A 70965-nucleotide genomic window follows, 5' to 3' on the forward strand; every position below is an offset into this window, starting at 1 on the left:
TCTTGAGATTTCCCCCCCCGGAGTTATTTTGATACATTTTAGTGTTTTGTTTCTAAATGGCAAGAAAAGAGGAGGTTTTAGGCTGCTATTTGCAAGCATGTCTCAGGAAATAAAGCCCAAGGACGTGGAGGCATTTTCATCAAATGAAGAGTCAAATTAGATATATTGACACTATTGATTTTTAACATTAATTTTCAAGGTACTAGAGAATCTTCGTTGCTGTGGAAGAATTTTAATCAAATAATAACAAGGAGCTGAATAAAGAGCATCCTTAGGCTAATTTGCAGAATTATCCTCATTTATGTGCTATCATTAACTTAATGCGTATTAACACTAATGTTCCATAAATACTTTCTATTTAAACAATTCTTCATTTTGAAATTAAATAAATGCTATATGACCACATATAAAACAAATTACAAATTTCTTGTCAATGTGTGGGACTTGATTAGATCCTCAGTCAAAGAAATGAACCTGCAAAAATCACTTGTTGGGAGTAGCTAGGGAAATTTGAATATGGACTAGATATTAGATGATATTAAGGAATTACTGTTAATTTTGTTGGGAGTGATAGTATTGCCCTGGAGTTACACAGAAAACTTCCTTTGCAGTGCATACTGAAGGGTTCAGGGGTGAGGTATCATGCTGTCCGGGATTTATGTTAAAATACCTCACCAAAAAATAGATTAAAGTAAATATGGCAAAATGTTAATAACTACTAAGCCTTGATAGGCATATGGAGGGTTCTTACACTTTTCACAGTACTTCTCTGTTTTAAAATTTAAATTTTATGGGGCACTGGGTGGCTCAGTCGGTTAAGTGGCTGCCTTCAGCTCAGCTCATGATCTCAGAGTCCTGGCATCAAGCCCCACACTGGGCTCCCTGCTCAGCAGGCAGTTGGCTTCTCCCTCTCCTCTGCCTCTCCCCATCTCATTCTGTCTCTCAAATAAACAAATAAAATATTTTAAAAATAAAATTTAAATTTTATTATGAATTTTAAAAATCTAAAATTTTCATAATAATGAGATTTAAGGAAAAATTCCACAAAGTAAAATGAAATGTAACCAGTATTCCTACCCCCCACTGGCTCCCTCTAGTGGCTGGTGGCGTTAAACCGAGGGGAGATGGACAGTCCCGCTCAGCCCTCACAAGGCTCTACCCACCCCTCCGCCTGCAGCTAGCCGCTACCATACACTCCAGCTCTCCAACGGTTTCATTCTTTTCTTTGTTCTTATTGGAATTTTACAGAAGGAAATTGAGACTGACATTATTACTTCTTTAATGACTTGAATCCATCCAGAGGAGCAACTTCTCATAGGTTGGAGGGCCACCAGTTGGAAATCACTGCAGTAAGACAACCTGTGTCTGAGCCTGGTGGGTTCTGTCTGTCTTGACTGAGGTGGACAGGGAAGGCTTTCATGGATGGCCTGTGACTTCAACTTAGAAAAGAATATCTGTTGAAAGTCTCAGATCTTCCTTTTCTTTGGGGAGGGTAGATTCATGTAGGGTGGTGGGGAAGGAGGAAAACAGTAGATACTCTCTTTTTTAAAATTTTTTTCAATTTAATTAACATATAATGTATTATCAGTTTCAGAGGTACATGCCTATGATTCCTCAGTCTTACATGGTACCCAGTGCTCATTACATCACATGCCCTCTTTAATGTCCATCACCCAGTTACCCCATCTCCCCACCTCCCTCTCCCCCAGTAACCCTCAGTTTATTTCCTATGATTAAGAGTCTCTTATGGTTTGTTTCCCTCTCTGGTTTCATCCTGTTTTATTTTTTCCTTTCCTCCCCTATGATCCTGTTTTGCTTCTTAAATTCCACGTATCAGTGAGATCGTATGATAATTGCCTTTCTCTGATTGACTCATTTCGCTTAGCATAATACCCTCTAGTTCCATCCATGTCATTGTAAATGGCAAAATTTCATTTTTTTTGATGGCTGAGTAATAGTCCACTGTATATATATACCACATAGTCTTTATCCATTCATCTGTCGATGGATATCTGGGCTCTTTCCGTAGTTTGGCTTTTGTGGACATTGTTGCTATAAACATTTGGGTGCACGTGCCCTTGTATCTTTAGGGTAAATACCTAGTAGTGCAATTGCTGGGTTGTTGGGTAGCTCTATTTTCAACTTTTTTTTTTTTTTTTAAGATTTTATTTATTTATGACCGGAAGAGTGAGAGAGCACAAGCAGAGAGGGAGAAACAGGCTTCTCCTGTTCTCCATCAGGAGAACCCCAATGTGGGGCTCGATTCCAGGAACCTGGGATCATGACCTGAGCCAAAGGCAGATGCTTAACCATCTGACCCACCCAAGGGCCCCTAGTTTCAACTTCTTGAGGAACCTCCACACTGTTTTCCAGAGTGGCTGCACCAGCTTGCATTCCCACCAACAGTGTAGGAGGGTTCCCCTTTCTCTGCATCCTCACCAGCATCTGTCATTTCCTGACTGGTTAATTTGAGCCCTTCTGACTGGTATGAGGTGGTATCTCATTGTGATTTTGATTTGTATTTCCCTGATGCCGAGTGACGTTGAGCACTTTTTCTTCTGTCTGTTGGCCATTTGTAAGTCTTCTTTGGAGAAATGTCTGTTCATGTCTTCTGCCCATTTCTTGAGTAGTTATTCTCTTAGTTGACCTCCTCTGAATAGCCCATACCCCGCAACTAGGTTGACCCTGACATTCCATTCCCTCAGAAAAAACAGATGACCTCCAACCAGGATACCCAGAAAGCTCACAGCTAGTAGATCATATTCTAACTCTCCCCAGCACTGTTGCCCCTGCCAAGTGACCTGTCTGCTTACCGAGAGTCCCTTCTGCTCGTTCCAAACTTGTTTATGCCGGTTGTTCTTATTGGTATGACTGACTAAAGGACAGATGAGCCAATAAAACGTAAGTGTGGGATCCTCATCAGACAATCCATGTCACAAAAGAGTGAACACAGCTTGGCAATTAAATGAACTTTTTCTTATGTCTTAACATAAAATATGTAAGAAGTGTAAGGTGTACATTTCCATTTAAGTGCTTTTCAGTGGCTACCAGGTATGTAATGAGACAACTCCTTCATCTCGACTGTATCGGATAAGAGGTTTTCCATCATCTTAGGATTTTCTGTCCAGACTTGAATGAAAATAATCCCAAACCAGATCACTTAAAAACCATTTTTTTTCTACTGAGCCTCGTCAGGGAGTATATGGATTTTGTCCCCACAGACTTATCTCCTGGCATTTTATTTAGAATAATTAGTAAGATCCACTTGCATTTTCTGAGCATGCACTGGTAGCTGGGGACAGACACTTTCCTCACCCATCCCCCCACACCCCACTTCAGCCCAGGGAAGCTGCCTGACCTTCCATACATTGGAGCACCACATGTCCCGTATCCAGCTCTAACCATATTAGAAAGGAAGGACAGTGAACCCTGTAGGGAGGCTCTTCCAGAACATTTCCCTTGGTTCTTTGAGACCAGTTAGGGGTTTTGGGATCACTTTCCTTCATATGACCAGTTAGAGAAGGGACCCTGGAATCCATGCCCTGGGCTCTCCAGAGCAGTGAGGAGGAAGCCTGAAGCTTCAGCTCTGGGAGGAGCTGCCAGGCATTGGCCACATCCTGAATGATGATTCTCTTGGGGTGGGGCAAGGGCATCTTACCTCTGATCCCAGCTGCCTTAGACCTCCATGCCAATTCCAAGGTCAGAGATGTGTCAGACCACTGGCAGGTGGAGACAGCCCTTGGAGCTGTCCCATCACAGCCCAGGACTCGGGCAGAGACTATACCTACAGGAACAACCTCACGGCCCCTGGGGGAATCTGGCTGCAATTTAAGGTGAAAGAATCTTGCCCTCTCTGAGCTTCAGTTTGTTCATTTCCCTAGCGGAGGAGAGTGACCTATTGGCTTTTGTGGTCCCTTTCAGCCCTGCCTGTCCCAGAGGCAAGGACCTAGGAGCCACGGTGAGACCAGCCACCAGCAGAGAATGCACACTACCCAACCAGCGCACCTTACTCAGGGTGAAGGGGTGAATAGGATATCCCTGAATGGGGGGTGAGAACCCAGGTCTTGGCAAACTCTTCCCCTCCCCAGGGGTAGATCTTGTCTGCCAAGATCCTGAATCTCTGCGAGGCAGGGGAGGGGCTGCGCCCACTGATTTGTGGGAGGGGCAGGGAGGAGATCGATGCGGGCGGAGCCCTAACTGTGGGCTCAGGGCTGATGGGGGAGTGCTGCCTGACGGATTCCTTCATTTTACCGGAATGTCCTGGGAAGGAAACACCTCTTGGGACCTTTGTCAGGGGAAGGGGGTAGGTTCCAGGACGCGGGGCCAGTCACCGGCCTATCATGCCCTACCGCTGGTGGCTCCACTCCTGGGCTGGGGAGGGAACGGCTCAGTCCTCTTTGGGCGCCCGGAACTCCGGCATGCTCCAGGTCCGGAGCGGCGGCGGCGTGTCCCGCTCCACGTCCTCGGAGATGGTCCGGATATCACTGGTGAAGGGGGAGATGCGCGCTCGGGTCTTGAAGGTGGCCAGCGCCAGGGGGCCGTGGGGCCGCAGGCTCCACTGCCGAGTCAGCTTGTGGGCCTCCTCCTCCTGCTTCATTCTCTCCAGGACCTCCTGCAGCACCGAGCGGAAGAGCTGGGACACCTCCTGCACCTCGGGCTCCTGCTCCGCCAGCAGCTGCCGGAACCTGCGGGTGTGGGGCCGGGCAGGTGTCAAACCACCCTGGCTTCCCTGTGCACGCCCAGGGGTCAGTTCCCTTTCCAGCAGCTCCCCACTTCTGACGTCAGTCAGAAACCGCTGCACCTCCCTACCGCTCCGGCCAGTGCTGAGTTCAAATCCTCCCCCTCAGCTACTTCCAGCCTCTGTGGGCCTCAGCTTCCTCATCTGTAAACTGGGGTCATAGCTACTGTTTTCTCTCTCTCTCTCTCTCTCTCTCTCTGTGTGTGTGTGTGTGTATGACATGTGTGTCTATGTCTATGTGTCTGTAAAGATCCTGACATTGACTCAGGTTATCAATGCCAGAGTAGTAAGGGGAGCCCACTGCTACCATGGTCTGGCCTTACCTATGCGAGGCTTTCTGGCTAACCTCTGCCACCCTTCTCTCCCCAGTAGCCTGAGTGATCTCTTCAAAATGTCTATGTGATGGTGTCACTGCCCTGCGATACTCCTTCCAAAGCTCCTGGCCACCGGCTGGGGGAGGTTTTCCTCTGCCTAAAACGTCTCTGCTTAGAGCTCAAAATGACGGATAGTTATCAGCAAGCCCACTTAGTGGTTTCCTCCACCACACTGTGAGTCAGGACTTCTCACACTTTTCAGCAGTGGGACGGGAAAGCTGAGGGGGTGATCACGATCATACGTGTGTTCCCAGACTCCCCCTCTTTTATGAAGTTTAATTTATCCACCTGGCTTCTCTAACCAGCCCCATCCCCATGACTCACTGCCCCCATTTCCCCCATCCCCAGGTGCTTCTGGAGGTAGGTACATTTTGGGGGGATTCTGAAGTACAGAACAAGAGAACCTGGAGAGGATAAGATTCTCAGCCTGAAGGAAGAAGGGGGGGGGCAGGGCATGACAAAGAGTACAAAATCCAGTGGGCTATGGATAGGACTGGAAACAGAGAAGGAATTTAAGGAGAATTTCCAAGAAAAAGGGGGTACAATAGATGCTTACATTGGTTAAAGAGATGTGTGGCTGGAGATTTGGGGGATGTTCTGACGTTTTATTGTGGACCCGTATTCCTTTACTAGTGTTTGAGAACTGCACGTGAACCCGAGCAACTTTTGAAATTACTGTTGGTTGTTGGACTACATTTCTTCGACTTTAACACGAACCCAGCCAAGACTGGGCCCTGTGGGTCAAACTTTATTAAGGTTACATTTATATTCAGGACAACTGTGGTACCCAAGCTCTAAATCTCTACGTGTTCAATGCCCCAGGCCTTGGAACACTTCACACACACACACACACACACACACACACACACACACACACAGAGTCCCCTGAGGCAAACTGTTATGAATGCTAGTGTGACAAAGGATAATTAAAAACTGAATTTTGGGAAAATTGTCTGCAAAACCTTTCTAAGAAGGTAATACGGACAATAAACTAATGGAGGAGAAAGAGCCAGCTGTGTTGAAATCCAGGGTAGTGATAATCCAGGAAGAACAGAAAGCTCAAAGGCCTGAGGTTCTCTCCCATGAAAAGTCCTGTGCCCCCCAAGAGCTGCCTCCTGCCTCCTTCTGAGCCCTTAGCTCTGGCCTGGTGTGCTCTGGGCTCTTGCCGATTCCTCCTTCTGCCTCACTCCTTTTAACAGATCCCTGGATCATGCAGCTCCCTACTCCAGTCCTGCCGGCTTCGGGCCCCTCTCCCTGAGGCTGCACCCCTGGGGTGGCAGTGCACCTCTGGGCCCCGTGCCCGTGCAGGGGTTACCTGAGGATGGCGGGCCCACAGTAGGAAGGGTGGATCTTGGCACAGACGTCCTCTAGTTGTAGCCGCTCGCCAGGGCTGAGGTCGTAGGTGGGCCGGGGGGCGCTGGCCAGCCAGCTGTAGTCGACCCCAGTGCAGATCTTCCTGACTGCGTTGCCGCGCTCCCACTGCTGCCTCTCCGCCTCTCGCATCTGCCCTGCCAGCTCCATCATGAGCGTCTCCAGCACCATCTCGGTGGGCCTCCGGGAGGACAGCCTCGAGGGGGCTTCATTCCACCGCAGCCAGGGCGTGAGGGACATGGCCCCCCCAGCCCCTGCCGAGACAGGGAAGGAGTGCGTCTTTCTTGGGCCCCTCTGTCAGGGTGGGGGAGAGCAAGGGGGAAGGAGGAGAGCTGGGACCTGAGAGAAGAACTGCTCCGCCGTCACAGCTGGGTGGCCTGGAGTAAGTTGCTTAACCTTTCTGAGCCATCATTTCTAATTCTGGAAGACAAGATTGGGCTGTTGTGAGAAGCAGTTGTGAATAAACTTGGGGCACTCTAAGCGCCACATGAAAGTATGATAGTCTCATGGTTATAATGATCCCTGATACATCCTGATGGCGGAGGCCAGGGAAGATGCCTCCGGAATCCTCATGAACTCCAAATAAAGAAGGAAATATACTGCGTATGGCTGAGCACAATCTTATCCCTGCAATTTAAGGGGGAAAAATACATGACTGCATCTTCTGTCAACCCAAAAGGAACACACCCTGGGTTTCTTAATGCCCCAGTCTGCTGCTGAAGGAAGCCTGGAACTGTATGGGGTTGACCTCATCCTGCAAAGGACACAACTTACCTACTGTTCATTCATTCATTCAGAAGCACTGATCAAGCATTGTGTGCACATCTGTGGAAGAACACACACAGGAAAGTATATCAGGGACCTGATGCCCAGGAGATGTCAATGGAAAGAGGTAAATGGGAGTGGTGAAGCATACTGTGGGCATTGATGGGGAGGGGAAGGAGTGACTCTGGGGGTGAGGGGGGTCTTGGAAGGTTTGTGGACAAGAGCAGGCTGAAGGGGGAATACTGGCTTCAGACACATGGACTGATGGAGAAGGTGTCCCAGATGGAGACCCAGCCATGGTACAAGGAGAGATGTGTGCAAGGAGCATCAGCTTCAGGAGCAGGGACCTTAACTCATCATATTTCCACAAGGTCTTGTACAACACAGCTTTTGTGAATGGCTGACTGGATGGGTGGATGGGTGGGTGGGTGGATGGGTGGATGGATGGATAGATGGATGGACGGATGGATGGATGGTGGATGGATGGATGGTGGGTGGATGGGTGGATAGATGGATGGACGGATGGATGGTGGATGGATGGGGGATGGATGGATGGATGAATGATGCCTGTCAGAAATGGGTTTGTGCCTCTGACAGCAGTGATGGTGAGGGCCATTCCTGGGCTAAAATCTAAAGTGGGTCTTTGAGATGCCCCAATTCCCCTGTCTATGCCTTCCTCCCCTCTAAGGAGCTCCCCATTCCTGCACCAATGGTCTTCCTGCCCAGACCCTCCAGATGCTGAGAAAAGTGACCGGATGAACTCAGTCTCAGCAACATAGCTGTGAAGCATGGAGACACACACATTTTTAGGCAGCCCTCCCACCACCCTGCAGAGAAATGAACTGTTAATGCTTGAGAATCAGACACAAATAGGAAAAGTATTATGGGGCAACAGTAGCCTCCTGGAGTGGCATCAACGAAACTTCCTCTTTACCCATGAACCACCAGTTCCCTTAGCAACCATTATATTTAGGAAGTTTAAAACTTTCACCCTCCACTCAGCTAAGACTGTCACCAGCGGGGCCTCAAATTACACCCTGACTCCTTCCCCGGGAGGTTGGGAGGGAAGGACACAAACCATCAGATTCTGTTCTTGGGATCAGGACACTTAGAAGATTTACTTCTCCGCCCTTAACTGCTTCCTGTGTTCAGAATCATAAAGCTGGGTGTAGTGTGGGGAAAGGGGTGAGGGATGGAGGTGGGCTGTGTTCTGTCCTGAGAGCTGAGCACCTCTACCCAAGGCAAAGGGATCTGGTTGAATCAGGCAATGGGACCCCTTGTAACTGAACATGCTATGTTCCCTGTAGTAGCAGGTGTTTGTGTTTTTACAAGTACACGGGTCAGGTTGATGCTTAACAGCAGAAGAGTGAGCGGTACCAGGTCAGGTGTTCATTCAACTGCATGGAAGGGTACCCCAAGTCTGGATGGGTTACCAGTCCCCACAGGGGCTGCTGGTGGTGCTGGGCCACTCACAGCCCCGTGCTCTCTCAGTGTCCCTCCCTCCCCTGCCTGGGAACTTACCACTAGACTCAGCTCCTCTCTGGAAGTGTTTCCTGACACCTTCCCTGACACACTTTTCCTAATGTGATCACTCTCCACTTGGTCCCCTGACTGCACTCTGCACAGACATTTTTTTTTTAAAGATTTTTTTTTTTTTTTTTATTTGACAGATCACGAGTAGGCAGAGAGGCAGGCAGAGAGAGAGAGAGGAGGAGGCAGGCTCCCTGCTGAGCAGAGAGCCCGATGCGGGACTCGATCCCAGGACCCTGAGATCATGACCTGAGCTGAAGGCAGAGGCTTTAACCACTGAGCCACCCAGGCGCCCCTGCACAGACATTTTTCACAGCCCCAGGAACACTTCATGGAGCGTGACCATCTGCCTCCCGGACTGTGTGTGTCCTACGTGGGCGAGGATCATGCCCTATTCATGCTTCCCTCCCTGGTGCTGGATGGTACTGCTGTGGTGCTCAATAAATGCCAAATGAATGAGTGAATGAACAAAGGAATGAATGATGAATGAATGCAGGCAGGCATCGTGGTGGGAGAGCCAGCAGCCCCACAGACCTGACCTCCCCCAAATGAGGGGGCATTTGTCAGCGGCCATGGGAGAGACAGTCCCCTCTGGCCCCCATGGCTCCACACTCTCCTGTCACGTGGAGACCCCTCCTCAGGAGGAGATATTGACCGAACTGTGTGGTCATGAGGACTGACCCTACCGGGATGGTTCCTGCTTCTCTGCCCCACTGAGCCTCACACTAGGACGCTTCCAAACCTGGCCCAGGCCCTCCTTCCCCAGGAAGACATCTTTGGTTAACCTCCCTCAATCCTTCCATCCCAACATCGCCCCCCCGCCCATCACCAGGCCATACTGCACCTGCCCCTCAATGCTGGGCACCTGTCCCTGGAGTTTCACCAGCCTGGAAGATGAATGAATGGGGAAGAGACCAGTGGGACTCAGGGTGGAGGGATGTAATGCCTTGGAATGAATGTCACCTGCCTCAGACCCCCTCCCCTCTCCAAACACCCTCCACTCCCTGCCACACCCCTTCCGACAGCACAGGTCCTAACTCACCTGAGGCTTCCCAAACCCAACCCCACTGACCCTTCCTTCCTGTGGAAAGAATCTTCCATTGGTTTACATCAAGCCACAATCTTTGGTCCAGGTCCCACCCCGGTCTGCCTTGTACCTCAGTCTGCCTCCTGGGACTCTGGGCACCCCTCCCCTGGCCTTCCTTGGGTTGTTGCTGTTCCTTGGGGCTCTGTCCAAGGCTGTCTTGTTTTAATAGGCCTCATCCTTTCACTCGTCTCTAATTACTTCCTCAATGTCCGTAGCTCCCAAATCAAAATCCGGAAGCCATTTGTCTCTTGAGCTCCAGGTGCGGGTGTCCAGATGCTTCCTGGACACCTCCCCTAGCAACTTCCACATCCTTCCCCTGTAGCTGCTGCTTCTCCCCGGCCCCGGCCTGGCAGTGGGCATAAACTAGTTGCCCAGTCTAATGCATCATCCTCGTCTCTTCCTTTGCCCCATCGGTCAGATCTTACATCCAATTCCTGTTGATTCTTCCAAATTTAAGTATTATCATTCTCCTAAATCTGTCCATTCTCTTCCTCCTTTAGTTTTGGTCTTGACCATCTGCCAGATGTATTACAGATGCTTCTGGCCAGCACCCCAGGGCTGGTCCTTCTAATCTAATCTCCACTCTATTTCCCTTTTATTGTGGTGTTTTTAAAAAAAGCAAATAACATGAAATTTACCATCTGAAAGATTTTTAAGAGTACAGTACAGTGGTGGTAACTATAAGCACGGTGTTATGTGATTATTAAGTGATCTCTAGCACTTTTTCCTCCTGCAAAATCAAAATTCCATACCCACTGAACAGCTTCCACTCAAAGATTTAGAAAATGTGGTCTTTTTCTTTTCTAAGTAGGCTCCACACTGAGCCTGGAGCCCAATGTAGGGCTCACAACCCTGAGATCAAATCCCGAGCTGAGCCACCCTGAAAGGTGCCCTGAAACTGGGATTCTTCTAAATCATAAGCCTGATCATGTCACTTTTTCGTTTTCATTAGATACTGTAACATAGAGCATGGGGTCTGTGAGCTGTGAGCCTGTCACCCCCATACCTCCTCCCTTGCAAATTTCACTGGCTTCAAGATATCAATAGAAATCTGAAAAATTGAAATGAAAAAATTAATAATAATTCCAAATGGGAGGTGTAAAACCCCTTTCAAATTTTTATTTAAAAGTAATCATAATGTGGATTCTTTTTATGATGATGTTTGATGTGATGTGGAGTGGGACTTCCAATAGTCAAAGCGTCTGTGGCCTTTGTTTAAGCCCAGGGGTATTTAAAAGCTTTCGGTTGTTCCCAATGTCCTTAGACCCCTTAATATGGCTTCCGGGCCCTTTATCATGTGGCTCCTGTTCACATGGTCAGCTTCATGTCTCATCAAATTTCCCCTTTCCCCTGGCCCTACACACAGACACACACACAGACACACAGACACACACACACACACACACACACACACACACACACACCCAGAATGTGCCCTGCTTTCTCTTGCTTTTAGGCCTTTGCACGTATCTAGAACATTCTTTTCTTTTCTTTTCTTTTACTGAGGTATAATTGACATGTAACATTATAGTAGTTTCAGGTGTACAACATAATGATTTGATATTCATATATATTGTGAGGTGATCACCCTAATAAGTCTAGTTAATAACTGTCCCGATCCATGGTTACAATTGCCTTCTCTGTGATGAGAATTTTTAAGGTCTACTCTCTTACCAACTTCCAAACATGCAATACAACGTTATTAACTACAGTCATCCCCAGGATTCATATATTTTATACCCAGAAGTTTGTACTTTTAGGCCCTCCTGCACCCAGCCCCCCCCCACTTTCCACCTGCTGTCTCTGGCAACCACCAGTCTTTATCTCTGAGCTCAGTGTTTTGTTTTAGATTCCACATATAAGTGAGATCATGTGGTATTTCTCTGTCTGATTTATTTCACTTAGCATAATGCCCTCAAGGCCCATCCCTGTTGTTGCTAATGGCTCGGCCATAGAGGATCCTCCTGTGGCAGGGGAATACAGAAGAAAGGAAAGGTGGGAGGCACTGAAGACAACTTTTATCTCCACACCAGACTGGTCTCCAAGTGTTGGCAGCAAAGCCACCCCATGCCCGGTCAGGGCACCACACATTTGCTAGGGGATTAGGGCAGTGCTGTAAACGGAACCTCACATTCCATGTGTCTAAACATTTAAGTTACAAATTAGGTTAACAGATTATTCAATAAAAAATGTTTTGCTTTTCCTTCCTTGTCAACTGTACCTTCACAAAAACAATAACAAAATCAAGCTCGGATCCAAACTGAGAATTCTTGGACTCCCAGGAGAGGGCTCTTTGCTAGAACATGGCGGCATGGGTGAGCCAGCTCTGGCTCTCATCCTGTCCCCCTTCTTTTCTCATACCACGAGGGACCTGGCAAACGTGGGGACAACCCAGCTTTCATGTCTAAGGCCCATCCACATCCCTACCAACCACCACTTCTTTGCCACACTTAGACCTGGGACTGTTCATGTTGGTGATGTCGCCCACCCTGGAAAGACTGGGCCCTAGAGGAAACTTTGTTCAGGCTCTGGAAGTGGGCGGGAGACTGTCTGGGCCAGGAATTCTGGGTCTAAGAATCTAAGGCCTGATCTGGAGGGGAAGTGACCTCCGGGTATGCATGTCTTCCCAATCCCCAGACTCTTTGACCCAGGACGGTGGGGCTAGAAGAAAGCCAAGGTGTGGTCTATAGTGCAACTCCAGGAAGGGCCCCTCTCCTCTGGGTTCAAGGCTGTGCTCCTGACCCGAGCTGGCCCCTAAAGACAGGTGCTCACCCAGGGCTGTGCGGGGTGACCTCGCCTGAGTCTTGGGTTCTGTGGGCTCTCAGCGTCTCTGGTCCAGGTGGTGGAGCTTCTTAAGGGCAAGGGGCAGGTTCTGAATTTTCTCCCTCCTCTCCCAGCCCTCAGTAGGGCTGAAGCCATGGACAGAGACAAGGTTTCTGCTGGAGCTATTTCTGTCTCTGGTGACAGCTGTTGTCCCGAGAGGCTCTTTAGCAGGTCTGATTAAGTTCTTAAAGGGGCAAAGGAGGGAAAGAGGGATAAAGAGGGCTAAAGAGAGAGAGAGCAGGACAGAGGCGGGCCAGCCACACAGACGCCAGAGGTCATTGGCTTAGCCCACAGCATCCCCAAGACCTGACCCATAGCCAAGCCCCCACTGAGTCTGTGTTGTGACTGTCTGGGGAAGAATGTGATGACCAAATGGGGTCCCATGACACCCAGAAGGCTCATCAGAACAGCAAGTGTAGTCTTCTCTGGGGACTTTGTACAATTTGGATTCGACTCCTCCCCATCCCCCAAATCTGGTTTAACCCCCCTCCCTCTGTGGCAAATCCAGACTCCTCAGTGTGAGTTTCAGGTCCCCTCACACTCCTGCTCACAGCTGGGCCTTGGCAGCACCATGGTGACTCTGGAACCTTCCCAGGATGAATGCCGGCTTCCCATTCAGTCAACAGCACCTACAACCTGCCTCCAATGCACGAACATTAATTGAATCCTTGTTTAAAACAATTAGGACTTGGGGCGCCTGGGGGGCTCAGTCGGTTAAGCATCTGACTTTGGCTCAGGTCATAATCTTGGGGCTTGGGATGGAGCTGGGCTGGGCTGCCTGCTCCGCGGGGAGTCTGCTTCTCCTTTAGCCCCTCCCCCTGCATGATCTCTGTTCCTATCTCTGTCTCTCTCTCTCTCTCAAATAAGTAATCTTTTAAAAATTAAACAAACAAACAAAAAAACCCAATTAGGACATTGGGGGAAATTGGAGTATGAACTTAGGTTAGGGAAGGAGTGTCGATCTTTTTAGGTATAAAAATAGTGTTATGGTTGTAGGGGGAAAAGGGACAAATAGCCCAACTTAGGAGGCCATGTTGAAAGGTTCATGCCTGAAGTATCACGGTCAGCAATGTCTTCTGTTCCAGTTCTTCAGAAAAATGTTGCATACACATGCACACACTCACTGAGAGGGCAAGTAGGGCAAAATATTCACGGTGTTTTATGGGTGTTTAGGGCACTCCCCTTCCAACTCTCCTGCATCTTGGAGCATAGTCACAATCTAAAGCTTGGGGAGAAAACCTAACTCAGAACTCACTTTCTGCAGGAAGACTTCCCAACTCATTCTATCCAGTGGACCTGACTTGTTCCGGATCTGGGCCTCTGCCCACAGTTTCCGTCCACTTGTACAAAGCGCTGTGGCATTTCTGCACGGATGTCCTTGGGTGTGGAGGGAGTGAGCCTCGGCGGATGCTGGGCTGGCCTGCCTTCCAACACACCCCGCCCGGCCACACACAGGTAGGCCGGCTGCCGTGCCAGGGCTCCCTCCGGGAGTTACTGAAAGTAAAGAAGGGTGCTTTTCTTTTCCCTACCTGAGTTTGTAAACCTCAATGTCTTGTTCATTTATAAAGCCCTTATGTGGACATCTTTTCCTGATCTTCACAGTACTGGGAAGTAGGTACCTTATTACCCCAACTTACAGACAGGGAGACTGAGGCTTGGAGCAGTGCAGGTGGCTTGGACACAGGCAGCATCTGGCAGGGGTAGAAAGGCGGAGGAATTGAACTTAGGTTTACTCTGCCAAAAGCTGTGCTCGTCCCCTAACACCAGCCAGCCTCGTCTAAGCTGGGCATCGGCCGCGGGCAGGGTGGGCACATGCCTCACGGCGCTGTACTCGGGACTGCAGCCGCTCCCTTGCTCCACAGGCCCGTCCTTGCTTGTGTCCCTGTTGTCCCTCCCCTCCTGATCGTGTGCTCCTGGAGGGATTAGCCCTGCCACTAGATTTCAGCATTTTACATGTTGATGGAGAGGCACATAGATTACTAGATCTTAAATTGATTTTTAAAAAATACATAAATAGCTACATTTCAGTACAGCTGGTTTCTTTCCTTACTGAATTTTATGTGTTTAGAAACATTTTGCTGAGAATGTGTCCAAAGGTGTTAGAGACTTCCAAAGGGGTCTATAGCATAAAAAATAAAGGACCTTATGGTTTGACCCTATGGTTTGACTCCAGCATTGTTCCTAACCCTGGCTTCTGGTCATGGCACTGGGAGAGCTCTGCCCCCTGGATGGAGGGAAATTTCAGGTGGGTAGCCTCAGTTTACCCCCACCAGCAGGAAAGCCCTCCCGTGCACTCTCTGCCTTTCAGCATCACTCGGCTCAGAGCTCCTTCATTCACTACCTTTCCTTCCCCTTCCTTATCCCTTCCACGCCCAGACTCTCTGAGCTCTTCCTTCAGCCTGTTTTTGAACATCCCTGAGGATAACGTCTTTTCCATGGCTCCCTGGGAGACACTATCACCAGCTGTGGCTCGTTAGATACGCTAGAAAAATCATCCCCAAGCTCCAGGGCAAGAGGCGTCTGGTCCCAGGCAGTTAGCAGTCAGAGGGGAGTGGGGATGTCTCAGCGGAGGGAACAATTAGAAGCAAGGCTCTGAGACCCCTACATCAGGCATGAGAGGATCCCCTGCCTCTGGGGAGTGCCAGGCCGCTAGCCCTGTGGCCAGCCAGGGAGGGACGGTAGAGCCCTGGTCAGGAAGCTGTTGTCTCAGTACAAAGGGAGCCGTGCCCAGGCCCCCCACTCGGAAGCAGGGCTCTAACAACTGACCTGGGGTGTCTGCTGGCCAGAGCGAGGGCTGCCTCGCGTGTCCCCCAGGCCCACGGGCATGCAGTGGCAACTTCGTTGGACTGTCCCGAGCTGCCCCCTGCCTCAGAGACCAGGCAGCATGACTCTGCTGAAGCCAGACCCTCTTTCTGGGCAGAGGCCTCGAAACATGTGCAGAGAGTAAGCACTCTGCTCTCTGACCTTCCTTCCAGTCCTGTTAGAACCAAGGCCCAAGGCCCACTTCACAGATCACGAATTAACCTCACTTCTTTTCAGCATCGTAGAAAAGCAACCGGGACTCCACCAGGCCAGGTGTGACTCGGCCCGAGCTGCTGACCTGTGGGCCTCCTTCTGCCTGACGAACACCTGCTCCTCTTCAAGGCTCACTTCAATGGTCGGCTCCCCTCTGCCTGCCCCTCGCTGATGCCCCCTGAGGTGGAACCGGGTGCCTGCCGTGCATGGCACGAGGGCCCAGCATACCATGGCATCTGTAACGAATACGTTTCTCACTCTTTTGCTTCTTTCCCTCTCTCCCCTGCCAGCTATGAGCTCTGAGAGGGCAAGAGCTCTATTTGCTGAATCTGCTGGCATGTAGTAGACATTTCATAGATGGCTCCTGAATGTATGAATGAATGAATGGCAGCCGGTCCTCCTCATTCTGAGGCAGAGGTGCAACCAGGAGGGGTCACGTGCTCGGGCCCAAATGACCATAGTCACTGTGGGGTGGGGGGGGGTGGCTGATCCCCAGGAAACTCTATGCTGACCCGATGGTCGCAGCTCAGACGTCTCTTCCCAAGCCCTCTCCTCTCCCGGGAACACACCCACACAGCTGTCAGGCTACCCCTCCGGGTGTGTCACCGGGGCTCACAGCCTGAGGTCTACACGCCACCCTCGTGTCTTGGGCACAGCTGTGTCCCAAGAGCCTGCTCTTAGTAGGTGCTTGAGTCACAATTCTCAAATCGATGAGAGAATCTCTGGTGGGTTTCACCTCTCTTCCCCCTACCCGGGGCCTCCCCATCAAAGCAGAAAAGAAAAGGCTGAGGCTTGCTGGTTCCAGAGCAGACGGACCTATGGCTTCTCGAAGGACAGGTCACAGCCCCGAGGATCCCGTGGAGTTCACCAACCCTTGTGGGACGGATGAGGACGGATGAGCCCTCCCTGAAACCATCTGGGCCCTGGGCTCAGACAGCTCGGGAGGCTGTCCCCAGCCCCCGCAGCCCCGAAGCCGCCCCTCCCAGCTCCAGGCTCGGCCCAGCCTCTGCTCTAACGTCCGGAAGGTGTCAGGTGGGGTTGCTGCTTCCAGGGTTCGGGTGGGGAAGCCACAGTCTCTCGGGGAGACCACCTTCTTACCCGGCTTTCTGAGGCCAGCCTCTCCGGAGGTGAAGGGTCCAGCGGGGGTCCTGCCGTCTGCTTTCCAGCCTGAGAGAAGAGAACGTCCGGGGGAGGGAAGACTATGTCCTAGACCTCTCCCTCCTCTTTCTCATCGCTGTGGGCTGCTGCCTCCTGCTCTTCCCTCTCTGTGTCTCAGAAGTTGTAGGGAGAGAAAGCAATGCTGACCGGAGGAAGGATCCAGCCTGGGCTGGTGTTTGTGGAGTGTGTGTGTGTGTGTGTGTGTGTGTGTGTGTGTGTGTCCCAGGAGGCCGGAAGCACAGCTCCTCCTGAACCTCGGAGGCAGCGGCCCCGCCCCTGCTCTGCGGTTGCCATGGAGACCCACCTAAGCCTCTTTCACCTGGAGCTGTGTTATCTGTAGAGCGAGCGGGGCTGGCCTGACCCAGGTGCCTGGGAAGACCCAGGTGGTGAAGAGCACCTGCGTCCCCGCTCGGGGTGGGTGGGGGTAGGGTGGCACCAACTGGGGTGGGGGTGAGCTGCTGGGGGCACGATGGGGAGCCCATCGTGGTGCAGCTCCCCTCTTCCTGCCTGCTTCCCTCCTCCAGAAGAGGGGCGATTCCAGGTGCTGGGGGGCTCGCCTTTGCCTCCCTGCATCCTTACCTGTTTTCCTCTTTGCTGCTTGGACTTCTCTCTTTCCCTCAAGGCAAGCTCAAGGGCAGGAAGTTCTGCTGACTTTCTGGAGAAGGGGACGAGGCCCAGGAAGGAGTCCAGGGAGAAGAGGGAGCATGGATCGCGGACTGGCTGGGAGGCGTTTGAGTATCTTGCGGGGCTGGCGCTAGCCTTCTGTGGCTGTTCTCCGGGATCCCATACTGGCCCGTGGGCCTCCTCACTGTCCCCGCGCTTACCGCGGGCCGGATCGAGGGCCCCCTGAGGCCCAGCCTGCGCCCACCAGACGTGAGGGGCCGCTGGCATGGATGCCTGTCGCGCTGCCAGCGGCTCGGGCCCTCGGGAGCTGCGGCGCCGGCCACCAGATGATGGGTGGACTGCCGGACACATCTAGCCCTGACGGTGTGCAAAATGAAGCAGAACGCACAGCCAAGGGGAGATTAAGCCACGACGACCTGGTCTGGCCTGTCCAGCTGCCTGCCCGCATGTCGGGCTCTTCCCAGGAAGCTCGGCCACTCTGTGCTCGAGGGACGCTTGCTTCCGCCGGGTGACTCTGCCTTCCTCATCCGGCTTCTCAAGCAGGGCTCTTAAGTCAGGATCCGGCTGCTCCTTCTCTTGACCAGCTCATGGTGCAGAGAGCCGCTGGCCCTGGAGGATGCCACATTTTGAGGAGCTGAGCTCACGTCCTTTCACATTCCCATGTGGCCCCTGCCCCAGGGCCAGCGGAGGCCACAGCAACCCGAGGCCGGTAACCAGAAGTTCCCACCTCCACCTTGGCACATCCTCAAGGGCAGAAATTCTAAGGCATTTCTGTGCCAGACATGGGGGTATGGACTAGCAGGACAAGAAGGCTCTGTCCTCCTTTTGGAGAAGGTACTAGAAGTGATTCAACGCGACCAAGTCACATACAGATTCATGCCACACAGAGGTCCAGAGCATTGTTTTGTGCGGGCACGCTGGTGGGAGGTGGCTGGGACTGGGAGATCCCGTTCCCCTCCCCCTCCAAGCGTCCCAGCGGAGCCTCTGGGAGGCTGGTCAGAGGAGTAAGAGATGGAAATCTCGCCGGAGCACAGGGAGCAGGGACAGTATTAGGGTTCAGAGCTAAAGACTTCTGTCTTTCTACTGTACGACCTTGGGTCTACTACTGGCCATTCTGTTTGAATGAAAAAATTTATCCCTTTTCTAGGGCCATGCATTAGTCTTAACACCACACCCTCAAACACACACACACACACACACACACACACACAATTAATGTAAATGAGGTCAATGTTGTCAGCCATCAAAAGGAAGATTTCATCGCAGCAAGCGGTGAGCTTCTGAACTCCTGACCTGTGGCTCTGGGGAACATGCACGAAGATGACAGGGGTTTTTGTGTCTTCCTTCCTGACACAGCTGGCTCCTTTCCTGCCCTTTTCCATGATGCCAGGTGTAGCCCCTGCCTGCAGCCTTGACGCTGTAACTCAAAGACAGCTTGGCGTTTGTGCTGACCGCTGATTTATTCTGATCTGTTAGCCTGCGGAGGCCTTGGGATCATCCGTGCTGAGTGTGACTTTGTACTAAAGAGAGAAGGTGGTGCTTGTTTTTTCTCTCTTTTGACATCAGAGGGAGTTGCTGAAGCATAGTTAAATATCCAGCTGCCATTCAGAGGGAGAAACACCAGTGGGGCTCATGACGTTGCCTCACAGACAGCGCTCGGTTAATAAATTGGAGGTGTGGAATTATGAAGCTGTTGGGCACAAGGCTAGATTAGAAACCAAGGAGAGATTGGAGAAGGTCCCTGACCCCAGATGTCAGGCTGCTCCTCCCGCTCCCTTCTCCCTGGCTTCCTTCCAGACAGTGAGGACTGCTCCAAACCCTTTCTTTTTTTTGTTTTGTTTTGTTTTAAAGATTTTATTTATTTATTTGACAGAGAGAAAGGGAGACCACAAGTAGGCAGAGAAGCAGGCAGAGGGGGAGAGGGAAGCAGGCTCCCCGCTGAGCAAGGAGCCCGACATGGAACTCGATCCCAGGACCCTGGGATCATGACCTGAGCTGAAGGTAGAGGCTTAACTCACTGAGCCACCCAGGCGCTGCTCCAAACCATTTCTAACCACTCGGTCGTGCATTGGGTTTTCAGAGTCCTACAGAAGGTCTGTGTAGCCCAAATTCTGAATGAGATTGTATTAAGCTGACACAATATTCATAGATACAGACTCATACCTCTTCTCTCCGGCAGCCCTCTCTCCACTCCTGTGGCCACATTTTCTTCTCCAAGTAAAGGCAACACTGTATCTGATGACAGGAAAAATGAAAATGCTCACTCTCCCCCCAGCTGACTTGCTTAAGCCCCAGCTCCCTTTCTCTGTCCTTTTTCCTCCCTCCTTCCTCTAGACTCAAATGCATCAAACTAAAGGGAACTGAGGAGAGAGGCACAAAGCATTTCTCATTCATTCATTCACAGAGTGTTGACTGTCTACTCTGGCTAGACCCATTTCCATAGAATTCACTTACTACCAACTTCCTTCAGATGCTGCCCGGTGTTTTGACAGACTGACCTGAGAGCCTTGGTGGCAGAAAAAGCTAGCTGTCCACCAAAGCTTCATGCTCCCTTCCCGAGTATAGACACGTTTCTGGGAAGCAGCTGTCCACATGGGGACTCCGTCGCTCAGCCTCCCTGGCATCCAGGTAGCATCCAGGGACGACGGAATGTGGGTGGACGGGAGGCAGGCCACTGTAAGGTCGGGCTTAGAATGTCTCTAATGTATGTTTTCACTTTCCATCTTTTCCCACTTGCTGATGGGCAGCAAGGACTCTGGTCCTGGAGCACAGTGGAGCCACAGTTTGGAAGGAGGCATGGTCTAAATTATGTGGAAGACCGTCCACCAGTCACCCCTGCTGAACTCTAATAGTGCAAGAAATGTGTGGGTCAAGCCATTTGGGGTTTCTCTGCCACAGCATTGGCCCAACCGTAACTAGTGGAAAGCCCTGTGAGTAGGGATGGCTGTGGAAACCTTCGGCCCTTCCCTTGGTTCCTGGAGATCAAAGCTCTTCCTGACATGTTCCCTCCAAGATTTCCTATCCTCATCCCAAATAAATTAATCACCTCACTCCACATTGTCTCATGCCTTGTGCACAATGCACCCTCTGTCCCAAGGGCACTCCCACCTGGGGAAGTCTTACTTATCCCTCGAAATTTAGCTCCAGTGGTAAAACCCTAGAAAGTTTTCCTATCTTCCCAGCTGCTCCCTCCTCTCCACTCCCTGAAGCTCCATTCTTAGTTCTGTACATACAGCTGACCTTCATTACTCACGGATTCCATATTGGCCAATTTTCCTACTCGCTAAAATCTGTTATCCCCAAATCAATGCTCACGACACTTTTGTGGTCATTCCGGACCTTTACAAAGCATTGAAAAATATGACTCGCCCGGCAAGCACATCCCCAGCTGAGGCCAAACAAAGCGACCCTCGACCTTCCTGTCTCGGGGCTCACACTACGAACAAGTGTCTTTGTCACGGTCTGGTTAGTGCCACACTTTCCCCACTTGGTGCTTTTTGCTGGTGATTCTCCATCTGACACAGCCCCAGGCGCGGCGCTGGAGTGCCACATGCTGGTCCCAAGCACAAGTGGGCTGTGACGTGCCTTACAGAGAAAATACCCGAGCTTCGTCCAAGTCCGAGTTACAGAGCTCTTGGCCATGAGTTCAGTGTTCACGAGTCAACAATATATAAAAATAACAGTACTTTAACCAGAAATACACACAAAATGAGGTTATGGATGGAACGGTTGGCACAAACGTCATGACCGGAGGCTTTTGGGAAACTCACCCTGTATTTCCCCCAGGAGCGATTGTTCAGTATTTGCTAATTCAATGTTTGCAGTGACTTTTAGGACATTACCTCAGCTCATGAGAATCGGCTGTGCCTGGCGCTGTTTCCTGAGCACGGGGTTCCGCATCCCCGGTGGAGGGACAGCTCCTCAAGGACAGGGAGCCCAAGCCCCAGCACTTGCCACATACGGGTTTGTCCTGCATGGGTTGGAAGATGACAGTGAGAGCAGCCTGAGCCCGGTGTCTGTGCTAAGCGCATGTCCCAGACCTGCCCCTGAGTTCTCCCTGAACCTGAAAGTGCCCTGGGAGATGAACTGTCACGGCTCAAGGGCCCGCAGGCAATAGACAGAAGCCAGGCAAGGACGGCCTGTGAGGTGCTAAGTGCACACCGTGGGGGGTGGGGTGGCAGGTGGAGCCAGGGGCATCAGAGGGTGACCCCGGAGGCCTGGGCAGGTTGCATCCAGTCTCCCTAGGAAAGCAGGGGAGCCCCTTCTGCTCAAGCTGGAAATGCTTCTGGGAGGAGGCCAAGTAATGGAAAACCAGTGGGAAGAGGGGGCCTGGTGTGTGGCAGTGCATCAGGGAGAGCAAAGCCCGAGGTGGCACGCACTAATGGGGGCCCTCTGGGTGGGCACCGGTGTGAGACCGTGGAGGAGAAGGCCCGGGGCCTGGGAAGAATGACATGGGAGAAGGTGTGACTGTGAGGGGGGATTACCACGTGGACCTGATCGTCGCATGTGCACCTTCATAGATTCTAGAATCAGTTCCCAAGGAAGAGCACCAGTGAGCCCCGAGCATGGGGGCAGCCCAGCGGTGAGTCCGCTGCCGGCCTCCCAGAGGCTGTTTGAACCAGGTGCGAAGAAGGAGGGGGAGGTCGGGTTGTCCGGGCACTCTGACTTGGGTGGTGGCGAGACGTGACATCCGCGGGGAAGCCAGGCTCAGCTCTGGCCGTGTGGACGTGGAGCGGACTGTGTGACTCCCCGTGGAGAGATCCATGGCCAGCTCCATGCCGCAGGAGAAAGGGTTTGGGGAAAGATACAGATGTGGGGGTGGTCAGGAGCAGGGTAAAGGGGTAGCTCTGGGCACAGGTGGACAGACTCAGATCACAGAGGACCACAAGAGAAGAGAGCCTGGGACAGACCCTCCAGCCCGGGAGGAACAGGCTGGGAAAGCACCAGGGAGCCGGGTGTCCCGCGCTTAGTTCAGCTGCGTTCCCACCCAGGGCTGTGCAAAGGAACACAGGGCAATTAAGTAAGCACCTCCTGGTAATGCGTCTCCCCAGTGTCCTGACACCATCCCAGGGCCCTGGCGAAACTCCGGGCCGTGTTATATAGGATGTGAGCACTTAGGAGAGAGAGTGGAGATAAGCGGCACTAGCAGATATTTACAATGGGTCTGGAGAAGGACCCCCAGAGAGACGGAGGAAGGGTGGTCAGGGAACGTCAGCAGTGACGCCTCTGGTGTCCCTGTCCCATCTTGATGGCTCGTGTCTGCTCCGAGCGCAGCTCTGGAGGGCAGTTCTTTTAGAAGTCAGAGGTTCCTCTGACAACACCCGCTTGATCTCACAACCACCCGAGCCTGAGGACACCCACTGGGCCCACCGGTGACTGTAGTCCCCGAGCATGGGGCAGCTAGTGTCACTGGGGACAGTCTTCAACCTATGGGGGATGGGAGCTGGCAGATAAACGCTCCAGACTCCCATCCATTGGAAGGTATGATGTCACGATTCCCAGGGGACCCCCAGGGACTCAGACCCTGCTGCCCTCGGTGGCGGCCCTGCTAACACATCCTGGGCTGGTTTCCCTCCTTCCTGTCTCACTCTCCCGTGTCCTCACTCCTGCCTCCTCCCAGGCTCCGAGAGCCGCCTCCACAGCCTTGTCCTGGGCTCTGCTTCTGGAAAAGTCGAAATGTAGGGGTGGGTGTGACCTGAAATGTCACCAAGAGGTCAAGTAGCAAGCTGCCCGGGAAGAGCCAATAGCAACAGGGCGGTGGTGCAGGTTGCTGGGTGGACACTGCCATTGGAGCGCAGGGGCAGGACCAGTCCCCCCGGGGCAGCCACCCCAGCACGCCGACACCTGTTCTGTGTGACCCTTAACACTGGGCTCAGCCTCGGTCCCCAGAAAGAATTATGCCCTCAGCCGGAGTTGATGATAGGGTTTCTGGACAAACTGAATTGGGGGGTTTTCATCACATCCTGAGCTGCAAACTCTGTCAACATTCTGCGGACATTGACTTTTCTTAGCCACTGCCAGGTCCCCTGTCTGCTGCCTGGACCCTCTGTCCTGCTGGCTCCAGGACACCTGTCCTCCACGTAGTGGGGTCCCCTCTCACAGCCACCTCCCTGAGGGCCAGGCTTGCTCATTCGATGACCTGAGCGGTGAGCCACAGCGAGAAGCCTCAGGTCTGAGCGACCCTGTCCCTGGGAACCCCATGTCGGCAGGGAGCCTCCTCCCACAGTGGCTTTGTACAGAGAAGACATGCCCAGGACAATAGACTGGCCCATCTGGTATAATCTTTCCCCACGAGTCCATGCAGATGCCTTTCTGTCGCATACAAAGGACAGAAAACAAGTCTTTCCCCCAGAGTCCTTTACAACAGACTCACAAATGGCTCGAGCTTCCATGAGCCCTTGGGGAACTCCAAGTGCACTGTTTTCATTCACCACATCCGCCCCCCCTTGCACATCCCGGGCCCCACTCATCCCCTCAGCGGAGGCTCACTAAGCACCGACTTTGTGCCAATCCCAGGCTTGGTGCCTCAGTTGGAGGTGGAGAAGGCAGGCTCCTCTGTGCCCCCCGGGCTTCCAGCCAGAGAAGGGAAGCAAAGCCGTGTGCTGCGGGCTGAAGGCACCGCAGAGATCCAGGGATGGCCCCTGACAGCAGCCCCCGTTTTCCCAGCTCCCAGTCTCTCCTACACCACACACACCCCTCTCTTGTCCCTGGGTTGCTCAATGGAGAGAATCCTGGAGCAGCAGGGGGCTTGGATGCCCTTTACTCCCACAAGGCTGAGATGAGGAGCTCAGAAAGGGCAAGCAACTTGCTCACACAGCACAGCAGTTGGGTGACAAAGCCCGGACAGTAACCTGTGCTCCTTTCTTCCAAACTTCCCCTGCCCCCTGCTGCCTTGATGGCATCCACCAATCAGATAGAAGCCCCTGGGCACATACACCCTAAGCTTTGGTCATGAGCACCAAATTCATCTCATTTTCTCTGTGTTACAAGTGCTTTATCTGGAGGGGACAAGGAGGTGGTGTGTGTGTGTGTGTGTGTGTGTGTGTGTGTGTGTGTGTGTGTGTGTATGCGCGTGCACATGCGCATGTGCGTTGGATGGAATTCCATGTTATTTGCTCTTTTCATAATCCTGGAAGTCTGCTTGGAAGAGGAGGTATTGCCGCAGTCTTTCAAATAGATAGACACCCTTGGTGGGCTGTTTAAGGAGGGATCCCAGGGACAGGAGGAGTAGGGATTGCATCTGAAATCCAGGGCTGGTGAAAGAGTCAGGATGTCAGTGGAAGCCAAGCACCTGTCCTGTGTAAGACCCTGTACTGGCTGCTGGAAGTTGCCAGAAGGTAGCAGCAGGCTCCCCAGGGTTTCTTTCACCTGTGCCCTTGGTTCTTTCCTCAGAAGATAAAACAAAGGCACTTTAAGCCCCTCCTGCCAAACAACCAGTCAGGAAAGGAAAAGAGCAGAGCCATCCAATCGGACCACAGAGGGCCACAATGCATGTTGAGCCCCTAGCACACTTGTCACTGGGGCAAGAGGCCCCTTTCACTTCTAGGTGGGAGCTGCCAGCTGCCTGGAATCTCTGGAAGCCCCGAGGGGAGGAAATTAGTCATGGGAATTGAGAAACCAAGACCCCAAACTTGTTCTGACACATACTAGAAGCGATCTCACTGTCCGCCAACGGAGCGGCTACTTACAAATTATGCAACATCAACAGCCCAGACTTTATCCAGCCATAAGATAATAATTGTGTCGGGGTGCCTGGGTGGCTCAGTGGGTTAAGCCTCTGCCTTCGGCTTAAGTCATGATCCCAGGGTCCTGGGATCGAGCCCCGCATCGGGCTCTCCGCTCAGCGGGGAGCCTGCTTCTCCCCTCTCTCTCTGCCTCTCTGCCTACTTGTGATCTTTGTCTGTTAAATAAATAAATAAAATCTTAAAAAAAGGAAAAGATAATAATTGTGTCAAATTTGCTTTCTAGCTTCCCACCCTGTAGAAACAGCAGGACCCATCACGGTGGGTGTACACATGGGTAAAGGCAGGGAGAGGTAAACTGCACCCCAGAAAGCCCTGGCGTTGTGCCAGAATTCCCGCGTTAGCCTCGGCAAAGAACAGGACTGCCTATGTGCTGGGATTCTTTTCAAGGTGTTCGATCTGTGGCTAAATTGCCCTTGAAAACCAGTCTGATATTTAAAAAGGACTCTTGAAGGAAAAGAGAAGGTTACTCATTGATTTCCTAGCCAGTAGCTTTTCTGCTTGTGCTAAGGTCACCTGATGCTCTGGACGGATGGGATGCTCAGAGAACCGTAGCACTTCTCTCCGCTTGAACATTTCTTCAAAGGGCTGTCGAATTCAGACTCCCTGCCCGGCTGGGTCTTCTGAACAGGCTAAACATGACACGCACATAATAATTCACTCTATAAAAACAAAAGCGTCTGCTTGACTCTAGAGTTGGACAAGATCATCTTAGGGGACGTGTAACTATAAACGATCTGTGTGGTCCATGCTGTCCTGGGCGGACACAAGTCGTGTAAGACCACCCTTGTGGGGCTGGGTGAATCTGTTGGATGACTTCACCAAGGAAGGATTAAACACAGAAACCCAAGGGACTCATTTGCTGGAGAGTCACGGCGCCCAGGAAGGAAAGTAAGGGGCAATCATTTTGCATTTGCAGACCACCTGACTGTACAAAACACGTTCATGTCCTTTGTTTCATTTTATTAGCAAATATGGGTCCTCCCTCACCAGGGCCCAAGGAGGAGGGCAGGGCAGATTCCTGTGTGCTGGGGCTGTGGAGAATCTTAGCACGCATTCCCTGAGTCCAGAAAGCCTCAGAAACACTTTGCTCTCTGGTGTCTGAGCTGAGTGGCCCAGAATCATCCTCAAACTCATGGGAGCTCAGCAAAGAGGCAGCGGGGCGTTATGGATGAGGAGTGGGGCTCTTCAAAGACCTGTAGCTTTCTAGTTTCAAACCTAGACCCATACTTGTTTGCTGTGTGATCCAAGCTTCGTGCTGGAACTCCTCTGAGCCTCGGGTAGAATTTAGGGCAAGATTACCTTCCTTAGAGAGTTGTAAGGACCAGAGGAGATATGTATGTAACACATCTTGTCCAGCAAGAGCCCTACTCAGAATAGCCCCCTCAGTAAACTCTGGGGACCCCCGAGAGTCCATTTCTCTGTGTTACTGTACTGGTATGTTGAGGGGCAGAGCGCATGGCCCCCATTTCCTTAGTTCTAACAAAAGACACCCCAACAGTGGAGACCTTAGCTCTGTGAGAAGGAGCAGGGTGGTGAACGGGCTCTCTCATTCCCCCTATTCCAGACTCTCCTGGAGCCCTCAGGACAGCAAGGTGCCTCCAGCGCAGACCCGGACCTGTCCCCAGGGGCAGGCTTCTGGCTGTGGACAGGGGCCCAGTCAGAGTCCCATCTTGTCCTGCCAGGAGTCATCCCTGCCCACCAAGCTCCAGACCAAACCCTGAGGCTCCTGGCAGTGTATCCGGAGACAGACTTTGCTCCCTGGTGGAAGAGATGCTGTGTTCAGGGCCCAGGCTGGGCCCTTTGGGAGACTTGGGGATGGGAGCCTGGCTCCCAGAGGTCTCTGGGTTTCCAGGTCCTGTGCGGACACCCATGCCCATCATGGGTCCTCAGTTTCCCTAATGCCCTGACAGGAGAAAGGGCCTAGTCCGCCACAGGCAGGCCTCTGCAAGGCCCCTGGCACACCGGCTCGTCTCATTCCCACAGGTGCCCCCAGGATGGCGTTCAGAGTGTCTCCCTTTGCCAATGAGAAAACTGAGGCTTGGGTAGTAATTGTTGAAAGTTTCAGAGTTCAGACTAGCGGACCCGAAAGGCCAGGCCCTTTGCCATCACCCCAGAGGCCAGAGCTGTCACTCATGGTTCTGGTGATGGCTGCCCAGGGTCAGAGGCCCCCTCAGCTGATGGAACAGGGAGGGAGCCCGGTGTTCAAGGAGCCTGGCCCTGTGGCTGGGGTCCTATTTCCATGGTTTTTGAGAAATGGAGCCAAGCCAAGGCTCACACCTCTCACTCTGTGCACCCTGACCTAGAGGCCGACTGTGCACAGAACTGCCCAGTGGGCAGCCCCCGGGGCTCCTGTGCGTGCGCTACCTCCGATCCTATACCTCTTCCTCAGTCCTCCTTCACTGGGGCAACTCAACCCCCAGCTCCCTTGTGCGATGGGCAGACGCGGAGCGGGGTTAATTACAGGGCTCAGAACTCTCTGCTGGCCCCTGAGACTTCTACCTGTTTATGCAGAAGTCAGGCACCACACCTGAGGGGCTCCTTGGAGAGGTTGCCAGAAAGCTCAACTGTGCTTCTCCTGCCTGCCCTCAGTCAGTCTCCAGGGCCACCCACGCGGGTAAACATGGCAACAGGAGTAACCTGCTCTCATTACCCGGCATCATCCTGAACTCAAACATCTCTCCCTCACCAGCCAAATAGGCACGGAGGCCTTCGAGCTTTGGGCTCCAGCTGGGAGACCAAGTTATTCTACCCATCCCATGCATCCCATACCTGTCCCCAAGGAGCTACTGAGTCCTCATTGCACAAATGCCCTCCAGTGGCTTCCTCCACTTCTCTTAGGGTCCTGACATTTGGTGGTAGTAACTTATGCTTCTTTATAATCCACCTTCTTCCAGAAATGGCCTGATGCCTAGTAGGCATTCAATACACTGGTTAATAAAATTATTGATTTACATATTTTTGAAATCCATGCAATACATGGTCAAATTAAATTTTATAAAAAAATGGATACTAAGGCCCAGACTGTGGCCTTGAAATGCCATCTAGCCCTGAAACTAATGAAGGTTTCTTGGAGAAGAGGCTGATTCCAGGCCTGGGCAGGAAATGTATCAGGCGAACCTGAACTTCTTCTATTGCAAAGCAAGGAAACCATGGAAGACTGCTACAGCCTACAGGCCCGATGGCAATGTCGAGTCAGCGTGGGTTTGATCAAGCACCCAGCCTTGCTGAGGAGGTGCGTGTAGCAAGAGGTTCAGGGATTTTCAACTGTGATCAGAGAGCTAGAGAGTGAATCCGAACCCAACGTTCTTTCTGCCTCTGCTGCTCACCGTGCAGGAGCACAGGAACCAGGCTTTAGGGGCAGCCTTAGGTAGGCCTTGAGAACACGAGCACTGTGTTGGGCTGCCTGAGTTCAAATCCAGTCCCACCACTTGCTAGCTACACGATTTGGAAAAAATTATTCAGTCTCTCTGTGCCTTGGTGTGTCATCATCCCTCACAGCACCTACTTCATAGGGCTGTGTAAGGATTAAATAAAATACATAAAACAGGGTCTCGAACATGGGGAGTGCTCAATGGAAGTTGAGCTTTTATTATCTGTACTTACTATTTATTTTATTTTTATATTTATTATACAATATATATTATTATTTACAACATAATATAATAATATATAATTATATGATATATGATAATATATAATACATAATATACAATATAATAGATAAATATTAAAATAATAAAATATATAATAATTAAATACAAATATAATATATAAATATATAATATATGAATTAATGATAATAAATATAATAGATTACATTTTATTTATTATTTATTATCTGTATTCATGGAGCATAGCTTTCTCTGGGTCTCAGAGAAAATGGTGATTCTGGGCGGGGAGAGAAATACGGGTGTTGAGACAAAAGAGAGACGATGGAACCCCCCAAACCAGCTGCACTTCAAATGTTGGGAGTCGGTGTGCAGGAAGTAAAACCCCAAGAGCCATGACACACCTTTACAGCATAGTGATCTGCCTCTGCAGACCCATTTTCAGACACTGCCTTATTGTGGCCTCCTAACAACCCTGTCTGGTGGGTACTTTTACCCCCACTTTGCAGCAGGGGAAATGGAAGCTCTGAGAAGCGAGCTCCTGCCCAAGTTAGGCAAGTAAGCGGGGAGGGAACTCCAGGTGGGGGACAGACTGAGTTACTCTGACCACCTGCAGGGGAGCAAGACCTCAGGGGCCGCAGGGCCTGCAGCACGACCTACCTGTACCGGTGGTTCTCAGTCCTGAGCGTGCATCAGAGTTCCCCGGAGGGTGTGTTACCGCGGGAGGCCGGGCCCAGCAGCCGAGCTTCTGATGCCGGAAGTCAGATCAGACCTGGAGCCGAGCCAGCCCGGCGCGCTCCAACGGTGAGCAGCGGCGACATCTGGTGGCGAGGAGGGGGACGAACGTCGGGTTCCTGCGAACCTCTGCCCCCGCGGCGCCCACCGGTCCAGGGTGGCGCGGGTCAGGGCAGCACCTCCCAGACAGATTGTAACAGGCCCAGTTCCTGCCGCGGAGTGTGCGGGCGCCTGCGTGCCTCGTGGTACCCTAGGGCCTGGGAGACCTAATCTTGCCTTTTCAGTTCGGAACACTTTCATCCTCATTTTTTGAATGAGTTCCCTCCCTGGTCTTTCCACCTGTGAACAAGGACCTTGAAGTCTCGGCCACAGAGGGGATGGCCGCGGGGTCGGCAGGGGGACTGCTCGGACGCCGTGTCTCCCTGGACAGTTGCGTTGAGCCCATAGGAGCATTTTACAATGTAGCGCGACATGCATCCTCGGCAGGATTTTCGGACTGATTCCGGCTGCCGTGCGGACTTGGGAGCGGGTGGGGACGGGAGCCCGGAGGCCCGCACGCCGCCGCGCTCTGATTTCCTCCGGTCGCGTAGTCGTTCACGCGGTAGACCGGGGAGTAGGCGGCCCCGGGGTTGGACAGCTGTGGGAACAGAAAGCGACGCCAGGCCTGTGTCTGCAAGACCTGGGGTGGGTTCTGTCCTCTGCCCCTGAGCCGCGACACGTCGGGCACCTGGCCGCAGCGTTGGGATTGCTCGTCCAGCAGAGCGCGAAGACGAAAGCAGCCACTCAGGCGGAGGCGCCCTGCGGAGTCCGGCCCCGGGAGCGGGCGCAGGAGGAACGGTCGGTAAGAGGGGGCCCGCCAGGGGCGCCCCGAGGCGGGATGGCCGGAGAGGGAGGCTCCGAGGAGGTGGCGGTGTGCGGGGCCGAGGAGAGGAAAGAGCATTACCATTCCGTTCCCACCAACGCCAAGCCCCGCCCCTACCCCCCACCCCCTCCACCCCCAGCCCCCAGGCGGCAGCCCTGCGCAGAGGACCTCGCCCTGCCCTGGCCTCCGCTTCCCGCGGCAAAACGAGCGGCTAGGGGCGCTTCCGAGGCTTCCTCCCCGCCCGAGTCCCGTGGAAGTTTCGCTCCCAGCCGGGAGAAGGAATTAATAATTAACCACCAGGTTAACGGGGACGTCTGGGGCGCGGAGGGAACCGAGTGCTGCCCCCAGTCCGGGTGACCCCGGGGGAAGGAGGGGCGCAGGCCGCCCTCCGCAGGTGTCCCGTCGCTCTGCGCGGCGCTCGGCCTCGGCCAGCTCCCGGGACCCGGCTCGGCGCGCTCAGCAGCCGGCATCCCTCGCTGGGTCCCCTCACCCGCGGGGCTGCGCCTCCGTCGCCCTGTGGCTTCCAACCGGCAGGGGACGCCCGCCTGGACCGGGCCCGGGGCGGGGTGACCCTGACTGAGGAGGTGGCGCCTTCGGACAAAGCCTGAACCCTCCCCGCTGGGATGACTGGGTCGGGAGAGCCCTATCCCCCAATCCACCCACACCCCCGCTCCGGACATGCCCAGTTTCCAAAAGGGTCCTGCGCGCGAGCTTAATCAGGGAGCCAGGGTCAGCCTCTTGCCCAGCCCTGTCCAGTGGAACTTTCTGCAGTTCTGGAAACGTCCTCTAGCGGTGCTGTCAAATGCAGGAGCTGCTGAGCGCTCTAGCTGTGCAAAGTGTGCGCCTAAGGAACTAAGGAACTTTTAATTTCATTTCATGTTATGCATTTGAATTTAAATTGCCACATGTGGGACGCCTGGGTGGCTCAGTTGGTTAAGCAGCTGCCTTCGGCTCAGGTCATGATCCCAGCATCCTGGGATCGAGTCCCACATGGGGCTCCTTGCTCGTCAGGGAACCTGCTTCTCCCTCTGCCTCTGCCTGCCATTCTGTCTGCCTGTGCTTGCTTTCTCTCCCTCTCTCTCTCTGACAAATAAATAAATAAATATATAAATATATAAATAAATTGCCACATGTGGCTAGTAGCTTTAGTCATGGACCATCACTCCTTTTTCAGCTCCCCCGCGCCCCACAATTGTTCTGGAAAAGATCAGATGAATTAGTTGACAATGAGAAACTCCTAATTAACGTGGTTAACCCTCCTCCACCAGGTTCGGGCCTCATGGCAAAGGAACTGGTGCCCAGGAATGGCAGTGGGTTTTGGAGCCCCAGAAGGTTCCCAGCACCTCGAGGGGAAGTCTACTCCTGAGGTTAAAGTCTTCTGGGCACCAGGAGAGCTCACCCCGGGGGGCCAGACGACCACCAGTGGAGATGAGGAAGTATCCTGGTGCCCACCACCTCCAAATCCCAGGGAATCCTACTTTCTCTGACTCCCCCACGGTCCCAAAGTCAAGGGGGTCACTTCTCATTTAATCTGGCCTGCCAGAAGGTCAAAGGTCACTGCCACGTGCAGCCAGGTTTCACTCTAGCTGCAGTGGAGGCTCTGAGGTGACTGTGCTGGGCAGGCTGATCCCAGGGGAGAGGAGCCACAGAGTGCTGTGGTCCCTGAGGACAGGGACGATGCCGTATCAGCCAGCTGAGAGAGCAGCCCACACCGATTGTCCCCACGGCCCAGAGGCAGCGGGGTGCAAACCCGCCCACTGGATCCCTGTGCCTTCCCCCAGTCTGGCTCTCTGAACCCCAAGGGGTGGCTGAGAGGGTGCGGGGAGGGAGGTGAAATGGATAGGACGAGGGGCTGGGAGAGTGCGATCCCAGATACTGGGAAAACGGGATTCTGACCCCAGTTGGCCACTGCGTACCTCTGTGTACCATATAATTTCTCTGTGTCTCAGTTTCCCCCAGCCATAGATGGCACTAATGGTAACTCTCTGGGCTGCCTTAAAGGTTGCCGTGGGGTTCCAATCAGATAACAGGTGTTCATTCATTAATCCGTTCGTTCATTAAATGTCTATTAAGAACTTGCCTGGAACAGGACAATCCGAATTCTCAGTGGCCGCAGAAAGATCAAGAAGGACCCCTGTGGGCGAGCCTGCCAGTCTTAAACACCAAGCACTGGCAATTAACTGTGCAACCGGGTTTGGCACCGGCCTCTCCTAACCTGTGTGAGAGGAGGCCAGCTCAGGGGAGGAGGCCCAGGCAGAAGGGAGCAGGAAAAAGGGTACTGCAAGGTGGGGGACAGAGGACGAGGGCTGAGGAGGAGGAGGCTGGCTCCCCTGATGGCCTCATCGGGCCCCAGGAGCTCGCTGGTGGCCTGCTGGTTCAGACAGGGCCGGGCCCGGGTTCTCCCTGAAGCTGCCAGGGAAGGGTCCGGCAGGGTGGGACTTGACATCCCTGTTTCTGCCTGGGCCTCAGGGGCTGCTCGGCACTGTGGTCTCCGATTCTGGCTCCATCTGCTCTCACTTCCTCACCCCCGGGCTCTCTGTCACTTTCTCCTGTTCCGGCCTCCCCCCCACCCCTCAGTGATGAGTATATGGAAATGTCGCCTGCCAGAGGATCCCCCCAGGAGGCCCCTGTAGGGGCCCAGCTTACTGTGCATTTTGAGCTCAGGCTTCCTGGGGCCTTTCCCTCCAGCAGAGATTCCAGCCTTGCCTGATGGCGCCTTCCAGGCAGAGGAGGGGCTGGGCCAGTGTGAGAGGGGAAGGTTCTCCTGTCAGGGACCGGCACCGTGCCAGGGCTCCCAGGCACAGCGGGTCGTGACCCAGGCTATGTGGTCAAAACGGGCTGGGACCACAAGGGCAGAAATAATCGAGTGGACAAGGATAGCAAAGACGGCATGGAGCAAACCTAATTCCTGTCACAGAGGAGGCTGGCAGGCTGTCTCTCTGACAGCAACCCGCGCAGCAAGCTGGATGCCCCAGAGTCCAGCTTCAATCTTGTTACTTCTCTCTCCTTGGGCGGGGAACTTCCCAAACACATCTGTCAGGTTTCCTCTTCATCCTACACCCTCAGCAGAAGTTGTGTAACCCCTTTATCCCCCGAGCCTGACTTGCACTCACCAGCCGTCGGCCCGTGGGCCCAGCCTGCTGGGAGGGGAGCAGGCCACCAGGGACTCCCAGCCCTCCTGAGTGGCCTGCTAGGCCGGTCTGCCCCCCAGTTCTACTGGTTATCAAGCTGGGCCTCCTGGGCATACAGTGTTTGGAGAAGCTCAAGGGCAATTTTCCATGCGACTTGGCAAACATCGCTCTCCACCTCCTCATCACTTTCTGGGACGTGCGCAGACTCCGAATGCCTCCCTCTGGATGTTCAGCTGAGACGGCTGGCACAGATGGAAGGAGGCGGAGGTTCAGCAGCCGATGTGAGACCTCGCAAGGCCCTGCTGCCCAACTCTCCACTTGCCTCCCTTCCCAGATGGTTCTAGAACCAGGTCAACCAGTCGGTGCTGTGGGCTGAGCACGTGTTGTGGGCAGAGCTCAGTGCTTGGAGTGTGCGGGTCACCTGCTGTTTTGCCTGCCCATCGCCCCTTGCCCCTTATTCTGGCCAAAGCATCCAATTCTGAACCCCTCACCTGCAGTCTGTCAGATTCCTGTAGGTCCCATAGCCAGAAGCTAGCACCTGGCCCAGGCCTGGCCAGCAAGAGATTTCTCCCACCCCCTCCCTGGCCACTGCTGTCCGAGCAGGGATCAGCCCGAGACTTTTGCCAGGGTGGGGGCGTACTCTCTGCTGATAGGACATAGGAATCTGGGACTGCTGGTGGGCATCTTGCCACGGTTGGGAGGAAAGCCAAGGCAAGAAGCAGAGAAAGACCAATCCCTTGAGCTCCGAGAGTTACCATGCCTGGAACTGTCCAGCTATGCCAACATCTGCATTTCCTTTTCCGCCTAAATCAATTTGAGTTGGTTTTCTGGCACTTGAAACTAAGAGCGCTGGCTGACATGGGGAGAGGATGGTGCAGGGAGAAATAAAGAGGGGAAGTGAAATGGTTTCCACTTTCAGAAAGGCCCCAGGCTGAAGGGAAATACGGTTTCCATTCTTGGGTATGTGAACGCATGACCTTCCACTTTTTAAACCATTGTGTGTTTGTGCAATCAGAAAAGATATTATACTTTTTATTTCTCTACCAAGTAGTACAAAATGGAGAATTTACCAAAAAAGAAAAAAGGAAGGAAGGTCACTCATATCCCACTATTTGCTGCTATTCATTTTTAGTGCATTTAAAACTGGTCGTGGAGTCTTACCGTACATATCACTATGTTTTTCTTCCCACTTATCAGAACATGGCGATCTTCTTTAGGAACACATAAAAAAACTATTAGGATCTAAGTTTCGTGGCACAATCGAATTCACATGCATCTCACTGTCTAACCTCTCATCTGGTTTCAGAAAGCGACACAAGAGGCCATCTGTGAACACCAACTGGCGATTTTTCTCCATTGTGTCATCTTTGGAGAAAATCTGAGAAATGGAGGTTTCATTAGTTCACTCTCTCAATGAGCAAATGTTTCGGTGCCTCCCACATGCCAGGCACTTCACGGTGTGCCTAGGGCCTGGCTAGACATGGTCTCTCCTCTCGTGGAGCTTAGAGGAAGTGAGGAAACGCCATTCGCCAAATACTCACCAGACGCATGTAAACCGTGAGCTGGGACAGGGGCTTCAAGAACATAACATAGGGGGGTTTGACCCGCTCCCAAAGGGCTTCCTGAGAAAATGGAGTTTGGGCTGGAATCTAAAGGACAAAAAGGTGTGACCCCGGTCAAGGGAGGAAGGCGCGCATTTCGTGCGGCTGTGGTGTGGGACTGTGGGCAGTGCGGCTTGTGTGGAGACAGGAGGAGCATGTGTCCTGGGACATGCGAGCAGGTGGCAGGGCCAGGAAGGAGGCAGGTGATGCAGGACTTTGGAAGTCACAGTAAAAAATTTTGTCTTGGGGCGCCTGGGTGGCTCAGTGGGTTAAGCCTCTGCCTTTGGCTGGGGTCATGATCTCAGGGTCCTGGGATCCAGTCCTGCATTGGGCTCTCTGCTCAGCGGGGAGCCTGCTTCCCCCTCTCTCTCTGCCTGCCTCTCTGCCTACTTGTGATCTCTGTCAAATAAATAAATAAAATCTTAAAAAAAAATTTGCCTTTATCCTAAAGATGAAGGCAAGACACTGGGGTTTCCCCAAGCTGCTGTGTGTGCACGACATGACTAGGTTTGTGCTCTGTAAAGGTCACGTGACTACAATGTGAGGAATGACCCAGAATGAGCTCAGGTGCCCCTAGCAGGTAGCTGGCTATTGCACGACTTAAGAGGTGGAAGGCCCCGAAAGGTCAGGGTAACTTGTATCACGGGAATGATGTAGGAAGTGGAGAAAAGGAGTTGGGGGGGTTAAAGAAATATTTAGGAGATAAAGTCAGCCAAACTCAGTAACCAATGGGATGCAAAGGGTATGAGAAAGAGATCGTGTGTGGGTTTCTTCCTGGCTTCCTGGCTTGCGGGGCTGGGTGGGTGGAGTTACCACACACGGAGCCAAGAGCCAGTATGAGGAGATTAAGTGTTCAGTCTTAGACACACTGAGTTGGAGGAACCTTTAAGACATTCAAAAAGAGATGTCAGGTAGGCAGTTGGATGTCTCAGTCAGGAGCTCGGAGATAATATGTGTGAGTCATTTGCAAGTTGTGTGCACCGACCCATGAGAAACAACCAGCTGGTGTGGGTTCTGGTCCCAGCTTTGCTGATCAAATCACTGCTTGCCCCTAGGACTGTCCTCAGTGTTGGACTGGGGGGTGGACCGCAGCTCCGTCCAGCTACAACACTCTCTGAATCCGTGAGCACACGAGGATGAAGCGTTGCCCAAACATCCCTGAATCATCCCCCCTCCCTGCCCCCAACAAAACCAGGGAAGAAGTGTCCCAGTTTGGGGAATGTTTCTGGCTCTCTTAGACTGGCCATGGGGAACTTCTCATTGGGACCTTGGCTGATTCTTCCCTGATCAGATCCAAGACCGTCCTGAGCATCCAGGATTCCTCTTCTTGAGTGGGAAACCAGCCCCTCATCCCTGTTTGAATGTGAGAGTGAACTACATAAGCTACTGTACTCACGGGTGTGCAGTGAGACCGATTCTCTGATGATGCGTAAGGTCAACAAAGGGGCAACAAGGATGTTTCCTACCACAGACCCTCCAAGGCACTTCCCCCAAGGTTTTCCTCCTCTTCCCTGCCCCCAGACTGGTCTCTCCTAAACCTTCTGCTCTCTGTACTCTTTCCAGAAATATATTGGTGGGTTTCCATGTGTTAGCTATTTTCACAAAAGACCCAGTTCCTGATGATGTCCCAGGTTCTGTTGACCTTTCTTGGCCAGAATAACCCATGGCAGGGTGTCTTCCTGGAACCGTCTGCCGCCCGACTCTCTCTCCTGGGTCCTGGCCAAGACCTAAGAGCCATTCATTCAGGGCTCAGTAGTAATGCCTGTTACGTGCTTACACACTGGAGATATAAAATGAGCAAAGCCCGCTCCTGACCCCGGAGAAGCTTTCCTTCAAATTGTTTTGGAGTATGGGCTGGCCTACTTTCCCCTAAAATTTGTTACCAGCTCTTTGCCTCAGTAAATCCTCTTTTTAGCTCACTCACTTAAAACCTTTTGTGTTTGTCCCAAAGATCACTGATACTAGTGATTATCATACCGAGTGCCTCTCACTTGGTGTCAGTCTTGATGTCGAACACTGCACCTTCTTTTTCCCATTTCATCCTGGAAAATAACAATCTGTGCCTCCCACTTACTCCTGATGACCCAAAAGAGATGAACTCACTTACCTGAGTTCCAACAGTTGGGATCTGAGCCCAGATATGGTCTGACTTGGAAATGCTGGACTCTCCCCTCTCCGCCCCCTTTGTTGGGATGGTTGAGTGTTTCTCACTGGAGAACTTGGTGTCAGCCACCAAGTGCCAGTTGGATTCGACTGTAGGTCTCAGGAGTGCAGGATTCTTGTCTGATTTCTGCCCTCGTCCCCAGACACCTGGAACGGTGCCTGGCAAATATCTGTTGAATCGATTGGAAGGAATGAAACACTGAAAACCCCATTCGCCACCCACTATCCTCAAGCATGGCTTTGGCCACCATCCACCACGGTGCATTCGATGCACCGGACACGATGGGGGTGAATCTCAGCTAGGGGGCTTGGGGTATCCTCCAGGTCGAAGGCCCAAAGCAGTAGCTCCTTAAGCCATTAGTAAATGGGTAGTTCCCTGCATTTCTCATGTATGTCTGAATTTCTTCCTTTTGCACCAAGGAGCCGAGCTCTGCGTCAACAATTAATCTGCCAGTGACCTTTATTAAAGGCAAAAGGCTTTTTAGTGAACAATGAAGCAACACTTTGAGAAAAAAAGAGTCAACTGAAGCAAGGTTCATTATTTTCCAAATTTGATTTTCTGCTGAGAACTTTTAGTGCTGGCATAGATCTATTTTCAAAGACTCCCTGGCCCTTTACTCCAAAGCCACCCTCCTTTGTCCACACCAGTCCCCTCCCTGGGGACCCTCGGAGCCCCTTCAGCCACATCTAACAGCCAGACTCGCCGTGGCTCCCGGGTCTGTGTCCTGACGGTTCTCTCAATGAAATCGAATCTCCTTTCCCTCTCTCCTTGCCTGGGTAAGTCTTATTCATCCTTCCAATTCTAGAAAATCTTCAGTGCCCCATCCAGACCCCCACACACACCATCTAAGGTCAGTCTCTCTTCTGCATTCCCTATCCCCTGAGACCTGTCACAGGACATACCGGTTTTTCTCATCTTTACCCCATGTGCTGCCTACCCAGACACGCCCAGCTGCTCTAGCCTCCCCAGCAACACACATAGAGCCTGGCCCACGCTGTGTCATGAAATAGCATTGTGACTGATTGCTTCCCCCCTTATCAAATAGTAGCTGAACCCCTTACTGAGTACTACTATGCACCAGGCCTCGAACGTTCATGTATATGGTTCACAAGCCTGGCGACAACCTTGGAGGGCAGGCTTGATGGCTCCTTCTTTTAAAAAAAGGGAGCTGGTGCTCAGAGAGGTTCAGGAACTTGTCAAAAGACACACATTTAGCTGGACGTGAGCGCAGGCCTTTAGGACTCAAAAGCCTGCCCCCTTTCCTGCAAGATCCCTGGCTTTAAGTCACCCGCCAAATCTCTGGCACTTCCAGACTTTAAACTCTGTAACTCAAAAGAAAATTTGCTTATCAGCCATGTGGCCTTAGGTAGGTCACTTGATCCCTCTTGGCCTCCCTTTTGTCAGGTGTGAAACGGAAGAGGGGTGGGCCACGTGAGCTCCAAGGCATCCTAGGGCACGGGCGTCGCATAAGTGCACAAATTAGGACAGGATGGGACTTTTCCTGAAGATAAACGACCCGGAGCACGACTTCGCTAGAGTCAGTGGGTGTTTTCCCAACTGTGGACACACACACAGGCTCCGCGAGTGTGGACAGATCGCATACATGCCTCCCAGCTCCCTGAGTGTGCACACAGCCCGTGAGCCTTCCAGACTATGCGTGTGCCAAGAGCTCCTGGGTCTGCCAAACCTGCAGGTGGGCCAGGCAGCTAGGGTGAAGTAAATTGTCTCCTGCCTCTTCTAGGCGTGTCTCCCCTCAGGAGGGATGAACTCAAGCTGTTCCCTGGGAGTTGAATTCACAGCCTTTGAGATGCTCTTCCCAGGCGTGGCTTGGCCGTCCCCGCTTTCTGGGGCCCATGGAGGCCTCACCAGTGTGTCAAGCCTTCCCCCAACCAAAGTGCTCTCTCCTGCTGCTCTCCAGCTACCTGGCTACCTCCGTGGAGCTGGGTTTCCAAGAGTGTAAGGTAGAAGGTAGATGTCCCCCTCCCCACCCCAAACACAGTGAGCCTGTCAGTGGTAGTTGGAGAGGCCGGGATTATCAGTGGGGAAGCACCCTGGGAAGGCTAACAGGGCCACAGGATCATAATTACATGTTCATTGATTTAAAAATCATAGAGATGACGAGAGTGAGCCAAGAAAACTGTAAGACAGAAAGAAAAATTGCAAGGATGTGGCACTCTCACAGCCCGGGATGGGATGAATTCCTCCCAGCTTACCCATGGTCCTGCCCCAGGGCACTCTGGGATTAACCACCAGTCAGTAGCCAGCTGGGGCCCAGGCACCCCAGGCCCGCCCAAAAGCCCACTCAGGACCCTTGTTTGTGTTTGATCCTGGGCCCAGCCAGCCCCTGGGACGGCACAGAGCGCTGTCACGGATGGCCCCTCCTTCTTTGCCCGGGTCCCCCCAGGGTTGAATACAGAGATGGCCTAGGTCTGAGGCTGAAGCAGGACCCTTGGGAAAGAAAGGCATTTGATGTCGAAGACGGCTTTGCTGCAAGAAACAAAACTTCACAAGAATTCAGGAGGAGACGCCTCATCTGGATTCCTTCCTCTGGGACCCTGGTCTAGGAAGAAGCCTGGAGTCCACAAGTCCTCCTCCTCGGACCCGTATCCCTGAACCCCGCTCCTCCCAGTAGGGTGCCCCCTGCCACACATGGCCTCTCCTAGCCGTAGCATCCCTGCCAGGGGGGGCGCATGACATGTTCCCCACCCATGCAGCCCCCACAGGGCTGTGGTGCAGGGGGAGCCCCGTCCACGGCTTCCCCACCAGGGCTTGCAGACCCCAGCACCTCAGAGAAGGAGGAAGAGGAGAGAATGGGGCCGGAGGAGGGCGGTCACCTTCCCAGGTCTACTCTAGATAGTCCACGAAAAGCATGCAAATGCCGTGCAAAAATAGCATGCAAATCAGCAAGCCTTCCCCCTAGTCATCCTCCGGCCCTCCGCACCCCCACCCCGGGTCCCATGATCCTTTAGGCCATGAAGGGGGAGGCCGGGTGCCTCTGCCCACCTAACTGCCTCCTCGACCTTTCTTCTGTTTTCTCTCCCCCAGCCCTCACCCCATCCTCCCTCATCCCTACCCCACCCTGCAGGGGCACCGCCTGACACTTGGTAGTTGGAGAAATCCGAAGTTTGCAGCATCTCCACTGGGGGGAAGGGAGGGTCGCTGTGGGTTCAGACCTTAGAGCAATGATGGGGACGAAGGAAAGAGGAGATGCCTGGCTTGGGAACCCACCCCAAGCCCCAGACCCTGTGGCACTTGGCCGGAATGTCCAAAGACTGTCCAGACGGGGAGCGGCAGGGCATGGTCTGCTGGTGGGATCACCTGGCCCAGCCCCCGGTAGTGAGATCACAGGGCCTGTTGCTACTTTATCGAGGGAAGGAGCCCCTGGAGCCCCTGGAGAGTGGGATTTGTGCTGAAGGACAGAATGGAGACTGATCGTGAATGGACGCGCCTATCAAAACGTCACAGGGTACCTTAGATATTTACAACTTTTATTCATAAAAAACAAAATCAAAGGGAACAGGAAGCAGCCGCAGAGTGGGTCTCAGCCCCGAACTGAAAGCTAAATTGGAGCTTAGCATTTGGAGAGTTAAATGTAAAGCGATTGCTTAAAGCTACCTACACTGGCTCTTCTCGCAGGCTGCCGTGGGTCCGGCGCCCACAGGGAGCTATCTCTGGCTGCCTTAGGGGGACAGCGACAGAGCTCTGTGTCCCCGCTCTCGAAGTACCGGGCTGCATGCTCTGTCCCTGTCCCTGATGCCTGATCCAAGCCTGACCCCAAGGGTACATGTTCAGCCCGTCCCTCCCCCTTCCCCAGTCCTGTCCAGAACTGGAAGGAAGACACCCCCCGCCCCGCCCCCACCCAACACCTACTGCCTTCCCAAGCTTGGCCCAGGCTCAAACCAGGCCTGACACAGCAGCCTGGGGAGGAAGCCTTGCTGCCCGTTAGCCGGACTCGGCCTGGGACAGGAAATGCCTCAGCCAGTTTCAAAGGCTCTGTAGCCAAGGGAAGGAAGCCACTTGAAGTGGGTCCCCAGGGCAGGCCAAAGCCTTCCAGAGGGTGGAATATGTAAGAATGCCAGGCCTGGAGGCTTGCGGGAAAGTTTGCAGACCTTTTGCAGGGCTGGGCCACGAAGTCCAGAGTGAGCAGTGAGTGGGACCCAGATCTGCCCCTGAATCCAGTGCCTGTGGATGACTGGACCTGGGCTTCCACACCGGCCACACCGTCTTCGTGGCCTGGCCTCCAGCGCCGGGAGATCAGGGGCTCTAAGCGACCCTCCCCTCAGTATGTCATTCCTGTGGAAACAACTAGAACTCTATCCCCAAATGCCAGGGATGAAACTCTCTTCCTTGCAAAGACCTTCGTGAGCAGAGACTCTGCAGCTCAGCCCGGTGCCCACCCTCCAAATGGCGTCTAATTCCTAATCCCTTTTTCTGTTTGCTCTCCTGAAAGAGAAGGCTGAGTCTGAAAGGCGTCCTGATAAAGTCAGGTGGACAGTCCCCTCCCCAGCCCACATCAGCCGCCTTCTAGAAGAGCCCAGGCAGGGGCTCCTCCCCCAGAAACTGGCTTCCTCCCCACACCTGACTTCTCCTCCCTTCCCGAGAAGGAGCACCTGTGAGCGCCCACCCTGAGCCCTTTGCTAATGTCGTCCTCGCCTGCCCCATTTAATCAGCAGACCAGCCACATTTTACAGACAAGGAAACTAAGGCCTGGAAAGCTCCAGTATCTTGCTTAGGCCTCGCTGTCAGTAAAGGACAGGCCCAGGACCTGAACGCAAGTGTGGCCTACTCCCTAAGGACTTTGTACTTCATTCCCCCAAGTGCTCCTTGGTCGTCGGGGCAGAAGAGAGCCCACCGAGTGAGGACTACACTGACCTTTTCTCTTTTTTGCCTGTGGACGTATTAAAGGCCACATCACGTCACATCGGTGGCAACAATAGGGGACGCGTCCCTGGAAGTCAACTCTTAAAGTTAACTGGGGCAGCCCCTCCTCCGTTCAGCCCTCTCCACAGTCCTTCCCTGTCGGGCTACTGCTTCCTCTCATAGGACTCCAAGAGTTTTAGTCCTTTGGCCTCTTTAAGGGGGCAACAGAGTAGGGAGTTCAGTGATGGGGGAAGAGGCAACGAGACTGTATTCTACTGTGGCAGGTGGAACTCCAGCCATAAATTCATTCCAGAATAAAGAGTACTGCTTACCTTTTATCTGTGGGCAGATGGGACATGAGGGCTCACCTGGCACCAACCCAGTCCACTGGGGCGTCACAGAGCAGCTCTCGGAGCGCCTGGACTGCCTCACAGACCAACTAGGGAGAAACTCTTCCCAGCAGCTTCCCGCCCAGCCTGCTGGCCAGCCCCAGCCTCCCTCCCCGAGTCTCCCGGGAGTCCTGGATCCTCTAAGGTCTGGGGAGAGAACATGCAGATCCTGGCTCCAATACGCTGTCCGATATTTTAGTCCAGTGTGGTAGGAAATGGCAGGAAAGTTGGGGAGAAGGATCACATTCCTGACTTTAAAAACTCTCCAGTCTCATATATGGCTGGTGAAAGTATAAATTGGTGCAACCTGGGAAACGTTTTGAGGAAACTACTAGAGGTAAACACAAGCCTACCTGGCGACACCACTTCTTGTACAGAAGCAACAGAAATCAGAACACGGGCTCCCCAGGGGACACGTGCGGAAGGGTTCATTGTCTTTCTGTTCATCATAGAGCCAAACTGGAAATAACCTATATCCCCATTGGAAGGAGAATGGATAAATGAATTGATTATGCATATATATAAGCAATATATATATAATTTTATGTATTTGTTTTATATGACATATATGATACATATCATATATATGTTACATTATATACAACATTTGCTACGTGGCAATTACATATGCTGTACATCAGTTAAATGGAGGAAACTGCTACACAGAGCATCAAGCATGACCCTCACAGACATTCTGTTAAGCAAAAGCAATGAGACACAAAAGAGTCCTTACCATGTGATTCCATTTCTGGGAAGGTCAAGAACAGGCAAAGTAAAATGCAGCAGCAACCTCTGGCCGGGGTGGAGGCAGGGGGTGGGGGGCGGCAGTGTTCTCTGGGAGAGTGCGTGAGAAAGCTCCGGGCTGCTGGAAATGATCTGTGTTTATCCGGGTTGAGGTTCCACAAATGTACACACGCATCAGGTACGTAAAAATCCATCCGGCTGGACCCTCGAGACTTTATTATATAAGTTATATCCACAGCCTACCCTCCCCCCAAAAAAACCCAAAAAGAAGACAATAAAAATATTCAATGATATTGTATTGGTTTACTTTGGTTTTGGTTTCTGAGTAATTTCACTGCTGGGAAAAATGAGCTGGCAGGCTCAGGTCTCTCTCAAGTCCGCCTTATTCCTGATGAATACTATTTCATTGTATATGGCCAGGTAGACTGGCTTCATGTGCGCACGCGTGCGCGTGTGAGTGTGTGCGCGCGTGTGTCTGTTGTATTGTGTTGAGTTAGCTGATGTGCCAGCAGAGGGCAAGGATTGTATGTGTCAAATTGCCCCCAAAACAGTGCTGGTCCCAGAGACCGATTTCAACAGAATTTACTGTATGCCTACTATGTGCCATCCTCTTTTCAGGGGCCTGGGGATAGAGCAATAAAACAGGCAAAATTCCCAGTTCTCGTGATACCAGTCAAGACTTGTGGATTATAGAAGGGAGGAAAGAGCAGTTTCGGATTCTCCCCAGCTTGCTCTGGGAGCTGGGGTAGGCCTACCTCCTCCTGCACTTCACCTTCTGCAATGACGGGCTCCCAGCTGCCCCTCTGTGGGCTGGAAGGGGGATGGGAGGTACGCCAGCGGTCCTATGACCACAGCCATGTCACCAGTCAACGCTTTCAAAGGGCTAACCATGGTTTCAGCCCATTCTTATGGTACAAGTGACACCCCAAAGCAGTCAGGGACAACCCCTGAGATGTCAGGTTGTTAGGAAGGCAAGTGCAATGAAAGGTTCGTGAGCCGCACAGCAGACCCATTCCACCTGAGTCCTGGTCCCACGCCTCCTCTCGGGGTCACCGTGGGCAGGCGACTTCATCCTCTGAGCCTCTGTTTTCTCTTCTATAAAATAGGATGATCGTCTCTCCCTCCACAGGCTCTTTGTATGGATAAAATGAGACAGATCAGGGCTTTTGTGGTGCTCAGTGATCAGGAAATTCGTAGTAGCTTTAAAATTAACTGCAGAGACAGAGCATACACACCCAAACTGAGTCGTTCCCCCGCCTCCTGCTCCAACCGAAAGTAAGCTTGTTCCCACTCCTCAGCCTTGCGCACAGCTCTTCAAACTCCTACACCCCCTGCCAAATCAGGATACTTCCCACCTTCAAAACCAGAGACACACCGTTTTCAGCAAGCCTTCCCAAACGAACTTGTTCCTTTGTGGCAAATACCCCCGCTTCAGACACATCTCTGCTGTCAATGGAAAGCTGTTCTCATGGTTGAACTCCCTTGTTTGCTCATCGGGCGAGGAGATGCTCGAGGGCCAGACCTGTGTCTCCCCATCAGGTTAGGATCCCGACACCAGTCACTATGGAGTCCCTGATGTGTGGCCTGCAGAGGCCAAGCTCCATTCCACCTCAGGGTCTTAGCATGGGCCACTGCCAGGGCCTGGAAGGCTTGCTGCTCTGCCCCTCTCTGCCCCCAACTCTTAGCAAGTTGCCAAGTGAATTCTCAGGTACCCTCCGGGATTCAGCTTAAACACCGCTTCCTCCAGGTAGCCTTCCTTGACTCCCAGACTGAAATTCTTTATTTTGCCCCCTCCAGGCATCTGGAAATTCTCCCTCAGAGCACTGACAGCTAAGAATGATTAAGTGAGCAAGATGATTAATGAGCAAGACTCCTTTAATGTTTGTTTCCTTTGAAACTGAAAGTTCCATGACAGCAAGGACATTATTTTCCCTGCTAAATTCTCAGCATTTAGCTCCGTGCTTGGTGCACGATAGACGTGCACTCAACACGTGTCGAATGAATGAATGAATGAATGAATGAATGAATGAATATAGCCTCTCCCCACCATTCCCTGGTCTCAGCATGAATCTGTCCATAGGGGACCCTCAGGCACCGAGGAAAAGGACAGACATACAGACCGCCTGCTTCCGGCTGAGGTTGAGTTCTTTCTGGGAGCCTGCTGCCTTTTCTTGGTTGAGCCACGAGTCTTCGGGTTTTCTGCACGTTATAAGCCCCTGCCCCCCCCCCCCCGCCCGCACACACACCCTGCCATCGACACTACAGAACACTTTCCTCCATCAGAACAGCAGCTTCCCGAGGGTTTTCCCCAGCAGGGGGAACGGAGCAGCGGCCACGGGCTAAATATACCACACTTTGCATCCTGTGTGCTCTAAGTCGCACCTGGCAGACACGCATCACAGCCTTGGAATCATACCTCACCCGACTGCCCGCTCCAGCGCCGAGAAGCAGCCCCCACAGGGCCCCAGGGAGAGAGCCTGGCTGGATCCCCCGGCCCGCCCTCCCAGCACACACCCCACACTGACATTTCACCTTGGCCCAGTTCTGACACGTGGTTAGGCAGGTGCCCACCAAAGCCTTGGGCAGCAGCCAGAACCCATGGGGCTAGAGAGTGCGGATCCTCAGCCTGGCTGGGCTGGGCCGGGCCGCCTGGCGTCTGGTTACTCTCTGTTCTTCCTGCCGCAACAAATCACTCCATTTCTCTGAGCCTGTTTCTTCGCTGGTAAAACGGGGGTAGTGGAGTGATCATGCCTTGTGCTTGCCACGTCCCAGAGGTGCCGTACAAACCAGCCAGGAACGTGGGGTGTAGGCCCTGGAAGGGCCTGTCCACTGTACAGAACACCGAGGGCACAAAGGCGAAGGAGACTGGTCCCTCCCCTCAAAGAGACGAAGTCAGCAGTAAACAAGTAGAGACATTTGTCACCTGGCAAGTCAGTGGAGTGGGAGGAGCGCCAGCACGGGGCCCGGATGCACACAAGAGAGGCAGAGGCCGGGGGCACAGACACATGTGGGGGTGTGTAAAAGATGGTCAGCCAGGAACTCAGGCCAAACAGACTGCATCTTGCCCACAAGCTGTGTGACCTTGGGCAAGTTACTCAGCTTCTCTGTGCCGGCTCTGTGCCTCATAGAGGGGTTGGGAGGATGAGGGTATGTAAATGAACATATGTAAAGTACTTCATTCTGGGGCAAAGGAGGTACAAAATAAATGTTGGTTGTTACTGTCATTGTTACCTTTGATTCTTTCAGCCGGTATGTGTAAGGCTCTGTTTCAGGCACAGGGAAGCTGTTGGTAAACAAAATGGACGGGGAAAACCTGCTCTCTTTTAACTTAAGTTCTGGAAGGGGAGAGGGATGACAAACCAAATAAGCACCCTATTTAATGTATCTGATGAGGGCGCTTTGGGGAAAGAAAAGGCAGCAGGGAAGGGGAATAAGGAAGTTCCAGCCCAGTGGGGAGGCTCCCATTGTAAGTGGAGGGACGGGATCCCTGGCAAGGGGAAGGTGAGCCCAGGCCTGCAGGTGAGAATGAGCTGTGACCGTGACCATCAGGAGCCTCTTCCTATGTTGCTATGAAGGCATCTTTAGTTGCAAAAGGGAAATGAGCAGGCCTGCAAGGATTAAATTAGAAAACAAAATGCCAGGCATACACTAGGCCCAGAATAAATGTTAGCTCCTCCCTTCCCCCTTGTATCCCACAGGACTCCTCTCCAGTCATCAGGAACTCGAGGTAAAGGCTCCAAGGAGGCCAGTAAAGGTCCCGGGACACCTCTTGCTTGAGGGGAGCTCTCACTTGAAGGTAGGCTGGGGCTCATCCCATACAGCCAGTAAGCAAGCAAAGGGGCCCCTGTTCTAGCTCCTGAGGTTTAGGAGATCCAGATCTGACTCTTCAATGGCCAGAAAAGTCTACAGGGCCAAGATGTGCACCCCCGCCCCGCCCGAGCCTACATCCCTCAGCCACACTCTAGTACTGGGACCCTGAAAGTCTCTGCCCAAGGGGCCCTAAGTCAGCTTACAGGGCCTGTGAGGGTTTCTACCGTGGGCCCACTGAGGACCAGCCTCATGGCTGGTGGGGACATCCCCGGTTAGGACAGCCCGATCAAATACCGGGAGCCTAGTTACATTTGAATTTCAGATATACAAGGAATAATGTTTTAGTGTAAGTATATCCCAAATATTACAATCCTTCCCTGGGCCCAAGGAGTGGCTAGGGATTGCTGTTCGGTGATGTTTCCGTGTGCAGAAGGGGGTGTCCACACAGGCACTGGTCACACGGGTGCACCCTCCCCCACCCAGCATACAGGATGGAACCAGAAATGGGAAGAAAATGTGGGTGGGCCGCCGTCTGGGAATACATTTGTTCTCCTACACTGAGCCCTGTAAATACCAGGGCCTCCCACTTACCTCTGCTGTCCCCACCCACCTCTGAGTTGCCAGCCCTGCCTTCCCCAAAAGGACTGCTCTGAGTGGGCCAAGAGGGAGCTGGTTGGTTCAGCCTCTCTCTGCATGGGGGGCCTCCAACCTCTCAGGCTTGGACGCCACCCCCTCGGCCCCTCCATCCCCAACGCTCAACCTCGCTTGGTCTCTCTCCCCATGACCTCCCCTGTCCTCCCAAGCTTTGCTCTCCCCAGGAGGCCCCGAGGGTGTCCGTGGAGGAGATGGGTTGGAGAGATGGGGTAATGGGTGTTCTGGTCTAGACAAGTCTGATCCAGACAGCCCCAAACGAGGGAGAGCAGCCTGTCCAGGTGGCGGTGGGTGTGACCGCCGCTGGGAGTTCAGATGCCCTCCCTGACCCATGCTAGAACCCTGTGGAAAATACCGCTCTCCCCTCAGGAGGAGCTTCTCCTCAGGATTGAGGTGAAGAGTGAGGACGATGAACTTGTGCCCTTGGGCCCCTCGGGCTGTGGCAAGGGCTTGTCCCTGGATGCCTCTCGTGCCTCATCCGTACTTTAGCCCCAGCATGTGTAGAAGGCTTATGACAGGGCCGGGGACGTGGGGCCCTGTGGTGCCGCTGCTTTTATCGTCATTATCAGATACTGCTTCAGAGGGAGCCATGACGGCCTGTGATGCTCCTCTTACTCCCAGGATGGCGAATTTCTTCCGACCGGGTGGGCCGGTGTTAGGCTCACGGTAGTGGTCCCAGGGTCTGGTGTGGACAAGTACACCCTCAGGAGATGTCAGTCTAGTGAGGACAGTGGGTCGTGTTTAATTGTTCCCACTGCGTGCACCTGCTCCCATCCTCCTGCCTCCTCCCCCCCAGTCTCTGCCTGCTCCGTGCGCGTGGACCACAGTACAATGTCACTGGCTTCTAGTTTTCCTGGTTTCCTTTTTATGAGGCCTCAGACCTCTGCCATCGCCCACTCCCACCCCCAGATGCCTCCGCCCGGGGTTCTGCCTCCCCAGCGTGCCCCCCAGAGTGCTACCTGCTGCTGCCACCCGCTGCTTGGAGCTGGGGCGTCAGGGGCTCTGGACGGCGATGGCGGCTGCGTCTCTCCCTGGTCTTACGCTTGGTTGGAGGGTCAGAGTCTTCGAGGGAACATCTTCCTGTTCCTCTTCCTAGGGCTCAGACCTCTCCCCTAATGCTCCACAGATCCCTCCTCCCCCTACTGTGGAGACTTTGGTTACCCACCTCCTTCCTGGGGTGAGTCCTTTGCATAGCGGCTGCACAGGGACCTGAGCCAAACTTGCAGAGGGCAGCCCGCCAGCTAGGCACGTTGAATCCCGTCTGAGGTCCGCGTGGGACCCCACGACCGCCTGTCTGAGGGGTCACATGCACACACACACCCTCACCTGCCCCCCACAATTCCACCTTCACACATAATCACACAGTCACACACACGCACCCCACGCACACCCTCACACGCAATCCCACAGTCACAATCACACACACACACACCCCTACACCCTCTCACACACTCACAGCCTCACCCCTCCTCATGGTGTCCACTGTCAGCAGCTCACAGATCAGCTACGATGTGACCAACCCACAAAGCCATACCCTAGTAAACCTTGACTGCTCAGAAGCCCCAGTGAGCAACAGACACTGAAGTTCAAAAAATCTCTATTTTCACTCTTCTTCAAAATTAGCACTTTTTCAGAGTCCCTCTACCTCCCCTTCTTCTGTATCCCTTCTGCTCTCCCTCCCTCTCTCGGTCCAGAACTTCCTGCACCCCATCAATACCCCCAAAGATCCCAAATAGCGAGGCCCTGCCCCCACCCCTGCTGGGAGGGACAGAAAGGCTCCGCAGGACCCCTGCCCTCTCTGGGCACTTTGCTGGACCTGTGAGCCCGCAAGGGAGGGCAGCAGAGGGCCTCCTGCTCAGGGGCAGGGCTGAGGGCGCCCTCTGTTCCAAAATCTGGGGGGCCTGTGGGTCCCAGCCTGAGCCACCCACTCATGCAGTGATTTCTTGGTCTTGGGTTCAGCCTGGGCACTGTTGGGGGCCTGCGCTCTGCCCCCTTCCCTGTCTCTCCTCAGCCCGCCTCCGAGTCCTCCTTGGTGCCCGCAGGGCCTGCTCTGACCCACCTGCAGCTCCCCTTTTGCTCCCCCACCCCTCCTCCCACGGCTCCCTGCACCTGCTCCTTCCTGTTTCTCCCTCTCGCTGGCTGCTCTGAGTCACTTGCTTCTGTCCAGTCCTCTCCCCCTCGCCTGACAGCTAGGGGCCCCTCCCTGTCCCCTGAAGTGCAGGGCCTTTCAGGAATCCCCTTCTGAGAGCCCCCGCTCAGGCCTAGCGGACAGGACAGGCTTGTGGGGGAGGGGTGGAGAGCAAAAATAGCTCCTTATCTGGGCCCGAGGGAGGCCAGAGCAGGGCAGGAGCTGGAAGGGTTGTGAGGCTGGTGAAGGGGATGAAGAACCCGGCACGTGTGCTGGTGTCCGTGCGGGGAGTGGCTCTCCGCGGGGACGCCCTGGCCTTCCCGCACTGCGACCTGCCAGGGGCTGGCAGAGCAGTGGGAGCCCCCGGGCATCTGGCCTCACCGCTCCTACTGGGCGTCTGCAAGACCCCGCGACAGGCGCGGAGGACATGGAGGCAGGCACATACCCTGTTCCGAGTTACCCAAGGGGGTTGGTGTAGTGCTGCACTGGGGTCTCACTCCAAGATGGACTGAGAGGACCCTCTCCCTCAGCCTCCAGGGAGCTCACAGTTCAAGGGGAGACAGAGGACTAATCAGACAACTGCAGCTCCGAGAGATGGAGGCTGTGTTGGGGGAGGGTTCGGGGTACACTGGGGCACAGGGCTGGACAGTCGGCTTCGGTGGCCTGGTTGTCGGTTTACAGAATATGGCCACTGTGTGTATAATCTGATGTCACCCTACTTTTTTGCCAATACCTCTCCCACTGTCCCTGTTCCCCTAACACACACACACACACACACACACACACACACACACTCAATCTAAGTTTTTCTAATCAAGCAGGTCCCTGTTAGTCCCCGCTCTGTACCTCCAAGACGCCCTTTCCTTCACGTGGGCGTCTCTTCCCTTCCGCCCACCTAAATCTCCACATCCTTGTGGATCCAGCCCAGGGGACCATCCTCGGTGAAGTCTCCGCCTGTGGAAGCCCTTCCTTTGGCTCCTTCTGTTCCAGCCCGTACCCCGCGGGTGCTGTTGGCTGCCCGCTGTTCCTAGGGGGTCCTTCCTCAGACATTTTTTTTCCTGAGCCATAAATTAGCAACATCATCATCATTAAGGTCTTTATAATTTTATTTTTTCTTATCATTGTTATGTGTGTGAATTCTCCTCCAGACAGAAACTCCTGTTTGGCAAGAGCTTTCAAAAAGCCCTTTCCTTCAGCACATTATTTCACTTCGCCCTCTCTGTACCCCTCAGGAGTGCATCTCCCCTGCTCCAAGCCACCCTCTCCCCTTGCTGGGATATCCCCCCCCCCCCCCGCCCCCCCCACCCCCAGCTGGCTGGAGCTGCTCAGCTGTTCCTACCTTATTCCTTACCCGCCTGGGAGGGTCCTTTACACCCAGCGTCAGATCACTTCCCATCTGCTCAGAGAGAGCCTCCACTCCCTGCTCCAGATCTGTCATCTCTTTCTGCTCCCCCACTGCCCCCTCCCCTCTAGTTCCTGCTCAGACACACAAGCCTGCGCTGTGGCTGTTCCCTCTGCCTGGAATACTTTTCCTCTGGAGCTACACGGACCACGTGCCTTCACGTCCCCTGACCACCATGTTAAGGTTACAGCCAGAATCAACCCCAGCCCTGGACACACACACTACAGCTCCCCCTTTTTCGACTCCCTTTGTCTTTATCTCACAGTCTTTAAGATCTAATTTACTTATTTCTTATGGTGATTGCATACTGTCTCCCAGTCCCCACAAGAAGAAGCGCCCTAAGGGCAGAGGTATCTGTCTTTCTGGCTTGCTGCTGGATCTCAAGTCTCGATGGTGGCACCCAGCATCTAGTAGGTGCTCAATAAATATTTGATGACTTAATGAACAGATTATTCCTTTCTCCTCTCACTTGTTGGTGTGCTAGAATTTCTTGAGGCTCCAGCTGGGAAGCTGGCCAGGTGGACATGTTCTCTTTTCTTAGCCCAGTGACTTAGGAAGGAGGCAGGGAAGGCTTGAAGAAGCCAGGAAGCTGCTGGAGCAAGTCCGGTGTCCCGCTAAAAACCGCCACAGCAAGGACTGATGGTCAGGTCTGGCTGAGCCCAGCCATGACCTCTGCACATGGCCCCGCCCTCATCACCCTCCTGTTCCAAATCCCAGGGGCCCAGAGGAGTTCGTCATCCAGCCTGCCCCTGTCACCCAGCCCACCGAGTGCCTCACCTACTGCCCTGACCTGTTTCCCTTCATTCACTCCTCCTCAGAGCTTCTGCAAACCCCTCCCTGCCAGCGGAAGCTGCCTCCCCCGTCCACCCCCACACAGATGCTTGCTCTGATCTGGATGCCCTCAGCACCGGGAACAGGCAACGTAAATATTGCTCCCGCCCCGCAACAACATGTAGTCCCCCCCACCGCCCCACAGTGGTTCATACCACAGGAACTGCTGTGGAGGCAGATTAACTCCATTCCAAGCCTAGCTCCTTGGCTAAGCAGCTTTGTGAGTGCAGACAAGTCTACCATGCTCCTAAAACCTCAGTTTCCTCATCTGTAAGGTGGGACCTGCTCCTATCTTTTAAGGTTCCTGTAAGGGTTAAAAGAGAACATGTTGGCAGAGAAGCTGGCCCTGCACCTGGTGCCCAGTGGGTGCTAAATCACGGCCAGTCCTCCATGAACACCCCCGCCCCAAGGAGCGTCCACCACGTGCCCCATGCTGTTAGAGGGGCAGGCAGCTCTGCGGCCCCCTGGTGGGGTGGGGAGGAGAGAGTGCCCCTCTTACTGAACTTACTGGACAGCATCTAGCTGAGGAGCTGCCGCCCAGAGCTGCTGCTGGAATTCTGCCTTGAATGGCGAGCAGATAGGTGACATGGTATGTATGACTTGGGGCCGGGGAGGGGGGGTGGTGGGGGACCGCCAGAGACTATCCTAACTTCCTCCCATCTGAGAAATATCCCCCGGTGGTGTAGAAAGACTTGAGGTTCATCTTTTTACTGGAGAGTAAAAGGGTTTGGGGTTGGGCAAGTCCGGTTTGAAGTCTAGTGCTATAGAAAAATATGTGGTTCTGTGTGGGGCTGGCTTGCTCTCTCCAGATCTTTCGCGAACATGCTGTTGCCAGTGACATCACAAGAGGCGGCCACCTCTGTATCCTCAGCGTGGCCGGCCTCAGGGGGCAGTGGGGGAGGACGGCTGGCCACTGGGGAGCAGCAGAGCCACTGCCCATGGAGGCCATTGTCTCCGGAGGAGGTGACCTCGTGCTCTCTGTGCTCACTGGCACCACACCCCATACCTTTGTGCCACTACGAAACTTCTGGCTTCCCGGCTGCGGATCTACGGAAGCTCTGCCTGGAAGAATATCAAAACTTCCAAAAGTCTTTAAAACAAACCACCCCCCCCCACTGGCCCCCTGCCCCCAAGGGAAAAGAGAATGGTCTCTGCTGCTGTGAACCTGCAGGCAAATTTAGGGAGGCCAAGCCGCCCTTCCGCACCCCTGCCAGGTTTCCGAAACTCTGCCCCTCGCTCTCTCATACCCAAGCGCTGCATTTATAACACATATTTAAATATTCACAGCTTTGCCTGAAATAGACGAGAATCCTGGAGCTTGTAATGTTTCCCGAGGATTACCGAAATCTCTTAATCCCCTTCTTTCCTGCAATAGCCTATAGGGAAACTGATTTTAACAAATGCATTTTTAAATTGCACAAGCATTTTCAAAAACCTGGCTCTAGAGTACAAGGAACATCTTCCATATTAAAGCATCAGTGGGAGTCATATTCTGTACCAAACTCTGTGTTTGTGTGTGTGTGTGTGTGTGCACACGCGCGTGTATATTTCAACCCCAGCTTCCTCACCCATCCGGGGACCTATCCCCAGGTGTTTAGCCCCCTGGGCCTTACTCCTAACACCCACTTGACACCCCTTCACCAAGTAAGGATCCGCTGAGCACCTTCCACCACAGGAGCTTCGAGGCCCTGGACGCAGAGTGAACAAAACAAAAGAGATTCAACCTGTCGTGTGAGAGGAGCCCATCGGTTATGTGTCTCGGATCATTTTAAGCATTTAGAAGAAAAATTAAGCAGAGGAGGAACACAGTGACCTGCTGTGTGGATCAGACCAAATGCCAGGCCCATGTAGGAGCCTAGTTTCCTTGTCTTGCCCCATCATCTCCTACAGCATCCTGACCAAGGGGTGGGAATGCCTCACCCACACTCCTCGCATTATGATGTATTTTCTTTTTTCTCTTTGTCAGCAGAAACCCAGGATAGGAATGGCAGTGGGCACGGGGGTGGGTGTGTGAGAGGCCTTCAGGGAGACTTTTCTATTTCTTCCACAATTATTTATTGAGCTTACTAGGTTCCAGGCAGTTGGCGGGCACAGCCTTGTTAAAATTGGAAAGCTTTATATAAACACCCTGAGTTCTCGATCCTTTTGAAAAATTGGAAGCTCTAGCAGTACTGGGCATGCCTTCCCTAGGGACAACAATTAGCCAGTGCCCAGAGGGGGCTGGTTACTTCCAGGAGCTTGAACATTCTCTAGTTCACTAGCCCTTAATGTCTCCTACACCTGGCCAGCTTTGCTCCCTGGCCTGGCTGTGGGAGCCATTCGTTTGAGTGTGTAAGCCCTGACTTACATTCTCATCATAAGGAATACATGCAAAGAGCCCAATACGGAAAGAAACAAATATTGGGATTTTGACATTCCTCCTGTGGAGAAGAAGAGTCTCTGTCCCTCCCCTCGAGTGTGGGTGGCTCGAGTTTGCTTCAGCCAACAGAGTCCAGTGGAAGTACCAACATGTGACTTCAGAGGTGAGAACATGAAAGCCCCCTGCTCCTTTCACTGGAACTCTCATTTCCAGAACCCTGAGCTAGCTAGCATGTAAGAAGTCCAATGGCCCTGGGCCCACGAGGCTTCACGTGGGCGCTCTAGGTGGCAGTCCCAGCTGAGCCCAGACTGCGAGCTGTCCCCGTCCAGGCCCTGAACATATGAGTTAAGATGTCTCCAGATGATTCCAGTACCCAGCCTACCAAGTCACCCCAGCTGTTCACATCTCCCACACGGAGGCCTCCGACTTGCGGACCAGAGAAAAGCCATCCCCACTGCTCCCTGCCCAAATTCCTGACCACAGTAAAATGGTTGTTGTTTATACATTTAGGGGTAGTTTATTACACAGCAATAAATAATTGGAACAAGGTTGACCAAGAAGGATCAACCTTCAGCAGAGCTGAAGGATAGGTAGGTAAAAAAGGGGCATCAGAGCAGAGTGTTTCCAATGAGGGGGGTTTTGGGGGAAGGTAGCAGGGACAAAAACCTTCTGGTAGGAAGAATCTGGTATACTAAAAAACAACAAAGAAAGCAACTAGAAACCCCTCCAGGTGTTTCAAGCACAAAAGTATTCAATACAGGGAGTTAAATTAAAAAAAAAAAAAAAAAGTAAGGGCTGAAAGACAAGTCAGAGAAGCTGCCACAGACTTCGAATTTGATACCAGCTTTCGGAGAGTCAGGAGGTTACAAGAAACGCAGGGAGCTTTCCACAGCAACGTAACTCCATCAGGAAGGCAGGTGATGTGACCGAAAGCCCTCATAGACCTCTGTGAATCTTCTATCGATGAACTCACAGCTCTTGTACTTGTCCATCACTGCCCCGCCGGAAAAACAATCACATTTCTGCTTCTCTTCTACTTCCAAGTCTAGCGTAAGTTCCTCCTCATTTGTGGAAACAAACTCAGAAGCTTGTTGGCGGGGGATTCTGGGAAATGCAGTTTCTCGCCCCTAGTCCCTGCAGTACTGAGGAGAGTGCAGAGGGCAAGCTGGGCTGAAGCCAACAGGCAATCTGGCACACCTGGCCTCCCCTTCCCCTCCTCAGTCCCAGTCATCTCATCTTCCTCCTCACTTCCGGTGCTCACCTTCACGGTCACGCCCAAGAGACGTTATTACCACTAACTCCATAATCTCAGTTTCACACCTCCTGTCTTCCCAGTTCACTCCCTCTGGTACCTGAACTCCAGGAATTCTTCATCTCCTCAGACTTACTCACCCTTCCCTTCCCTTCCACCTCCACAGTGCCCCTCTCACCCAGTTTAGATGATCTGGTCAATCATTAGAGCCGCTCGTTTGCATACCCTCAACTCCCATGGCCCTTCTTCCTTCACTGTACGTCTAGAAAAACACTAACTTTGGTTAAATCTAGCTCCCATCTATTTAACACCTTTACCACAACAGCTACATATGCCTAGAAACATCCACTGTGCTAACTGACCTTACTCTAAATTCACAGCCAAGGGAGGTCAAGTGGACACTTGGGGCTCCCCAGCAATCCTACCTCATTTCCCTTGCTCGTTCACCCTCCCACCCTCTAAGAGGACTTGCAAGAGAACTTTCATAGGCTTCCACCACATCGGCCAGATATTGCACGTTTCCTCCCATTACTGTGGATGAACTGTTCACACTCCTATCTGAAGCCAAACCCTCTTCTTAGAAACTAGAGTCTATCCTCTTTTGTTTATTACCCAAGGGCCTTAGTCCAATAGTGTCTCTTTCCTTCATTATCCCATTTTCACCCTCCATCAGGTCACTCCCATTAGCCTCTAGATATAATACTATTTCTCCCATCTTTCAAAATAGTCCTCTCCGAGTCCCATGTCCCCTACCAGCTCCTGCCCCCCTTTAACTGCTTCTTGACAGCCAAACTCTTCCAAAGAGGTACCTTTGCCTTCAAATCCTTCAAATCCTATACCTCCACTCTCTCTCTTTCACTTCTCCACAAAACACACCTTCTCAAGGTGACCAATTATTGCCAATAATTGATTCTCAGTTCCTAGCTCACTAGGCCCCCCAGGACTCTTGAACCCAGTTGGTCACCTGTTCCTTAAAACACTCTCCTCCCCTCTCAGCCAGGACACCGCCCTCTCCTGCTTTTCCTTCTGCTTCACTGACCGCTTCTTCTGTGTCCTTTGCTGGCTCCTTTTCATCTTCCTGACCCCAAATCATTGAAGTGCCTCAGGGCTCTGTCCTTGGACTTCTCTGTCTTCTCAAGAGCCCATTGAGGTGGGTGGTCATGAATTTAAGTAAGGACAATTGTCAACCATGCTCATGGCTTTAAATACCTCCTACAGCTGATGACTCCTCAATTTATATTTCCAGCTAGATCTTTCCCCTGAATTCCAGACTTGAACATCCAAGTGACTATTTGACACTTGCTCTGCGATGTTGAATATTGATCTCAAATTTAAAATGTCCAGCACCAAAGTCCTGCTCCTACCCCCAAACCTGCTTCTCCTTCAGTCTTGGCATCTCTGGAAGTGGTCAGTTCGTCTTTCCAGTTGTTTGGGCCCCAAACTTGAGTCATCTCTGACTCCTCAGTTTCTGTCGTACCCAGTCCTGACAGCTCTGCCAAGCAGGTCTGGATTTTCACCACCACCTCCACCTCTAGGACTGTGTCTAAGCCTCCCTCGCCCCTCGCTTGGATCGCTATAAGAGCTCCCTAACTGCCCTCGTTGAGCCTGCCATGGCCCCCCCTTCACTTTACTGTCAAGAAAGCCGGCAGAGGATCCATTTAAAACGTGTCAGGGTCATACCCTTACTCAGCTCAAAACCCTTCACCTTACTCGAATAAGAGCCAGAGTGCAAACTCCCTGGTTCTTCTTTGAACTCATCTTCTGTTACAACCACACTGTCCTTCTTGTTTTTGGAGCATGGAAAGCATGTCCCCACCTCAGGGACTTTGCATGTGCTGGTCTCTACCTTGCCCCAGATATCTGACTTGCCCTTTCTCTTGTTTTTTTTTAAAGATGTATTTATCTGAGAGAGAAAGAGAGAACATGTGCACATGGTGGAGGGACCACAAGGGGCAGAGGGATAGGGAGAGAGAAACCCAAGCAGACTCCATGCTGAGTTGTGGAGCTCAACGTGGGGCTCGATCTCATAACCCTGAGATCAGACCTGAGCTGAAACCTAGAGTCAGTTACTTAACCGACTGGGCCACCCAAGGTGCCCCAGTGTTTCTCTTCTTTTAGACCTTTGTTCCAATGTGAGACTTTCCTTGATTACCCTAAGAAATAGGACCCTCCTGTGCCCTCCTTATTTTATTTTTCTCCTTAACACTTATTGCCTGCCACCCTGCTATATATTTTGCCGGACTCCCCTTCTAGAATGTAAATGCCATGAGAGTGGGGACTTTGTTTGGATCACATGAACATCCGTAATGCCTAGAGCGTGCCTAGCACACAGCAGGCCCTCACTACTACTTCTTGCGCTAACCGAATGACTGGGCGTGGCGATCCTGGCTGCTTGATGGGGCTGAGAGATGGGCAGCAACCAGACCAGCAGGGCTGTTAGACCTAACTTGCTAGAGATCTGGAGGAGGGCTGACATGATGATTTTCAGGTTTAGAAAAGCTCCCATGGGCTCCGGGAGGGAGCGCAACTCTTCTAGAAAGGTGATTCTTGCCTTTGTGCAGTTGAGGGTGGGGAGATACACGCACGTGTGTTTTAGAAACGCCTCTCCCACTTAGAGCGGCTAAAGAGATCTCTGCATTTGGACAAGACACAACAGCACACGGGGCTGTAATTATGGGTAATCAACCTTGCGCCTCTGAGTCAGCAGCTCAATCAAGCCCTTTACAAGCCACAGGCTTCGGCGCCTCCTACTCCCCCAGGCCTCTTGCACTGGGAGCCTACTTTGGCCCTACTCAGAGCTCTCTGCTCCAGAGAGCCCCAGATTGGACAGGATGTAGCAGTCCCCCACCTCCCATGTCACCCAATGTCCCCTCTTGCTTTCTTCCTGCACTCGTCAACCGGGAGAGATTCCAGTAGCGATCAAGTCCAAGGGCAAGAGGCTAGTGCGGCTCTCAAGCCTCCAGGGAGTAGGTGAGGAACCTCTCACCTTTGGGGAGGGACGGGCCGAGGGTGAGCAGACTCTGCCTGCAGCCCCTCTCAGGGCAGAGCCCCCACGAGCCTTGCAGGAGATGTGGCCCTGGGGCAGCCCTTCCTCAAAGGCTCCGTCTCTCCAACACCCCAGCGATCCAAACAGCTGCACTATTTATTCAGCCTTTCCTTGGCCCGCTGGGCTCCTCAAAATAAATGTGCCTTCTGCACATTCCTTGAGGGTTTTAATAACCTACCAGTAAGAACAAAAAGTCCATTTCTACTAACCTAATAAGTCAAGCCAAGGTGGAAATACCTTTCCAGGGCCCCTCCCTGCCCAACTCAGCTGGACTCGCATTGCAGAGGGAAGCAAAATTAATTTTGACTTAGCTGCCGAGATGCACCTAATTATTTCGCTTTGCCAAGGAAGGGGGCAGGAAAATCATAGCCAGCAAGGCAGAATATTCCATCCCCAGGCGCTCGGGAGTTTGGGATTCTTTCCTACCTTCTCATGCCCTGGGCTGCAGGAGGTTTGCCAGCGGCTGACCTCCTGAGTCCTGCTCTGAGGGCCTTGCCAGGCACCTACCACCTAGAGAGACTACAGGGCCTCAGGGAGAGCAGCAGGCTGAGCCAGGGGCAGCCCAGTCCGTTTTGTCACCAACCACAGATTATAGGCCAGTCCCAGGTCAGGCATCCTGCAAGTGCAGGGCCATAAGTGGCAAAGGAGAGCAGACAGGACAGAGCTTCCTGAAAGCCTGCAGCCCAGACTAGAGTATCAGCCGCGCAGACTGAGGGCAGCCCCTCTCCAGACCTCTGTCTCCCAGCCCAGCAGTCACGACTATCCACCATTTCCCTTTCTCCTTTGCCCCCAGAAAATTCCTCTCTCCCTGGTTCTTACCCAGAAAAATTTAAATACGGTGGACTGTATTTGTTGGCCGGTAGAGTCACCTGTGGGGAGGAAAGTTTCCGTCCGTTTTGGGGGAAGGGAGGAAGAAGAAGGTGAGAGAGAAAGCTCATACTTGAGTGCCTTCTATCCATTTTCATGGGTTAGTTCACCCGATATTTTGGAAAACATCTCAGTATCTGAGCTTGGGACAAGCAGGACTGGGGTTTGGATTCCAATTCACTGTGTGTTAACCTCTAACTATACCTGTCAAATGGGGACAGCCATACCTTCCTGAAGGGCAGATGTGGCAAACTTAACTCTTAACTCAAACTTGAGTTAGTACATGAAGAACCTGAACTGCTAAGAGGAGAGGTTATACACCCGCAGAGGAAATGTCTCAGGGCTGACAAAGAACCCCCGACTGAGCCTGTTGGGGCTGGGGAGGGGGATGGTTCTCCCACAGGATGCAGGAGTTCGGGGTTTGTCAAGGTTGCTTCTGACTCATGATGAACTTGGGGGGCCACGCAGCTTGTGTAGCACCTGGACCCGGTCACTAGCCCATTGAACGTCTCTTCAACAACACATCAGTCAACAAGTTTTTGCTTCTTCCTTGCTAGGTATTGTAGGTACATTAAAAATGGAATCTGAAACAGTCCTTGGCTGGGGTGACCAACTCCTCCCAATTTGCCCAGACCTTTCAGTGTTAACACTCAAGTCTCATGGAAACGCCTCCTCCATCCTGGGCAAACCAAGATGGCCAGTCCGCCGGGTCCGTGCATCCACAGACATGACCGTCTTACTAGGAAAGCCAGACTGACCCAGGGGGCTCTGAAGTGGTTGCCGATGCTCGCACTGCTTCGCAAGCTTGTGCTGTGTCATTTCAAGATGACCAGCTGAGCACAAGCCACCACTCTCTCTTTTGGCTCAAGTCCTAGAAATCGCAGGGGAAAAAAAAAAAAAAAACAACCCACCCTTTTCTTAAATGTCAGAATTTTTTGAGGCATAATTTACATATAAAAATTTCGCTCCTGGGGCGCCTGGGTGGCTCAATCTGTAAGTGTCTGCCTTCAGCTCAGGTCATGATCCTGGGGTCCTGGGATCGAGCCCCGTGTTGGGCTCCCTGCCCACCCCTCACCCTGTTCATGCTCTCTCTCTCTCTCTCTCTCTTAAATAAATAAATAAAATCTTTTAAAAAATCATAAAAATAAAAATTTCACTCCTTTTAAAAGTGTAGAGCTATGACTTCTGACAAGTGTATACAGTCATGTAATCACCACTGCAATCAAGACGTAAAACACTTCCATCCTGCCCCGACGACAGTCCCCCTGGGTCCCTTTATGATCCATTCCCTCCCCCCAACCCTCAGCCACTGGCAACCAACAGCGAGTCTGATTTCTGTCCTATAGTCTTGCCTTTCCCAAAAGGTCATTTGATAGGAATTACACAGCGTGAACCTTTTGTATCTGGCTTTATTTTTTTTTTTTCAATTAGCACACTGCTTGTGAGATTCATCTACGCAGTGTGTGTCAGAAGTTCTTTTTATGATTTCTGAGTAGTAGTCCATGGTATCAAAGTGTTGGAATTTGCTTGTCTGTTCACCAGTGGATGGACACGTGGGTCGTTCCTAGCTTTGGACAATTACAAATAAGACAGCTGTACACGCTCACACACACAGCTTGTGCGGACACGTTTTCATTTCTCCTAGGAAACAGCCCTAGGAGGAGGACTGCTGGGTTGTATGGTATATGCATATATTTTACTTTATTAAAAATGGCCAAACTGCTTTCCAAAGCGGCTGTACAATTTTGCATTCTTCTCAGCAGTCAATGAGCAGCGAATGAGCACTTTTTACTTCTAGCCATTCCAGCCAATGTGTAGTGATATCTCATTGTGGTTTTAACTTGCGGTTCCCTGATTCTAATGATGTTGGACATCTTTTCTTGTGTCTCTTTGCCATCCAGACCCCTTCCCTGATGAAGAGTCTGCTCACATCTTTTCCCCATTTTTTAAAAAGATTTTATTTATTTACTTGGCAGAGAGAGAGAGATAGTGAGAGAGGGAACACAAGCAGGGGGAGTGGGAGAGGGAGAAGCAGGCTTCCCACTGAGCTAGGAGCCCGATGTGATGCGGGGCTCGACCCCAGCACCCCGGGATCATGACCTGAGCTGAAGGCAGACGCTTAATGACTGAGCCACCCAGGTGCCCCTTTTTCCCATTAAAAAAAAAAAAAAAGACACGGGTTTTAATTATTATAAGAGTTCTTTACATATTCTGCTCATAATTCCTTTATCAGATATGTGTTTCACAAATATCTTACCCTAGTCTGTGGCCTGTTTCTTCATTTTTTATTGAGAATGTATTCCAAAGAACAAAAGATTTTCATTTTCATAGAGAAAAATTTATCAATTTCATCGTTTACGCTTTTCGTGTCTTATTTAGGAATTCTTTGTTGGCCCAAGATGGTAGAGATAGTTTTTATGTTTCTTTTTTCTTTTTTTTTTTTTTTAAGATTTTTAATTTATTTATTTGATAGCGCGATCTCAAGTAGGCAGAGAGACAGCCAGAGAGAGAGGGGGAAGCAGGCTCCCCACTAAGCAGAGAGCTGATGCAGGGCTCGATCCCGGGACCCTGAGATCATGACCTGAGCTGAAGGCAGAGGCTTAACCCACTGAGCCACCCAGGTGCCCCGATAGTTAATGTTTCTTAACAAAAGTTTTATTGTTTTAGCTCTTACATTTGAAAAATGCAATTTAAAAATGAAATAAATTTATAGTCAATCAAAAACAGGAAGAGGAACCTCTTCTAGGCCAGAAATGGTGCGGAGTCCCTAAAAGGCAGAAAGTACATGAGAATATGGAGAAGGTCACTGTTCTCAAAAGAAGAGGGTGGTACCAAGAGAACCCCATCCTTGGAGGTGGATACTGAATGCAGCTAAGACATGTGAGGGCCTGAACGCCCATGCACCCTGTCCCTTACTCCTCCTCTCTCAGCCAACTCTATCTAGACACAAGGTAGCGAAATTTCAGAACCACCAAAGAGAAAATCCTAAATACTTCCAGGGAGAAAAAAAAGGACTGTCTACAAAGGAAAGAAACTCAGATTGACATAAGCCCTCATCAGCCATGTTGGATGTAAGAAGACAAGCAATAGGGGCACCGGGGTGGCTCAGCCTTAAGCATCTACCTTCGGTTCAAGTCATGGTCCCAGGGTGCTGGGATCCAGTCCTGCATTTGGTTCCCTGCTCAGAGGGGAGCCTGCTTTTCCCTCCCTCGGCCTCTTCCCCAGCTTGTGTGCTCTCTCTCTCTCTCTCAAATAAATACATAAAATATTTTTAAAAAAGGACAAGCAATACATCTACAAATGTTAATAGGAAATAAAAGAAGCTAGAATTCCATGTCCAGACAAAATAGACTCTCTCTGAAATAATTACAAATGTTTCCAATAAAAAGAAATATGTGTCCATAAGGAATAAGTGAGTTTCAAGTAGTGAGGTGAGATACACATGTGTGTACATACACAAAAGTACAGGTATGTATATTTTTTGTGTTATATCCTATCTATATTTAGGTGTATATAAATATAGACATGATATATATAAATAAATTTATATATAAATATAGACATGATATATATATATATTTGTATTTACTGTAAAAAAAAGCAAAAATTTCTAGAATGAAACCTTTGATAAATTTGGTAATTATACTTGGTAATTTCAATAATTACACTTGGTGATGATCTAGAAAGACATCCCATGCTTATGAATTGGAAGATTTAATATTATTAAATTTGGTTTGATTTCTCTTGAGGCCTCTCTCCGTAGCCTACAAGTGGCCATCTTCTTGTGTTCTCAAATGGTGCTTTGTGTGTGTGTGTGTGTGTGAACATATTCCTAATGTCTCCTTTTCTTCTTATCAGTTATATTGGATTGAAGGCTCATCCTATCAGCTTCATTCCAACCGGATCACTTCTTTGAAGACTCTACCTCTGAACACAGTCAGATAGACTAAGGTCCATCCATCTAACCCCACTAAACTTTAATTACCTCTTTAAGGGTCCAAAGTCCCAATATAGTCAAATTCTGAGGTATTGGATATTAGGACTTCAACATATGAATTTGGGGGGGATATAATTCAGCCCATAATAACATCATTCAATGGGGGAAAGGACAGCCTTTCCAACAGACAGTATTAGAAAAACTGGATCTCCACATGCAAAAGAATGCAATTGGTTCCTTACCTCACACTATATACAAAAATTAACTCAAAATGGATCAAAGACCTAAATGTGAACACTAAAACTAGTGGAAAAGAAAATATAGGGGAAAAGCCTCATGATACTGGATTTGGTAATGATTTGTTGGTTAGACATTAAAAGCACAGGCAGCAAAAGAAAAAGACAGATAACTTGGATTTCATCAAAATTAAAAACTTTTGTGCATGAAAGGACACTATCAAGAGAGTGAAAAAACAACCCACAAAATGAGAGAAAATCCAAACACACACATATATATAGAATTCCTAGAACTCAACAACAAAAATAAAAACAACCAAAATGAAAAATGGGCAAAGGACTTCAATAGGCATTTCTCCAAAAAAGATATCCCAATTGCCAATATGCACATGAAAAGATGCTCAATATCACTACTCATTAGGGAAGTGCAAATTAAAACCACAATAAGATACCGCTGCACATCCATTATGTTGACCGTCATCAAAACAATGGAAAATAACAAGTATTGGGGATGATATGTAGAAACTGAAATCCCAGAGGATTGTTGGTGAGAATGTAAAATGGTGCAACCACTGTGGAAAACATTTCGGTAGTTACCCTGAAAGTTAAACATAGAATTACCATGATTTCACAATTGCACTTCTAGGTATAGACCCCCAAAGAGTTGAAAGCAGGGACTCAAACATATTTGCATATTCATTGCATATTCACAGCAGCATTTTTCACCATAGGTAAAAGGTGAAAATGACCTAAATGTTCATCAGCAGGTGAGTGGATAAACCAAATGTGATGTAGTCATACAATGGAATATAATTCAGCCTTTAAAAACTGAAATTGTGATGTATGTTATAACACGGATGAGTCTGGAAAACATAACGCTAAGTGAAACAAACCAGACACGAAAGAACATATTATATGATTGCACACATATAAGGCACCCAGAATAGGTAAATACAGAAAAATATAATTTTTTTAATAGAGGCTACCAAGATCTGGAGGAAAGCAGTAAAGAGGAATTACGGTTTTATAGGTACAGAGTTTCTCTTTGGGATGATGAAAAAGTTCTGGAAATGGAGAGTGGTGGTGATTGTACATTTTGCGTGTACTCAATACCGTTGTACCACACACTGAAATGGTTAAATGGTAAAATTTATGGTACTTTTTTAACCAAAATTTTAAAAATACACTGTAAAAATCATTAGCATGGGTGGTTGTGCAGTGGAATGAGAGAGGAGAAAAGTAAAGACATGCTAAGTTTCCTGTTCAGGGGGCTTTAATAGACAACTTGAACTCTATGGGAATGAAAAGTACAGCACGAGGAATATAGCCAGTAATGTCATAATGACTTTATATGGTGACAGATGGTAGCTGCACTTATTGTGGTATTTTTAATGTATATAATTGTCAAATCACTATGATGTACACCAGAAACAAATGTAATATTTTATGCCAACTATACTTCAAGTAAAAGAATAGACTGAACTCTAGCCATTGTTTAAAAAAAGATATGCTTAAGAATGTATGTTAAATATTTAAAGGCATTAAAGCAACTACAAAAATATAAGTAGAATGTAAACCTTTCCAATAAGTAAAGGAAATAAAATGGAGCAAAAAAACAACACAAAAACAAAAGCAAGGGGTGCCTGGGTGGTTCAGTGGGTTAAGGTCTCTGCCTTCAGCTCGGGTCATGGTCCCAGGGTCCTGGGATCCAGCCCCACATTGGGCTCTCTGCTCGGCAAGGAGCCTGCTTCCCTTCCTCTCTCTCTGCCTGCCTCTCGGCCTACTTGTGATCTCTGTCTGTTAAATAAATAAATAAATAAATAAATAAAAAGAAAAGCAAAACTATAACATATGGAAATATAAAACCCACACAAAATGGCATGACCGAATGTAAATAACTTGTAGTCTCAATAAATATGAACAGGTTAAATTTGTCCATTAAAAACCAGAATCTAGAATTGTATTTTTAGAAAGTATCCAGCCACAGACTTTAAATTAGAGATGAACTTCAAAAAAAGGACACAGGAGGGGCGCCTGGGTGGCTCAGTGGGTTAAGCCGTTGCCTTCGGCTCAGGTCATGATCTCAGAGTCCTGGGATCTAGCCCCGCATCGGGCTCTCTGCTCTCTAGGGGAGCCTGCTTCCTCCTCTCTCTCTGCCTGCCTCTCTGCCTGCTTGTGATCTCTCTGTCAAATAAATAAATAAAATCTTAAAAAAAAAAAAAAGGACACAGGAAAATGAAAAATAAAGAAATGAAACAAGATATATGAAGCAAATGGAAAGAAAGCAAAAGGAGCTCTAACAACATAAGTGTCAGATTACACAAAATTCAAGGCAAAAAACATTAAAAGTGATAAGAAATATTTTTATATTAATAAAAGGTGCAATCTCTCAAGAAGATATAATAGCATTGATTATTGAGATGCTTAAACACAAAATTAAAATACATAAAGTAAATCCTGATAGAGTCACAAATATAAATTGGTAAGTATATAGCAACAGTGGGAGAGTTTTACACATCTCTCGCAGAAAATGACTAATCAAGCAGACAAAAAATAATTATGGCTATAGGGAGGGTTTTAATAACACAAATCAACAAATTGTTCCTAACAGACAAATTGAATACACATGAAATTTGCAAAAAATTGATCACTTATTGACCACAAAAGAAATTTCAGCAAATTCTAAAATGTTGACTTTGTATAGCCTTGTTCACTAATTTAGAAACCATAAAAAAAAAAATAGCTCCCCAAATTCTACTTACCTTTGGATTAAACAGGAAGTCAAAATAGTGATGACATATTATGTGAAAATGATCCAGAATAAGAGTAGTACATATTGAAATCTGCAAGGATCTGGCCAGATCAGTAGTCAGAACACTTATAATCTTAAATACCCATTAAATAGTTGTATAGTTCAAAAACAAATGAGTTAAAGTTTAAAAGACTAAATTAGTAGAAGAGAAACAAAGTAAATCCAATTGAAATAGAATAAAGGAATAAAAAAGATTGAAACAAAACATTAATCATTTAAAAACAAATTTGCATTTGTGTCTAAAACTAAATGAGGTTTCTTTGCAAAGCACAATGTAATAGATACTCCTTTGGTAAATATAACAAAAGAGAAAAAGGAAAGGTGAAGTAAACATTAAGAAAAATGAAAGACATATGATTATAGATACAAAGTATATTTAAGAATTATGAGGGACAATTCTACCAGACCTCCAAGAAATGAATAGTTCCTAGCTTACATAACCTCTTCCACAGCATGGAAAAAATGGTGGGAAACCACTCAACTCATTTGAAGATGATAGCTTAACTTTAACTCTTAAGCCAAACAAGGATATCACAAGAAAAGAAATTTAGAGTCCAATATAACTGTGAGATAGATGCAAAAATCTTAAGAAAGTGTTGGGAAATCAACAGTGTAATCAGCATTGTATTAAAAGACCAAGTAAGAATTGAACTGAGACAAAGCTGTAATCATCAAGGCAGTATGGTATCGGCACAAAAACAGACACATAGATCATTGGAACAGAATAGAGAGCCCAGAAATTGACCCTCAACTCTATGGTCAACTAATCTTTGACAAAACAGGAAAGAACATCCAGTGGAAAAAAGATAGTCTCTTCAACAAATGGTGTTAGGCAAATTGGAGAGCCACATGCCGAAAAATGAAACTGGATTATTTCCTTACACCACACACAAAAACAGACTCAAAATGAATGAAAGACCTAAATGTGTGACAGGAATCCGTCAAAATCCTAGAGGAGAACACAGGCAGCAAGCTCTGTGACTTCGGTCACAGCAACTTCTTGTTAGACACGTCTCCAAAGGCCAGGGAAACAAAGGCAAAGTGAACTAGTGGGACTTCATTAAGATAAAAAGATTTTGCACAGCAAAGGAAAGAGTCCACAAAACCACAGACAACTATAGACTGGGAAAAGATATTTGTAAAGTCTTATCAGATAAAGGGCTAGTATCCAAAATCTATAAAGAACTTATCAAACTCAATACCCAAAGAACAAATAATCCAGTCAAGAAATGGGCAGAAGACATGAACAGACATTTCTCCAAAGAAGATATACAAATGGCCAACAGACATGAAAAAGTGCTCAACGTTACTGGCATCACGGAAATATAAATCAAAACCACAATGAGATATCACCTCACACCAGTCAGAATGGCTAAAATTAACAAGTCAGGAAATGACAGATGTTGGTGAGGATGCAGAGAAAGGGGAAAACTCTTACACTGTTTGTGGGAAACCAAGCTGGTGCAGCCACTCCGGAAAACAATATAGAGGTTCCTCAAGAAGTTAAAAATAGAGCTACCCTACGACCCAGCAATTGCACTACTAGGCATTTATCCCAAAGATACAAATGTAGTGATCTAAAGGGACACTTGCACCCCCACGTTTATAGCAGCAATGTCCATAACAGCCAAACCATGGAAAGAGCCCAAATGTCCATTGACAGATGAGTGGATAAAGAAGATGTGGTCTATATATACAATGGAATATTACTCAGCAATCGAAAAAATGAAGTTTTACCATTTACAATGACGTGGATAGAACTAGAGGGTATTATGCTAAGCAAAATAAGTTAATCAGAGAAAACAATTATTATATGATCTCACTCATATGTGGAATTTAAGAAACAAAACAAAGAAACAGTGGAAGGGAGGGAAAAATAAAAGAATACGAAATCAGAGAGGGAGACAAACCATAAGTGACTCTTAATCATAGCAAACAAACTGAGGGTTGCTGGAGGGGTTGGAGGGATAGTGTGACTGGGTGATGGGCATTAAGGAGGGCACATGATGTAATGAGCACTGGGTATTATACACAACTGATGAATCACTGAACTCTACCTCTGAAACTAATAATACACTATATATTAATTAACTGAACTTAAATTAAAAAAATTTTTTAAAAGAATTGAACTGAGAATTTTACATAGAGAATCTATCAATATATCTATTAGTATAATTTACTATATTAATGAAATTAAAGAAGAAAATCAGATGGGTCACTTCAGATGGGTCACTATATATTAATAATAATAATGTTATTATTAAACAATAATAACATTTAATAAATTCAAAATCCACTCATGATTTTTTTAACAAACTCCTAGAAAACCAACAACACTTCATAAACTTGTTAAAGGGCATTAACCAAAATATATAACAAAGGTAGCACATTTTCCTAAAGCACTGAAGCAATCCCATTAAAGTGGGTAAAGGCTAAGTATCACCTCTATACTTTGACATGTTCCAGGATGTTCTGTCCAATACAGTAAATACATAAAATGTATAAATGTGGGGGGGGGAGAAAAATCTGCCATTATAGCCGTTCAATGTAGGTCCATTGATTGTAACAAATGTACTACTCTGGTGGGAGATGTTGATAATTGGAGGAGGCTGTGCCTAGAGCAGGGGGAGTAGAAGGAGAATCTGGACATTCCTCTTAATTTTCCTGTAAACCTAAAACTTACAAAAATTTAAGTCTTAAAAAAAAAAAAGGTCAAGAACTCGAAAACAAAACAAACTCACAAACAAAAAATTTAGCAATCTGTATTGTGATGTGAATGATTAAAAATATAGAAACCAAGACTATCAACTAATAAAATATTATCTCCTTACCATTCATAAAGAAATAAAAATGGTGAGGAGAGACAGAACTGCTACAGATTAGAAGAAAATCAAGAAGCATACCCACCCAATAATTTGTTGTTGTCATTGTTTTAAGATTTTATTTATTTATTTGGGAGAGTGAGCGAGAGAGAGAGAGACTGAGCAAGAGAGAGAAAGTGCTCGCTGGAACGAGATAGAGGGAAGGAGAAGCAGACTCCCTGCTGAGCAAGGAGCCCAATGTGGGGGCTTGATCCTAGGACCCTGGAATCCTAACCTGAGTGAAAGGCAGACGCTCAACTGACTGAACCACCCAGGTGCCCCCACACTTACTTGTTTAGATCTCACTTCAAACAAAGATGGAAATGTATCTTTAAACAATCAAGGAAAATTTAACCTGAACTCGGTATAAGGTGATACTGAGACATTTTTACTAATTTGTCAGGTATGATTATTGTTTTTTTTCTTTTTTTAAAAAAACTTTGTGAGTTAGGCACCTGGGTGGCTCAGAGGGTTGGGCATCTGACTCTTGATTTCAGCTCAGGTCAAGATCTCAGGGTGTGGGATCAAGACCCACATGGGGCTATGTGCTCAGCATGGAGTCTGCTTGTCCCTCTTCCTACCCCTCTGCCTCTCCCCCTGATCCCTCTCTTTCACTCAAATAAATAAATAAAATCTTTAAAAAAAAAAGTCTTGTGAGTTAGGAATATGTAAGTACTTCAATATATATATTTCTAACTGACAAGGCTTTAAAAGAATAATAGTGTATAATAATCATGAGTAACATATTTGTGAGTTGTTTTAAAATAATCAAAAATAAAAATATATATTATATATACATTTAAATATATGTATAATATATATAGTTGAGACTTACCCATTTCAAAAAATAACTTTCACATCTGATGATAAATTCCATGTGAATTACATACATATATGTATCATGTGAATTATATGTGTATATGTATTAAAATAAATATGATAACAAATGTTCATTACCACGGGGCTTGCAACATCTTATTAAAACTAGATTCAAAAAGCAAAAACTTTAAAGAGAAACTGTAATTAATTTGTCTACTTCAAAAATATAAATGTTTTGTGTATGAAGAGATACCATAAACAAAATTTAATAAGCGATAGCCTTGAAGAAAAGAATTATTAATATCAGAAATGTATTTTTAAAATCTTTATGAGTTAGTGTAAAAGAAATAACCCACCCAAAAGAGAAAGCTATGGAAAGAATCTGAATATGAAATTCACTGAAGAAGAAATATCAGTGGCCAATAAAGACATGAAAAGGTACTCCACTCTACTGGTATTCAGATGTATGCAAATCAAAACCCAATTGGAAGTACCACAAACTTTTGACAAGACTCTGAGTTCAATAACATGAAAAGTTTTCAAGTCCTCTCATGCGCTGTTGGTGGGAATTTAAATTGGCCCTTCGAAGGGCAATTTGGCAGTATCTGATAAATTTAAATTGCGTGTACC

The 70965-nt window shown here is 50.4% G+C and overlaps 1 protein-coding gene across 4 annotated transcripts; it reads right to left on the bottom strand.

The window, feature by feature from the left end:
- Positions 1–2613: 2613 nt before the first annotated feature.
- Positions 2614–25796, bottom strand: LOC111150847 (retinal degeneration 3). 4 transcript variants are annotated; one of them, XM_022508480.1, is made up of 9 exons: positions 25744–25796; positions 21328–21455; positions 19649–19720; positions 17441–18094; positions 16802–16870; positions 14326–14379; positions 7258–7308; positions 6428–6903; positions 2614–4685 (listed from the first exon to the last, which is right to left on the bottom strand). In XM_022508480.1, exons 8-9 carry the CDS (start codon positions 6721–6723, stop codon positions 4388–4390), a joined length of 594 nt encoding a protein of 197 aa, XP_022364188.1. In that variant the 5' UTR covers positions 6724–6903; positions 7258–7308; positions 14326–14379; positions 16802–16870; positions 17441–18094; positions 19649–19720; positions 21328–21455; positions 25744–25796; the 3' UTR covers positions 2614–4387. The 4 variants fall into 4 exon arrangements, with proteins under 4 accessions (XP_022364188.1, XP_022364189.1, XP_022364190.1 ...); XM_022508481.1 differs by lacking the exon at positions 19649–19720; XM_022508482.1 differs by lacking the exons at positions 16802–16870; positions 17441–18094; positions 19649–19720; positions 21328–21455; positions 25744–25796 and having other exon boundaries at positions 14326–14478.
- Between the last annotated feature and the right edge of the window lie 45169 nt (positions 25797–70965).

This window comes from Enhydra lutris, unplaced genomic scaffold (assembly GCF_002288905.1).
Source record: "Enhydra lutris kenyoni isolate GAN:26980312 unplaced genomic scaffold, ASM228890v2 scaffoldscaffold24, whole genome shotgun sequence".
Lineage (NCBI taxonomy): Eukaryota > Metazoa > Chordata > Mammalia > Carnivora > Mustelidae > Enhydra > Enhydra lutris.

Excerpts from the sequence above, each read along its gene's own strand:
- LOC111150847 (XM_022508481.1), bottom strand. The coding sequence starts at position 6,723 with ATGTCCCTCACGCCCTGGCTGCGGTGGAATGAAGCCCCCTCGAGGCTG. Across the intron at positions 4,686-6,427 it reads TGTGGGCCCGCCATCCTCAG|GTTCCGGCAGCTGCTGGCGG; the intron begins GTAACCCCTGCA and ends CCACACCCGCAG.